Raw genomic sequence first — 72089 nt, forward strand, 5'->3', positions numbered from 1 at the left:
TCAATGCAGCAGCCTCACCATTGCCATCAATGCAGCAGCCTCACCATTGCCATCAATGCAGCACCCTCACCATTGCCATCAATGCAGCACCCTCACCATTGCCATCAGTGCAGCCTGATTGATGCCCATCTGCAGCCTAGAGGGGACAGGGAGGGGGGCGGGACGAGTGCCGACAGATTACATACAGTGAGAATCTCCTATGATAGACAGAACCTTGGTCCAATGGCGGCCCAGGAGACGAGACTTCCTATTACAGAGGCCGCCAAGTAAACAGGAGAGTCTCACTGTATGTAATCTGACGGCATTCGCCCCGCCCCCCTCCCTGTCCCCTCCGAGGCAGCTAAAATTGAAGTATTGGCATATAACACGCACGCACTATTTGTACCCGATTTTCATGGTGAAAAAGTGAGTGTTATACGCCAATAAATACAGTACTTATCAAAAAGGGACAAAAGTTCACTAGAGATAAAAATGCATTAAGGATGGTAAAGCCTACAGATGGATTCAAAATACGTACACATATAACAAAGGGTATTCCAATCAAAAACAACCCCCCACTACTTCACAACAAATATCTAATCAATCACTTTCCCATTCTCAACCTCTGCACAAACAAAAAAATACACAGAGCACCAAAAGTCAATATCATGGTGACCCCTCTGAAGGTCAGTCAGCAAAGAAAGTATTGGATATACCTCCTCACGACTCACCTTTAACCAAATGGATTTCACAAAGTCAAGCGTCCATGTCACCAAAAATAAAGGGGTTTTTGTTCTTTTTCTATAATATTGGATGTGGCACAACCAAATGCTCAAATATAGCCGACTCACCATTTGCTACCATTAAAATATAGAATGACCATTCCTTTGTCAGTGGGCAAAAGTAGAAAATCAGCAGAGGATCAAATACTTTTTTCCCTTACTATACTCTCTACCCTCAAATTTACGATCCTAGCGTAAATCCTCACCCCCAAAACCCCCTTCCAGAACAAATCCTCACCTGCAAATCCCCACTTCCAGCACAAATTCTCTCCTGCAAATCCCCCCTTCCAGCACAAATTATCTCTTGCAAATCTCCCCTCCAAGCACGAATTCTCACTCTCAAATCCCCCCTCTGAGCACAAATCCTCTCCCCACAACCCCCCTCCTAGCACAAATGCCCCCCAATCCTCCCCCCAAGCACAATCCCCCCGTCCTAGCTCAAATCCCCCCCCCCCCCAATTCCCACTCCCAGCACAAATCCCCTCCCCAAAATCCCCCCTTCTAGCATAAATTTTCACAATCTCCCCTCCTAGCTCAACCCCCCCCCCCCCCCCCCCTTAGCTTGAATCCCTCCACACCCTAATAGCTGAAATTCCCCCTCTTAGCCCAACCCCCCACCCAATCCACCCTCCCAGCACAAATCCCCTCCTCAGCACAATTCCTCTCCCCCAAATCCCCCTCCCTACACAAACCCTCAACCCCAAATACTCTTTTTAGCACAAATCACCTCTCTGCTTTCCCCCCTCCTAGCACAAATTCTCCCTCCTAGCTCAAATCCGTCCCCCCCTTTTCTATGTAACCAATCAGCACTTCGCCAATTTAGGTCATGAAAATGAATGTACCATGTCATTTTTTTGTGTAATCTGTTCAAAAATATCCCCTTTATCTGTAGGCCCTGTTTAACGTTCTGTTTGCTCGTTCATTATGCTAAAAAAAGTAATCAATTTCCATGGGGTTTACTTACTTTTTCACATGACTTTATATTTATCAGTTGTATGAATTGCATGCTTTGTGATACGCATCCTAGAGGTTCAAACTAGATACACGTTATTTTGCAGTCGGCTGCCATCTAGTGTTTCCTATTGCAATTTACAATAAAAAAGATGAGTTATTAAAAGTAAAAATACATACTTGTATTTTGTGGATATTTTGCTATGCAAAATATACCACACCAGATATGAGTTAATTATTCAGCTATGCTTTTTTTAAAACCTGTAGGAAGGGGTGGAGTATGTAGAGTATATATTCTAATACTTTTTATCACAGCTACAAGTAAGGACAAATGTATGAATATTGAATGAACGTTGTGCAAAATACTTGGTGATCCTGCCAGTCTCCCTGCTTTCCTATTTCAAATTGACTGCGCCAGGTCATGGAAGCACATCCACCCCAGCATAGTCAGTTTGCTTCTTTGCATTCTACCTAGGAGCACAGCCTGCCTGTACTCCAGTGGTCAGACCTGTGCTGGCACACCTAGTTCAGAAACCAGGAACTGAAGAAAAGTAAAAACAAAAAAAGGTTAAGGCTGGGTTCACACTATGTGCGAGTCCGTGGGGCACAGCAGGGGGCCCGGTGCGTCCCCAATCACCGCTTCAGGTCTGAATGTTTGCCTGAATTCAGACCTGAAACAGAGCCAAAGACGCACAGGACCCTTCTGCTGTGGGCTCCGCAAGATGTGTGAACCAGCTCTATTGTCGCTGCGGAGTGGAGACTGCGAGCCAGGCCTTCTCATCCAACATCAGTGCCTGACCTCACAAATGCGCTTCTGGAAGAATAGTCAAACATTCCCATAGACACAGTCCTAAACCTTGTGTACAGCCTTCCCAGAAGGGTTGAAGCTGTTATAACTGCAAAGGGTGGGCCAACTAAATATTGAACCCTACGGACTAAGACTGGGATGCCATTAAAGTTCGTGTGCGTGTAAAGGCAGGTGTCCCAATACTTTTGGTGATGTAGTGTATGTGACTTTGACATGACAAGTCGCAATGGCACCCGTCCAGATTGGTGCGATTTAACATTGCGGCAATTCTGAAAAGGTTCCTGCACTACTTTGGTGTGACTTTGGTCCAGAGAATGTAAAGTCGGATCAAAGATGCACCAAAATTTGTGCTCTAAAGTCGCACTGGAAATCGTGATTGATGATCATTAGCCCCTGCTTAGTGTAATTGGTTAATCATACATTTGACTCTAATCCTACAAAATCCCTGACTTTTTGAGAGTGTAGTCACACCAAATATTGATTTGATTTAGATTTTTCTTCTGTTCGCTCACTTTGCATTTTGTAAATTTATTAAGATAAACAATTAAAATATATATTTTTAAAAGCATTCTTACTTTACAGCATTTCTTTACATGTGCCTAAAACTTTTGCACAGTCCTGTACGTTCTCTTAAAGCGGTTGTATACCCAAATTTTTTACTTTTACCTACAGGTAAGCCTATAATAAGGCTTACCTGTAGGTAAAATGAATATCTCCTAAACCTGTACGGTTTAGGAGATATTTCCTTTGCATGCAACCGCTAAAGTCAGCGGCACATGCGCTGTGAATGCCCGGCTGAAGGTCCGGCAGACGCTGACGGAACTTGCCAGGAAGAAAACTCCCACACGCACGCGCGGGAGTGACGTCATCGCGGCTATGGCCACTCACAGCGCCGGAACCGCGAACCCGGAAGACACGCCGAGGGCAAAATGTCAGCTTCCTCGGCGTGGACCAGGTGAGATACCGACACCTCGTTCTAAGGTAAGTATTTCATAATGAGCTAGTATGCGCTGCATACTAGCTCATTATGCCCTAGCCGTACAGGTTTTTTTTTTGTAATTTTTTTTTTGTTCCGGTGGGTAAACAACCGCTTTAACCACTTCCCAACCGTGCTATAGCTGAATGACAGCTACAGCATGGTCATCCAGTTCTGGGAGGGGGCGTCTTTTGACATCCTCCCAGAACAGCGCCCACCTGCTGCGACACGCTCTGTGATTGCTGTGTCCTTCAGACACAGCTCATCACAGATCGGGGTAAAGAGCCAAACACAGTGGCTCTTTACCACATGATCAGCTATGCCCAATCACAGCTGATCACAATATAAACACACTTGCTGGTTAGCCGGTAACCGGCTAGTGTGAAAGGGGACATCTTCATTGATAATCAGGGCATTAATCATCAGTGTCCTGAATATCAGTGCAGTGCCCATCAGTGCTGTCAATCAGTGCCCATCAATGCAGGGCTGGTGCAAGGATTTTGGGCACCCTAGGCAAAACCTCATTTTGCGCCCCCCCCCCCCCCCCCGACTCCACCCTGACTTCACCCCCTTTGCCCTGCCCACGTATACCCCACCTTTTTGATGAAGTGCCTATCAAATGCAGCCTCACCAGCGCCCATCAAATGCAGCCTCACCAGCGCCCATCAATGAATGTTTGCTTGCTTCCATTCGTTCAGGAGTTGGGATACAGACACAGTCCTCCGCCACCACTGCGACTCTGACACTATGTGCGAACGGAGTGGCGGCTGCCTGCTAATGCTGAGGCTTAGTTGCTTGCTGCAGAGAAAAGAGAGTAGGAACACCAGTGGCCAGGCGCCCTAGGCGGCTGCTTAGTTTGCCTAGTGGTAGAACTGGCCCTGCATCAATGCTGCCAATCAGTGCTATTAGTGTCCATCAGTGCTGCCTATCAGTGTCGACTCATCAGTGCCCATCAGTGCTGCCTATTAGTGCCCATCAGTGCTGCCTATCCGTTTAGCCTCATCAGTGCTGCCAATTAGAGCTCATCAGTGCAGTCTCATCAGCGCACATCAGTGAAGGAGAAAAATGACCTGTTTGCAAAATTTTATAACAGAAATTAAGAAAAATGTTTTTTTCTTTTCGAAATAGTCAGTCTTTTTTCGTTTGTTTAGCAAAAAATAAAAAAATCCAGTGGTGAATAAATACAACCAAAAGAAAGCTCTATTTGTGTAAACAAAATGTTAAATAGGTCATATGGGTACATTGTAGCATGACCACGCAATTGTCATTCAAAGTGTGATAGCGTTGAAATCTGAAAATTGGCCTGGGCAGGAAGGGGGTAAAAGTGCCCAGTAGGCAAGTGGTTAAACTATAACTAAAAGCAAAACTTTTCTTTTTTTAGTTTTGGATAGAGTGTTGCCTGTCTCCCGTTAGGGGGATTCCCCCTTTATATTTGTCCCATTTACCATTATCACTGAAAGTGAAAGAAAATCACAAATTTTAGGTTGTCCTCAGGCCCGCTTTTTCGTCCGCTAGCGGCGTGCTTTTAACTGCAGCGGCGCTTTGCCGGCAGTTCGGTGGCATTCCCCATTGATTTCAATGGGCAGGGGCACTTTAGGAGCGGTGTATTCACCACTGCAAAGAAGCTGCTTGCAGGACTTTTTTTGACGTCCTGCCAACGCAGCGCCCCAGTGTGAAAGCACTCGGGCTTTCACACTGGGATTGCAGCTGAAGCTTTTTTCAGGCGCTTTATAGGCACTATTCTAAAGTGCCTGAAAAATGCCTCCAGTGTGAAAGAGGTCTTAGTGATATCAGTAAACAGAACAAATAGTGAGGGTGATCTTTTAATGGGAACACTAGTTCTGGTAGGTTAACTGGGGATTCCCAGACTTTGCAGGGATTTCCTCTCACTTCCGGTTTTGGCCATGGGACAGGAAGTGAAAGGAAAACTCCCCAATGAGACCATAAAAATCTGACAAGGGGTTACTCTTACTGCCTTACTCTATCCAAAATGAGAAAAAAAAAAGTTTTGCCTATAGCTCTTCTTTAATGGGAGCTATTATGTCACACACAGATATTATTCTTATAACCAGTAAAGTTTAACATAAAAGAAAGTCAGCTTTCCTATGTATATATGTGACAGAACCTATACAGCACATTTACTTTACATATATCCCCAGTTCAGCTTTAAAATGTAAATTGTGAACAGCTGCCAGTTATTAACATTATCGCTCTTCATCCAATGAGCAAAATTCCATAGCAATCCTAATAGCCCCCAAGCAGAAAGAGCTCACCACCAAAGCTATCACACATAAACGTACACAGACACACCTCCTCCACAGTCCGCTGGAAATAGAGCGACGGTGAAATTCCCACGCATGCGCAGAATGTGATCACGGCTAGAGCCTGCGCATGCTCGACTCTCAACGGCGGCTGCTTGTTACTGCGCAAGTGCGAGGCTGTGGGTTCGCGTTACTGGGGAGATTGTTGGGTAACAAACTAGAAGCAGGTGCGGAACCCAGGAAGAGGATGGCGAGCTACAAGGTAAAGAGAGTTACACCTAACATAGGCATGTATGTTCTGTTATACATTACATGATTGTGGGGCTTAGTTTTGGACAAGCATGGCAGAGGCTGCAGGAACATGTATGTTGTGTGTAGGACGAGTATTACACAGGCGTGCTGTGACACTGACATTGCAGTCAGCGGGTTTCTCTCAGGAGGCCTTCTAGTCCTAGTATTATTCTTGTCTACCACACACTTGTCCATAACACTGCTCCACATTATTACAAAGCTTGCATGTGGCTGAGGAGAGCACAGCAACAGGTCCTCTTTACACCCCTCCAGTGACCAGAAGTGAAGGCAATAGTCCTCCTAGGTATAGGAGAGACTCGCTCCTGGCTCCCTGGACTAACCATGAGAGAGGAGGGAGAGTCACTGACCCTGTGTAAGCTCTGACTGGAGGGAGCTGTGTAAGCTCTGACTGGAGGGAGCTGTGTAAGCTCAGACTGGAGGGAGCTGTGTAAGCTCAGACTGGAGGGAGCTGTGTAAGCTCAGACTGGAGGGAGCTGTGTAAGCTCAGACTGGAGGGAGCTGTGTAAGCTCAGACTGGAGGGAGCTGTGTAAGCTCAGACTGGAGGGAGCTGTGTAAGCTCAGACTGGAGGGAGCTGTGTAAGCTCTGACTGGAGGGAGCTTATACAAGCTGGCCAATCAACTAAACTTCCTGCACCATTACAAAGGTGAAGGAAGCTGGCGCAAGCGCCACAATTACAAAGCTGGTAGACCTGTTGGTTACACACCTCATTAGGTATGGCAATTTTTATATTGTTACGTTGGACCAATTTAGGTATGTGACAGACCTGTGGGATCCCTCTGTAAGCTGGAAATCACTGTGGTAGGCACAGTTTCCATGGCAAGCGTCTGCCCTGCTGCTTGCAGGAGGTCGCTAGCTGGGCATGGGTGTCATTTGGAGAACACTTTCTTAAAAACATAACATGGTCTTCCAATCAGAGAACTATTTTAATTTCGTGGAGAAAATGCAAAGTTCTCTCCGACTTGGCCCCGTGCTGAATGAGTGACCTCCTGTGTTCGCAATGCAGCAGGGCAGCTGCTCAGTACAGGGCCCAGAAGCTAGTTAGTACAGTGATTTCCAGCTTACAGGAGCTTACAGGGGGATCCTACAGGTATGTCAGACATACTTCTGTGGGTCCAAGCTGTTTCACGGCTTTATTTCGAATTTCTTCATAGCAAGAGACCTCACTAAGCTGATGTTTTACCACCTCCTTGTGGTAATCTTACATTAGTAAAATTGTTAGACCCCCATTCACACCGAAGCGCTGCAAAAATTGTCGATAAAACGCTGGCCGTTTTTGAGGCACTAGCAAAAAAAAAGCCTTTTGCAGCGCTTTGGAAACACTGCCCATTCATTTCAATGGGTGGGGCTGTTTTTGAGGCGCTTTATAAAGCGCTCCAAACATGCACCATAGATGCTGCTTGCAGGACTTTTTTTTACCGCCCTGCAAGCGCATCGCCCCAGTGCGAAAGCGTCCATTAAGAATGAGCTATGGCGTGTTTGCACACCTTACGTGCAGAGCCCGCCAGGAAGTCGGCACAGCGCTGCGCTAATCACAGGCAGTGAGTTGTCCCGATGCACAGCTGCAGTGATCAGGAAATTTCTCACTGCCTGTGATTAGCGCAGCACAGTGCGACTTCCTGCCCGGCTCTGCACGTGGGGTGTGCGAGCACGCCAGAGCTCATCCATTGAAATGAACGGGAGGCAGTTTTCGGGCACTATTTTTAGCGCAAAAGCACCTAAAAACCACCTCCAGTGTGAAAGGGGTCTAACCCTCTCTTGTCACTGGGACTAAGGCCCCATTTTCATTTGCAATTAGGCTGACTGCTCCTGCAGCTATTTGAGGCCAATTGCATGTTATCACTCATGCGACGTTTATCTGTGAATGATCGGCCATAGACGCAGATAGTATGCTGATGCTACTTAGGCCAGCCATACACAGTTCAAATTTTGGCCAGCTCAGCAGGAAATGGCCAAGATTCGAAAAGTATGCACGCAGGCTGAATGTACCAAGTTGATTGATCGATCAGCTTGGGTACAACCAGCCTGTCGGATTCTCTTGCGATTATCGCTAGCAGTTGCTATAACCACTAGCGATAATCACTGTCTTTTCCCGGCAGGGACGCCTTCCCCTGCCCTCCCCGGTGAGAAGAAGGCAACTGCTGATTTCCCAATTAGCACTGTCTGTGTTGATGGGAATATCGTGCAAATTTCTTTCCAGAAGCCATAGGTTGCGGGAAAGAAATTTGCAACGTATATGGCCTGCCTTACGGTTTATACAGTGCTGACAACAACCACATGTATTTAATAAAGCCAACTTGGCCCAAACAAACTTGGCAAGCGCAGCTGAAATTAGGTTTAAGGCCCCATTCACACCTGCTTGTAGCTCTAAAACTTTTAACAAACCAAATCCTATTAATTTCGATGGCCCCTGTTCACATGTGAGCGTTCTGTTGCCTGAAGCTCAAAAAAGTACATAAGCTACTTTTTGGCAGATTACAAGAGTTTTGGGCCCCATAGACTTCAAAAGAAACACCTGACTTGAGCATTTCACAAGCTTTTTTTTCTGCTCAAATAGCAACTCTCCACCCCTACTTTCCTCTTCCTCTCCTCCCTCTAGTATTTTTTATTGGCTAAACAAAAATTCCTGAAGCTGTAAAATGCTTTTAATATGCTTCTAAAACACTTCGAAAAAAGCTTAAAATGATTGTAAGGGTCGGTTCACACATGGGCAACACGACTTTAGCGCGACTTTGCACGGCGGCTTCGACGCGACCTCGACGCGACTTCGACGCAACTCCGACGCGACTTCGGCAAATTACGAGGCGACTTGAAGTCGCCTCCATGACAGGCGACTTCGCCTGTGGCCAATCAGCTCTCTGGGAGGGAGGGGGGGAGGGAGGGGTTTTCCCTGCAAAGTCGCTTGACTTTACAGAGAGATCCGACTTGGAGGCGACTTCCATTGATTTCTATGGTACAGGTCGCCTACCAAGTCGGATCAAAGTAATACAGGGAGTACGCTCTGAAGTCGGAGCGACTTCAGTAGTGTCTATTAAGACACTAGCGTTAACTCCCATCAAAACTATTTCTGGGGCGACTTGGGGCGACTTGAGGGCGTACAAGTCGGATCCCAAGTCGCCCCAGTGTGAACCGAGCCTAAGGGTTTGTTGTTTTTTTTTTTGTTTTTTGTTTTTTTTATAACAAACATATCATACTTGCCTCCACTGTGCAGCTTGTTTTGCAGAGTGGCACCGAATCTGCTCTTCTGGGGTCCCCCGGCGGTTCTCGTGGCTCCCCACATCAGATAACCCCCTCGGAGAAGCGCTTCCCCGAGGGGGTTACCTTGCGGGCGCGCTCCCGAGTCCAGCATTTGCATCCATAGTTACCAATGCCGGAACCTGGCCCTGGCACCCGCATCATTGGATTTGATTGACAACAGCCATCAATCTAGCCAATCAGGACACGAGACACTGGCTAGAGCTGGTGTGCTCGTCCCTGGCGCAAGAAAAAGAGGGTTCAGGTAAGTAAAACAGGGGGAACTGGGGGGCTGCTGCACTGCAAGAGGTTTTTCACCTCAATGCATAGAATGCATTGAGGTGAAAAACCACAAAGGTTTTCAACCCCTTTTACCACTTAACAACCGGCCCATAGCTGAATGACGGCTGCAGGACGGTTGCTTAACTCTGGGAGGGCGTACTATGACGTCCTCCCAGAATTCCCCTCTCGCCCGCCCCCTGGGGCGCCCATCCGAACACATCCGTGACCGGACCCGGCGCATCACGGATCCCGGTAAATGGCCGCTGATCGCGGCCGTTTACCAATGGGGTGTCATTTTTGGTATGTACATGTTATGTGGTAGAAATATTGTATAAATGGACAACTTTGTGTTAAAAAAAAAAAGCGTTTTAACCACTTCCCGCCTGCCGGCCCTCATACAACGTCCTTGACTTTGTGCAGGGATATCTGAATGATGCCTGCAGCTACAGGCATCATTCAGATATCAGCTTTCTCAGCCGGCGATTCCCTACACCATAAGAACGATCATAGCGGCTGTTCCACTGCTTGATCGTTCTTACGGGAGGCGAGAGGGGATGTGTCCCCCCCCCGTGCTTCTACCGACTCACCGCTACGATCGAAGCCAGGATCGTTTTTTTTTTTTTTTTTTAAATTTCAGGCTTCCCAGCCTAGAGGTGAGATGTGGGGTCTTATTGACCCCATATCTCACTGTAAAGAGGACTTGTCATGCCATATTCCTATTACAAGGATGTTTACATTCCTTGTAATAGGAATAAAAGTTGTCAAAATTTTTTTTTTTTGGAGAAAAGCATCAAACTAAAATAAATAAAGTAAAATGAACAATAAAAAAAAAAAAAAATAATAATTTTTAAAGCGCCCCTGTCCCTGTGTGCTCGCATGCAGAAGCGAACGCATACGTAAGACCCGCCCACATATGAAAACGGTGTTCAAACCACACATGTGAGTTTGGCCCTAGACCTCCTCTGTAACTCAAAACATGTAACCAGTAAAAAATTTTAAAGCGTCGCCTATGGGGATTTTTGAGTAGCAAAGTTTGGCGCCATTCCACAAGCGCGTGCAATTTTGAAAGGTGACATGTTGGGTATCTATTTACTCGGCGTAACTTCATCTTTCACATTATGCAAAAACATTGGGCTAACTTTACTGTTTTGGTTTTTGTAAAGCACAAAACAGTTTTTTTTCCAAAAAAAAGCGTTAAAAAAATTGCTGCGCAAATACCGTGCGAGATAAAAAGTTGCAATGACCGCCATTGTATTCTCTAGGGTCTTTGCTAAAAAAAACATATATAATGTTTTTGGGATCTATGTAATTTTCGAGCTAATAAATGATGATTTTTACATGTAGGAGAGAAATGTCAGAATTGGCCTGGGCACTCCAGAATGCCTGAAGGTGCTCCCCTGCATGTTGGGCCTCTGTATGTGGCCACGCTGTGTAAAAGTCTCACACATGTGGTATCGCCGTACTCGGGAGTAATAGTAGAATGTGTTTTGGGGTGTAATTTGTGGTATGCATATGCTGTGTGTGAGAAATAACCTGCTAATATGACAATTTTGTGGGAAAAAAAAAGGAAAAAAAAACCTTGATTTTGCAAAGAATTGTGGGGAAAAATGACAACTTCAAAAAACTCACCATGCATCTTTCTAAATACCTTGGAATGTCTTCTTTCCAAAAAGGGGTCATTTGGGGGGTATTTGTACTTTTCTGGCATGTTAGGGTCTCAAGAAATGAGATAGGCCGTCAGTACTTCAGGTGTGATCAATTTTTAGATATTCGCACCATAGCTTTTGGACTCTATAACTTTCACAAAGACCAAATAATATCCACCGATTTGGGTTATTTTTACCAAAGATATGTAGCGGTATAAATTTTGGCCAAAATATATGAAGAAAAATTACTAATTTGCAAAATATTATAACAGAAATGAAGAAAAATGTATTTTTTTACAGATTTTTCGGTCTTTTTTCTTTTATAGCGCAAAAAATAAAGAACCCAGCGGTGATTAAATACCAACAAAAGAAAGCTCTATTTGTGTGAAAAAAAGGACAAAAATTTCATATAGATACAGTGTTGCATGACTGAGTAATTGTCATTCAAAATGTGAGAGCACCAAAAGCTGAAAATTGGTCTGGTTAGGAAGGGGGTTTAAGTGCCCAGTTGTCAAGTGGTTAAAAAAACGCCCTAAAAACGCCAGTAAATCAATATGCTTAGGTGTGAATGGAGCCTTAGAGCAGTGGTCATCAACCCTGTCCTCAGGGCCCACTAACAGGCCTGGTTTTATGTATTACCTTGGGGAGATGCAGCCTAGAATACTGTCACCAGGAGTTAAGTGTCCCCATTGGAAGAAAAATAATGCTTTCGAAGCGATCGTACGATAATCGGATCATTAGTACAGAGCTTTCAAGAGCCAGTCATGACAGTTCAGCCGATATTATCCAATCGGACACACAGGAAATTTTTCTCGATACAATGGCAGATCGTATGATTTTCGTTTAATCAGTACAGTTGTTGTTTGATAATGCAATACAAATACATTACATCACTTCCGAATTTTTATTCTGTTGTACAAGAATTTTCGTGACTTTAGTAAACTCTTCATGTTTGATATGCGACTAGCATGCAAAAAAAAAAAAGAGGATCATTCGTCTGATCTCATCGTGTGTACCAGGTATAAGGCTACATTCAGACCTGTTAATAGGGCTGGTGTGAATAGTAACGGCCAGAATCGGATTCCTGCTGCGGCTCTCAGCGGCCAGGTGCCATGGCCCCATTCACTATAATGACAGATTGTCTGGGGCTGCAGCTGTTTGCGGCTCTCTGCACAGCCAGCCATTACCTGCGATGATCGCTGCACACAGTGCAGGGGGCCACGAATAACTACTGCCACTGGCAACTTGTCATTCTAGTGATCAGGGCCAGGGGCCGCAGCAGGAATCTGATTCCTGATGCTACTATTTGAAGTGTGAATGTAGTCTAAAGCCTCGTACACACAATCGGATTGTTGGCCAACAAAACCATGGACTTTTGTCCGAAAGGCATTGGCCCAAACTTGTCTTGCATACAAATGGCAAGGAATTGTCGGCCAACAAATACGAACGTAGTAACGTGCTACGTTGTTTTTCAGCTCTTTAGCACCACCCTTTGGGGTCCTTCTGCTAATTTCGTGTTGTTAGAAGTTTGGTGAGTATTGATTTGCGCTTTTCATTTAATTTCTGACTGGCCGTTCATCAACCAGCCATGTTGCGGAATCGGAGGAGATAACGTGTTATTTATTATTGGCCTTGGAGTTATTGCTTTGACATTATTTTTTTTGTATGAATAATGATTTGATTTGGTATATTTTTGGATGCATAGAATGCACTTTTTGGTTAAGTTTTATTGGCAGATAGCACATGTCTAATTTTCTTTGTTTTCTTTTTTTAATGCACAATAAAAAAAATTGTGGAGAATAATACTTTAGTTATGTGTTTTACTTCAAATGACAGTTTGGGAGTAGCAGTTACATTTAAAAAAAAAAATACAATGTAAAATTGACAAGGGACACCAACACAGTTGTATCTTTGATCTTATAAACTAGGGGATAATGGTGTTGTGGTAACTTGCCCAAAAAAAAAAAAAAACCTAAAAAAACATATTATTCTTGATATCACTAAAAAAAAAGCTTTTGAAAATTTGTTTGCAATAACTCCATCAGTATCACCAGCGAAGCAGCTTCATTATTATCCCATTAAAGAAGAAGAGAATTGTGCGCTGCATTTGAGATTTTATAATTTGCCACGTCATGAATGTTCTCCATTACGAGCGCTAGTTTACAAGACCGACCGCTTCCAGCTCGTCCTTGCTTCCGAGCAGGCATGTTTTTACTTTGGACTTTTGTCTGACGAACTTGTGTACACGCGCTCGGAAAATCCAACCACAGACATTTTGTCCGGGAAAATTTTAAAACCTGTGATCCAACATTTGTCCGCGGAAAATCCGACGACAGTTGTCCGATGGAGCATTCACACGGTTGGATTTTCCGCCAACAGCCTGTCATAGAACATTTCCCTTCGGAAAATCCAATTGTGTGTACAAGGCTTAAGGCTTCATGCACATTAGAAAGCTAAAAACTGCTGTAACCCCTTCCCGACTAGCCACCGCAGTTCGCAGTTATACTGTGGCAGGTTGGCTCCCCGTTGCTGTACGTCTGCTCTTTAAGACGCTGTAGCAGGCGTGCGTGCACCCGATGATTGCCGGGCGCGATGACCGCCGGGCACCCGCGCTCGCTCATGACACAGCGAGAACCGGGATCTGTGTTTGTAAACGCACAAACCCCAGTTCTGTGAGGGGAGAGAGATCGTGTGTTCTTACTAAGTAGGAACAACGATCTCTCTCCTCTAGTCAGCCACACTCCCCACAGTTAGAAACACGCATAGGGAACCCAGTTAACCCCTTGATCGCCCCCTAGTGTTAACCCCTTATCTGTCAGTGACATTTATACAGTAATCGGTGGCTATTTTTAGCTATGATTGCTGTATATAAGTCACTGGTCCCAAAAAAGTGTCAAAAGTGTCTAATGTGTCTGTCGCAATCCCGATTTTAAAAATCGCAGATAACCGCCATTGCTAGTAAAAAAAAAAAATAAAAAAAAACGGAATAATAAAAATGCCATAAATAAATCTATCCCCTATTTTGTAGATGGTATAACTTTTGTGCAAACCAATCAACATACGCTTGATGCGATATTTTTGGTAAAAAAAAAAAATGTAGAATACATATTGGCCTAAACTGATGAAGAAATTCATTTTTTTTTACTTATAGCAAAGTACAAAATATTGTTTTGTTTTTTTTTTTTTTTTTTTTGTTTATAGCGCAATAAATAACCGCAGAGGTGATCAAATACCACCAAAAAAAAGCTCTATTTGTGGGGAAAAAGGACATAAATTTTGTTTGGGTACCACATCACACGACCGCGCAATTGTCAGTTAAGGCAACGCAGTACCATATCGCAAAAAAATGGCCTGGTCAGGAAGGGGGCAAATCCTTCTGGGGCTGAAGTGGTTAAAAACGCTGGACAAAAAACACTAATGTTATAGAATTAATGTAAAAACCATTTACAGGGCCCTCTTCCTTTTTTTTTTTTTTTTTTTTTTTTTTTTTTTTTTATTCATTGAAGTGTATTTTTTTTCCCCAAAAAAATTGTTTGAACGACTGCTGCGCAAATACAGTGTGACAAATATTGCAACAACTGCCATTTTATTCCCAAATGATACTTTGTTTAGAGTTATCTCCCAACGCTGGCAATGTTGATAAACATTTGACGACTTTTGTTTTTTTTTTTTTGTCAGCTGTGAATGAGCAGAGAACGGCTCTACACTATATGAATCGTGAAAATGCTGGCTTGGTATCGTGAGGGGGTTGAATCGAGATCACAATTTTTTTTTTTTTAACAATTAATCCTGCAGCTCTAGTAGGGGATCTTATCAGAATCGGGAAACCCCCTTTAACAAGGGGACCCCCAGATCCCGCCTCCCCCCCCATGTGAATGAGTATGGGGTACTGTTGTACTCTCGGTGGAGGTGATGTCACCGATCCAGGATGCCCCCTGTCAATGACATCACAAGGAGGCAGGGCCACCCGCTGATTGGGTTGCCCCGCCCCTTAGTTATTTACAAGCTATCAAATGGCCACAGCCTGCGTTGGGTGCTGACCTCGCCCCCTTTTTTGGGGGGGTTGGCGCTGGCGGGAGGCAAGGGGCTTGTTAACCACTTCCCGCCCACCCACTGTCAAATGAACGCGGTGCGGCCCTCGTTCTGGGACGGGGCCCCAGAATGGCCGTTTTAGCAGTGGCGCCCAGAGCGGCGATCGCGCCATGTTGCTAGGACACGGTGTGACCCTGATCTCTGTAAAGAGCCACGGCTCTTTAACCATGTGATCGCTGTGTCCAATGACAGTCGGTCACGTGTAAACACGAAGATGCCAGTAATCGCTCCTTGCCTCACGCTGACAGTGTGTGGTGAGAAGAGCAATCGGTGCCACCAATCAGTGCCCATTAGTGATGCCAGTCAGTGCTGGCCATCAGTACCACATATCAGTGCGGCATATTAGTGCCACCTCATCAGTGCCCATAAGGGCCGCCTCATCAGCGCACATCATTAAAGGTAGAAAAATAACTTATTTATAAAAATGTACTGACAAGCTAAGAAACTTTTTTTTCTCTAGTCATCTTCCAGGATGGCATAACCTGAGAGATGACTGGTCCACCTGACAGGAAACACAATCAACATACAAGGTTAAAAGGCCCCTCCCTTCCCCCTGCACCTCAGTTCTTGATTGTGTTTACCGGCAGCGAAACGTTTGTTGTTTTTTCTCAGACCTGAAGCTAGGAGCAGATGGTTCCCCCCCCCCCCCCCCTTGAGGCTGGACGCCAAAGCCGGGGAGGGTGGCGGGTCCAGCCATGGCCCTGTCCTTCTCAGGGGGTCTCCCCAATGGCCGGGGGAGAGAGTCTTCCCCGGCAAGGAGCCTCCCGGGTACAGAGGGGTAGCCCGGAACTCCTGTGAGCACATACCTCATGCTTTTTCCTTCCACCCAGTCAGGTACGGAGGTGATGAAGGAACTGGAGCTCAGGCTGGTGTCTAGGCCACAGAGGGGGTAGAGGACGCCAGCCAGGTCGGTACCTTGGTGCCTTGTAGGGCTGGTGGAGGTCCTGGACTTCATAGGGAATGCTGAAGCTCCTGTGTATGGAGCAGGCTTCCCAGGGTGGAGTAAGATGGCGGCATTTCCGGTTCCGGGCGCTGTAACTTCCGATTTCCGGTCTATGCCAAAATGGCGGATTCGGACACTAGAGGCCAAAATCCTCCCTCAGACAGTGGCTCTCCAACAAAATGGCGCCGATCATCGGTGTATAGGAGAAGACACTCAGCGCTCCAGGGAAAAGCAGGAGGCCTCACGATACTCCTCTCTTGAGGTCGGAAAACCTCACAAAGCAGCAGATATGGATGGAGAGGAGGTAACAGCTGCAACTTTAGCCCAGGAAGAGGCCAGTGGTGGTGAGTCCTCTTCCGTTTTTTGTGGTGAAGTAAGAGGGGTCTTACCTACACCATAGGGGGGGAGTGAGAGAGGGAGAGAGAGACACAGACAAAAAGTCTTAGGAAACTGGTTAAAGTTTGGACTTTGTCTTTTTTCTTCTAAAAAATCTGACTTGTCTTTTGAGGATTCAGGGAACCTAAAAGACCAAATGGACAGAAGGGCGGAGGCGCTTTTGCGCAGAGCATGGGATTCCAATGCGGCTGCCATGGCTCCTGCTTTGGCATCAGCATGCGTGGCAAGAAACGTGGACGCATGGTTAGGCAGACTTTCTAACCATGTTTCTAAAGGCAGTGATTCCAAAGAAATCACAGACTCGTTAGAAATAATAGGTAAGGCTGTGGCATATTTGGCAGATGCGGCTGTGGAGTCTGTCAGGAACACAGCCAAATCTGCGGCCCTCCTTAACTCCGCAAGAAGGGCAGTCTGGGTCAAATCATGGGAAGGGGACCATATGTCTAGATCAAGGCTATGTGGTTTGCCCTTTGAAGGTTCACAACTCTTTGGACCTGGCCTGGATCAGGTGCTGTCAAGGTCAGCAGAAAAGGGGAAAAAAGTTCCCGGTCAAAGCTAAAGGAGCAAGGGGCAGGAAGTTTTTTCGTCCCTCCGTTAACCAGGGTCAATTTAAAGGAAAAAAGGATGCGAATAGGAGGTGGGGAAAGGGAAAGAGCGCACAAAAAGGTAGTCTGCTCTTTTCTGGACCTAAAGATGCCACCAAGCAGTCTAAGTGACGCCAGCATCAGGGTAGGGGGGAGATTATCCCACTTTGTCCCTCAGTGGAAGAGAATCTCCGAAAGCCCCTATATCTTGCAGATTGTAACAGAGGAATATCGGTTGGGGCTTCTCTCCCCTCCCCCTCAAAACTTTTTTCTGACATGTCTCCCCAAGGAAACTTCAAAAGCTGCAGGGCTGTTGGACAGCTTGCAGGGATTGGTGTTCCAGGAGGTGATCATCCCCGTTCCACCGGAAGAGCTTTACCAAGGGTTTTACTCCCATGTATTTGTTGTTCAAAAACCGTCAGGGAAATTTCGCCTGATATTAAATCTCAGGAAGTTGAACAGGTTTTTGCGACAAAAGAGCTTCCGGATGGAGAGTATATACACGGTGCGCAGGCATCTATTAAGGGGTGCGTTCTTAGCCACGATAGATCTAAGGGATGCTTACCTTCATATCCCGATCACCAGGGAACACCAGTCCCTGCTGAGATTCGCAGTCCTTACGAGCGAAGGGATTCAGCATTGGCAATTCCGAGCTCTTCCCTTTTGGATTAGCTGCAAGCCCAAGGATCTTCACAAAGGTCCTGGCGGAGGTTGTAGCTTACCTACACCTACAGGGGGTGTCCCTTATACCCTACCTAGATGACCTTTTGGTATACGGGCAATCCCTAGAGCAGGTGGAGATAGATGTAGGCAAAGTGATTTTCACTCTGGAGTCCTTGGGCTGGATAGTAAACAGAGAAAAATCTTCTCTGGCACCGTCCCAAAATAAAAGTGTTCCTGGGATATCTGGTGGATACAGAGGTTCAGAAACTGTTTCTTCCAGAGGAAAAATGATTAAAGGTGGTTACAGCAGTATCCTCTTTAAAAGAAACCAGGGAGTGCTCTCGCAGGCATATCATGAGGGTCCTAGGTCTGATGACCTTGTGTATTCCAGCGGTTCCTTGGGCTCAGCTCCACTCCAGGGAGCTGCAGTTCTTCCTTTTGTCCTCCTGGGACAAAAGGAGAGAGTCATTGGATGCAAGGGTGTCTATTCCAACAAGAGTAAGGACCTCCCTAGATTGGTGGCTGGATCAGGACAAGCTCAGGGTGGGCTTACCCTGGGACCAGTGGAATCCCACAAGAATCACTACCGATGCAAGCGCTTGGGGTTGGGGCGCTCACCTGGGGGACATCCAGGCACAGGGGGCCTGGACGCCTTCTCAGGCAGGGGCATCCTCCAACCACAGAGAACTCTTGGCGGTGGGCCAGGCGTTCGTATCCTTTGGAGACAGGATTCAGGGCTTAGAGATCCAAGTCCTGTCAGACAATGTGACAACGGTCTCTTACCTGAATCGTCAGGGGGGCACCAGATCCAGGAAACTACTGAGTCTAGTCCTGAACATCTTAAACCGGGCCGAAGAGAATCTTCAGTCCATATCGGCGGTTCACATAAGAGGAACCGCCAATGTGGTGGCAGACTTCTTAAGCCGGCAACCCATCCTTCAAGGGGAATGGGAGTTAAATCAGGAGGTCTTTCTCCAGATAAGTCAGATGTTCGGGACTCCGGATATAGATCTTTTTGCCCACAGAGGGAACAAAAAAGTGGATCGTTTTTTCTCTTTCAACAGAGAAGGGGGATCCCAGGGAGTGGACGCTCTGTCTCAGGACTGGGACTTCCATCTAGCATACGCTTTTCCCCCACTAGTCTTAATACCACAGGTCTTAAAAAATTGGCCCGCTCAGATTGCGGACTGATCCTTATAGCCCCATGGTGGCCAAAAAGGACCTGGTTTGCCACTCTGAAAAAGTGGTCAATTTCTTCTCCGCTCCGTCTTCCAATCAGACGAGATCTTCTCCTACAGGGGCCAGTCCTCCACCCCGACCCGGGATTCCTCAAACTGAGGGCATGGTTCTTGAGGAGGAGATCCTTAGGGGTAAGGGGTGCTCTGATAGGGTAATTGAGACCCTCTTGGGCAGCAGGAAGCTGGTCACCAGGAGAATCTACTCCAAGGTGTGGAATTGCTTCTCACAGTGGTGCCGTGATAAGGAGGTGTCTTACCCTTCAGTACCAGTGGTACTGGAATTTTTGCAAGCAGGGGTGGATCAGGGGATTTCCCCGAACACCTTGAGAGTACAGATAGCAGCGTTATCTGTATTTTTGGATCAGAGGCTCGCAGTAGAACCTCTGATTAAGAGATTTCTTCTGGCAAAGGAGAGGGTAACCCCTGTCAGAATGAATGTATTTCCTCCATGGAATTTATCTCTGGTTTTGGAGGCGCTGACGAAAGCGCCCTTCGAACCAGCGCAAGAGATTTCAGTTAAGTTTTTGACTCTTAAGCTCGGTTCACACAGGGGCAACACGATTTCAGCGCGACTTTGTACGGCGGCTTCAACGCGACTTCAGCGCGACTTAAGCAAATTACAACGCGACTTCAAGTCGCCTCCAGGACAGGCGACTTTGGCTGTGGCCAATCACAGGATAATCAGCTCTCTGGGAGGGAGGGGTTTGCCTGGGCAAACTAAATTTTTTCCCTGCAAAGTCGCTTGACTGTAGAGAGAGATCCGACTTGGAGGCGACTTCCATTGATTTCTATGGTACAGGTCGCCTACCAAGTCGGATCCAAGTAGTACAGGGAGTACGCTCTGAAGTCGGAGCGACTTCAGTAGTGTCTATTAAGACACTCCCATTCGCTGTAATGTGAATCTCTTTCTGGGGCGACTTGGGGCGACTTGAGGGCTTACAAGTCGGATCCCAAGTCGTCCTAGTGTGAACCGAGCCTTAAGTTAGCGTTTCTGTTGGCCATAACCACGGCCAGAAGGGTGAGCGACCTACAGGCCCTGTCAGTGAAGAAGCCTTTTCTGTTGATTCTGGAGGATAGAGTGGTTCTTAGACAGGACCCACTATATCTTCCCAAGGTCGCATCTAAGTTTAATAGATCTCAGGAGATCGCTTTACCCTCCTTCTGTGATAATCCTAAAAATGAGAAGGAGAGGAAATTTTAATTTATTAGATGTCAGGAAATGTTTATTGACATATCTAGATAGAGTAAAGGACTACAGAAAGTCGAATCATCTTTTAGTTTTATTTAGCGGCCCTAGAAAGGGAGGGCAGGCGTCTAAATCTACTGTGGCTAGGTGGATTAGGCAGACAATAACATTGGCCTATGAGCAGACCGGTTCCCCAGTACCAGGGAACCTTAAGGCCCACTCAACAAGATCCTTGGCGGCCTCCTGGGCAGAGAGAGCTGGGGCCTCGATAGAACAGGTCTGTTGCACAGCCACTTGGGCGAAGCAGGATACCTTTTTGAAACATTAGAGTGGAACTGCTGTCGCCCCAGGATCTGACATTTGGAAGGAAGGTGCTACAAGCGGTGGTCCCGCCCTGAGGTAGGCCTTGAACTCCTTGTCCATCCTCTCAGGCTATGCCGTCCTGGAAGATGACTAGAGAAAATTGACAGTTACTTACCGATAACTGTTTTTCTAGGATATCTTCCAGGACGGCAGGCCTACTTCCCACCCATGTTTTAATATAAGTACTATGGGAAGAGTTTCTCTCTCTCACCCAGATAACCTATTACTTTGGGAGAACTGAGGTGCAGGGGGAAGGGAGGGGCCTTTTAACCTTGTATGTTGATTGTGTTTCCTGTCAGGTGGACCAGTCATCTCTCAGGTTATGCCGTCCTGGAAGATATCCTAGAAAAACAGTTATCGGTAAGTAACTGTCAATTTTTTTTTTTTTTAAATACCACCAAAAGAAAGCTCTATTTGTGCGAAGAAAACGATAAAAATTTCAGTTAGTGTAGCATTACCGCGCGATTGTCATTCAAAGTGTGACAGCGCTGAAAAATGGCCTGGGCAGGAAGGGGTGTAAGTGCCCTGTATTGAGGTGGTTAAAGGGGGCTTCCAGATTCCGATAAGCCCCCGTCCTCAGACTCCCACATCCACTGGCCAGGGTTGTGGGAAAGAGGCTCTTGTTCCCATCAACTTGGGGACAAAGTGCCTTGAGGGGGGAGCCCCCCCACCCCAAAGCACCCCCCCCATGTTGAGGGCATGTGGCCTGGTGTGGTGCGGGGGGATGGGGGGTGCTTGTTCTTCCCCACACCCCACCCCCGTTTCCCTGGCCTGCCAGGCTGCATGCTTGGATAAGGGCCTGGTATGGATTGGCGGAGTCCCCTTTATGTTTTTTCTTACATTCAGCTGCCAGCGGGGAATCCTGCTGACAGCTAATGACTCAGGACACGGCGGACAGCTTCCTAGCCTGCTCCTTTACAACATGCTATTCACTATCTGTCAAGGACACTGATAGCGTTAAGAGAAAAAAAAAAAGCCGATCACTGGCGACTGTCAGAGAGACATCAGTCCCGATCTCGGAGAGCCGCCGCCGAGTCATCTGTGCCTACCTGCCAGTGTCCTACCAATGCACAACAGTGCCGCCTATCTGTGCCTCATCACCAGTGCTGCCTATCGGTGCCACCCATCAATGCCACTTATCGGGGCCCATCAGTGCAGCCTCATCAGCGCATATCAACGAAGGAGAAAAATTACCTGTTTGCAAAATCTTATAACAAACTATAAAAAAAATTTATTTTCAAAATTTTCCGTTTTTTTTTCCCGTCTGTTTTTAAACGTTGTTTACTATCTGTCAAGTTCACTTGTTCAGGGGAGGTTGTAAAACCTCCCTTGTACATTAAGCCAAACTATTTCTTAATTGTTGGTGTAGTTTTAGTGAAAACGCACAGATAGCAGGCACAATTATTGTGTGAAATTAGAACTATCCTGAGTTTCTGCCTGCTTCTAATTTTGCTTGATCTACCCCATTGTTTTGTATGCACCTAATTAAAAAAGAAAATGTGGCAGTTTTCAATGTAGCATATAGGCACAGGTCCCTGCCAGGTCAGACTTAGCAAGTGGGACGCGCTTCAGGTTAGAAGAGTGGCACAGGCATAAAGTCTCTTTGTATGTATTAGCCACACAATTATTCTTTTGTATTATGTGTTGTGGCAGCTACATGACTTATTATATCAGGTCTGACAAAGAAAAAACAGTTTTACAATAAATCAAAGTTGCTTGCTATTGAAGTTGTTTTTTAATATATTTTTATTTTTAGGCTGGTGATTCTAAAAGGGAACAATTTAGAAGATACTTGGAGAAGGCAGGAGTACTCGACACTCTTACTAAAAGTGAGCAGTTTACAATTCTTTGTTCTGCATTAAAATAACTCTATAGATCAGTGTTAAACACAAGTTTTCTGTTAGGCCACATGTGCCTAGGTATATGAACTACATCACTTGGAAAGAAGTGGGTATAATGACTCATTATGTACAGGTACGCAAAAAGCATTTGACTTGCACTGTGTCACTTTGACATGCCCGTGTCCTGCCTTTTCTAGCTGCTTTTGAAGCTGCAGTCCATCCTTAAGTTTGCCATCCCTTTATTAGGAAAGATGGAAGTGACAAAAGTGGAAAGGGTAAGTTTGCATAGACTAGCCTTTCACTGTTTGAATTTTGTCCGGTTCCTGAAGAACCCTCTGAACAGCAGGGGCCCGTCCATAAGGGGTGCAAGGGCACTGCCCCTCTGATCCATGCGCCTGGCCCCTAATCTATATGCACGGCACCGGATGCATGGATTTCAATGGGCTCTAATTGGCTTAATAAAAGGGTGGGCTCCGCCTTGTTTGCCACTGCTCAAGCTGGGTTCACACTGGTGTGAATTGGATGTAGGTTTCCCTCGCATCCAATTCACATGACAGGAGATTGTGACCAGCTCTCCATCTCTGTGGCGGTTGCGGAGCAGATTACACAGGGGTCCTGTGCATCTTTGGCTCTGTTTTAAGGTCCGAATTCAGGCAAAAATTCAGGCCTGATTCATCCCTGAAATGGAGAACAGGGACGCACCGGACCCCTGCCGTGAGCCGCATGTGAAGACAATGTGAACCTTGCCTCAGTCGGTGGCTTAGCTGGCTGCCTCCTACCTGATATATTTCCGACTGAACAGTGACTGCATTTATTCAGATGCAGCCACTGACTGGGTATTTTAACAGCCAGTGGAGCTCACTATCAAAATATAATGGCCGTAGCAGGGAATTATCCAGCCATGCTGTATGGTGTAAATGGAGAGATTGGTGAAATTTTTTTTTTTTTACTTAAAATAAAAAGAGGTACTTGCCTGCTTTGTGCACTGGTATTGCACAGGACAGCCCTTACCTCCTTCTGGGGTCCCCTGCCAGTGCTTTCTGCTCGTCCATGTGCCCCTCACAGCAAGCCGCTTGCTGGCAGGCTCGCTTCTGAGCCGGGCTGTGTGCGTCCACAGACACACATGTTGCTGCTTGGCCCTGTTCCCTAGATTTGATTGACAGCAGCAAGAGCCAATGGCTCCCTTTGCTATCAATCTGTCCTGTGAGAGCAGGGGGAGAGAGCAGCGCTGCTGCAGTTGGGCACAGTGCTAGATCGATATGTGACTCAGGTAAGTATTTGGGGGGGAGCAAACAGCTAGTGGAAGGTTTTTATTGTAATGCTTTAACGTAAACCTTGTGACTTAAGAACCACTTTAGGCACAGTTTGTGGATAAGGAAATTCTTTTCATCTCCTCACTATACAATTACAAAAATCCATATGTAATATAGGATGTTCATGCAGAGTGAATGCATCAGATTTTCATATAAAAGGCAACATTTTGTTAAGAGCTTCAAAGATGTCTCACCGGGTCAGAAAGGAACAGAAAGCAATAAAAACATTGTTGGAAGTTACATAGTAGGTGAGGTTGAAAAAAGACACAAGTCCATCAAGTCCAACCTATGTGTGTGATTATGTGTCAGTATTTCATTACATATCCCAGTATGTTGCGGTGATTATCTAATAGTTTCTTGAAGCTATCAATGCTCCCTGCTGAGACCACCGCCTGTGGAAGGGAATTCCACATCCTTGCCGCTCTTACGGTAAAGAACCCTCTACGTAGTTTAAGGTTAAACCTCTTTTCTTCTAATTGTAATGAGTGGCCACGAGTCTTATTAAACTCTCTTCTGCAAAAAAGTTTTATCCCTATTGTGGGGTCACCAGTACAGTATTTGTAAATTGAAATCATATCCCCTCTCAAGCGTCTCTTCTCCAGAGAGAATAAGTTCAGAGCTCGCAACCTTTCCTCATAACTAAGATCCTCCAGACCCTTTATTAGCTTTGTTGCCCTTCTTTGTACTCGCTCCATTTCCAGTACATCCCTCCTGAGGACTGGTGCCCAGAACTGGACAGCATACTCCCAGGTGCGGCCGGACCAGAGTCTTGTAGAGCGGGAGAATTATCGTTTTATCTCTGGAGTTGATCCCCCTTTTAATGCATGCCAATATTCTGTTTGCTTTATTAGCAGCAGCTTGGCATTGCATGCCATTGCTGAGCCTATCATCTACTAGGACCCCCAGGTCCTTTTCCATCCTAGATTCCCCCAGAGGTTCTCCCCCCAGTGTATAGATTGCATTCATATTTTTGCCACCCAAATGCATTATTTTACATTTCTCTACATTGAACCTCATTTGCCATGTAGTCGCCCACCCCATTAATTTGTTCAGGTCTTTTTGCAAGATTTCCACATCCTACGGAGAAGTTATTGCCCTGCTTATCTTGGTATCGTCTGCAAATACAGAGATTGAACTGTTTATCCCATCCTCCAGATCGTTTATGAACAAATTAAATACGATTGGTCCCAGCACAGAACCCTGGGGAACCCCACTACCCACCCCTGACCATTCTGAGTACTCCCTATTTATCACCACCCTCTGAATACGCCCTTGTAGCCAGTTTTCAATCCATGTACTCACCCTATGGTCCATGCCAACGCACCATATTTTGTACAGTAAACGTTTATGGGGAACTGTGTCAAATGCTTTTGCAAAATCCAGATACACCACGTCTACGGGCCTTCCTTTATCTAGATGGCAACTCACCTCCTCATAGAAGGTTAATAGATTGGTTTGGCAAGAACGATTCTTCATGAATCCATGCTGATTACTGCTAATGATATAATTCTTATTACTAAAATCTTGTATATAGTCCCTTATCATCCCCTCCAAGAGTTTACATACTATTGATGTTAGGCTAACTGGTCTGTAATTCCCAGGGATGTTTTTTGGGCCCTTTTTAAATATTGGTGCTACATTGGCTTTTCTCCAATCAGCTGGTACCATTCCAGTCAATAGACTGTCTGTAAAAATTAGGAACAACGGTCTGGCAATCACCTGACTGAGTTCCCTAAGTACCCTCGGATGCAAGCCATCTGGTCCCGGTGATTTATTAAAGGGGTTGTAAAGGTATTTTTTTTATTTTTTAAAAATAACAAACATGTTATACTTACCTTCACTGTGCAGCTCGTTCTGCACAGAGTGGCCCCGAACCTGCTCTTCTGGGGTCCCTCGGCGGCTGTCTCAGCTCCTCCCCGCAATAATTAACCACCTTAATGCGAGCTCCCTCGCATGGTGGTTAGTTATTGCGGGCGCGCTCCCGTGATACAGCCGGCGGCTATAGCCGCTCGCTGTATCACTCGGCCGCGTCATTGGATGTGATTGACAGCAGCGCGAGCCAATGGCTGCGCTGCTTCCAATCCATCCACTGTAGCCAATCAGCGGCCAGGCTGAGCAGCGGAATCAAGGACGTGAATGAGCAGCCGAATTTCGAGGGGTCAGGTAAGTAAAACGGGGGGCTGGGGACGGCGGTATTGTTAGTAGTTTTTTCACCTTAATGCATAGAATGCATTAAGGTGAAAAAATGTTTACCTTTACAACCCCTTTAATGTTAAGTTTCTCAAGTCTAATTTTAATTCCGTCCTCTGTTAACCATGTAGGTGCTTCCTGTGTTGTGTCATGAGGATAAACACTGCAGTTTTGGTTACTGAAGCCCCCCGAGGAGAAGAATAAATTCAATACCTTTGCCATCTCCCCATCCTTTGTAACCAGATGTCCTTCCTCATTCTTTATGGGGCCAATATGGTCTGTCCTCCCTTTTTTACTGTTTACATACTTAAAGAATTTCTTGGGATTTTTTTTGCTCTCCTCCGCTATGTGTCTTTCATGTTCTATCTTAGCCGTCCTAATTGCACCCCTACATTTCTTATTGCATTATTTATAAAGTCTGAATGCTGAGGATGATCCCTCAACCTTGTATTTTTTGAAGGCCTTCTCCTTTGCTTTTATATGCATTTTTACATTGGAGTTAAGCCATCCAGGATTTTTGTTCGCTCTTTTAAATTTATTACCCAATGGGATACATTGGCTAATGCCCTTATTTAATATGCTCTTAAAGCAGACCCATTTCTCCTCCGTATTCTTTGTTCCTAATATTTTATCCCAATTTATGCCTTTTAGCAAGGTTTGTAGTTTAGGGAAGTTGGCTCTTTTGAAATTCAGTGTCTTTGTGTTCCCTTCATGTTTCCTATTTGTGTGATTTATACTGAAACTAATTGACCTGTGATCGCTGTTACCTAAATTGTCCCGTATTTCCACATCTGTGATCAGGTCTGTATTGTTGGTAATCAGTAGATCCAGTAATGTTTTATTTCTAGTTGGTGTGTCTACCATCTGACCCATAAAATTGTCCTGCAAGACATTAAGGAACTGGCGAGCCTTAAATGAATGCGCGGTTCCCTCCGCCCAGTCTATGTCTGGATAATTAAAATCCCCCATTATGATAACACTTCCCATCCTTGCTGCTAATCCAATTTGTGATAGGAGATCCGTCTCCACTTCCTCCCTCAGGTTAGGGGGCCTATAGCATACTCCCAGTATTTTCCCCTTAGCTTCATCCCTTTGGAGCTCTACCCATAAGGATTCCACCTCCTCCCTAGCTCCCTCAGTGATGTCATCTCTCACATTCACTTGTACATTATTCTTGATATATAGGCATAACCCTCCCCCTTTTTTACCCTCTCTATCCTTGCGGTATAGGGTATACCCTTGAATGTTTGCCAGCCAATCATGAGAGCTGTTGAACCAGGTCTCTGAAATTCCCACAAAATCCAAATCCTCCTTGTACAACAGTATCTCTAGTTCACCCATCTTGTCCGCCATGCTCCTGGCATTGGTGAACATGCCACATAGTTTAGACCGGTCGCATATTGTCCTCGTATTGGGTGTTTCAAGATTGCAACTAGGACTTGCTACTATACTCACCTTGTGTTTTTGTGCTTTGGTTAACCTACCACTAATGCCCCCAATACTACCCTCTGGAATATCTTCCGCACTGGCTATCACTGTCTCTGGACCCTCCCCCCCATCGCCTAGTTTAAAAACCCCTCTAACTTTTTGGCCATCTTCATTCCCAGCAGATCTGCACCCTCCTCATTTATGTGCAGTCCGTCCCTTCTATAGTACCGGTTACCGACTGAGAAGTCGGCCCAGTCCTTCAGGAACCCAAACCCCTCCTTACTACACCAGCTCTTCAGCCACTTGTTTACTTCCCTAATCTCCCTCTGCCTTTCTGGTGTGGCTCGATGTACCGGTAGTATTCCTGAGAACACTACCTTGGAGGTCCTTTTCGTCAATTTAGCACCTAAGTCCCTAAAATCGTTCTTTAGGACACTCCATCTGCCTCTGACTTTGTCATTGGTGCCAACGTGCACCATGACAGCCGGGTCTTCCCCAGCCCCTCCCAATAATCTGTCCACAAGATCCGTGATGTGCCGAACCCGAGCGCCCGGTAGTCAACATACTGTTTGGCGCTTCAGGTCTTGGTTACAGATTGCCCTCTCTGTCCTTCTAAGAATTGAGTCCCCTACCACCAGAATCTGTCTTTCCTTTCCCTTTGCTGCCCCCTCACTCTCTCACTGGAGGAGTTCTTCCCCTGGCAGCTAGGAGAGTCCCTCATCTCCAGCAGTGCTGGTCCCTGACTGGTTTCACCAATGTCACTCAATGGAGCGTACTTATTGGGATGCTCCAGTCCTGGATCGGCCTCTCTGGCACTTCCCCCTCTACCCCACTTGACTGTCACCCATCTACTCTTTGCTAGTGCCTGCACCTCTTTGTCTCCACCCGCCTCTGTGCTGGCCCCTGCCGGCACCTGCCGTGTACGTTCCTGGCTCACCTTTAGTATGGAGGGACTTCTCAGTGCTGACAGTTGCTTCCCCAGATTCAGAACCTGGGCTTCCAGGGAAACAATGTGCTTACATTTTGCACAGCAGTATTCGCCCTCGATCGGATGATCAAGGAACGCATACATGCGGCAAGATGTACAAAGAGTCGCCTCTCCACACCCGCCGGGCATCGTACCTATTAAATTTAGTGAGGATTTGGGGATTTTACCCTGTCCAAATTACCTAACAGCTAGCTTCCTGGCACTAATACTCAAGACAATACACAGGTACTCACAGACCTACGTGCACTCGCAATACACAAGTATACAGTACACAATACACAAGTACTAACGATCCACACACACTACTCAGACAACACTCAGATACTCACACTACACAGGTACTATGACCCCTGTTATAACTTCCTGTTTTAAACTCTGGTTTTTTTAACTCCCACTTATACCAGCTCCACTTACACAAAGTTCCACAGCCTCAGACTGAGCACGCTCAGACTGAGTCCTACAACCAGTTAAATAGGCACCTGTGAGCAATTAACCCACCCCCTTAATTGATAGACTGATGGAACCAGAGGAAAAAAAAAAAAAGCTATTTAAAAAGTGACAGCAAAAGGCAAATTAAAAACTAAAAGGAAAAGCCCCAAAAATGCAACCAAACAAACAGCAAGCAAACAGCAAGCAAGCAAACAAACAAACAAGCAAACAAGCAGCAAGCAAACAAGCAGCAAGCAAACAAGCAGCAAGCAAACAAGCAGCAAGCAAACAAGCAGCAAGCAAACAAGCAGCAAGCAAACAAGCAGCAAGCAAACAAGCAGCAAGCAAACAAGCAGCAAGCAAACAAGCAGCAAGCAAACAAGCAGCCCGCAAGCAAGAAAACAAACCGCAAGCAAACAAACAAACAAGCAAACAAACAAACAAGCAAACAAGCAAACAAGCAAACAAACAAACCGCAAGCAAGCAAACAAACAAGCAAACAAGCAAGCAAACAAGCAGCAAGCAAGCAAACAAACAAACCGCAAGCAAGCAAACAAACAAGCAAACAAACAAGCAAGCAAACAAGCAGCAAGCAAGCAAACAAGCAGCAAGCAAGCAAACAAGCAGCAAGCAAGCAAGCAGCAAGCAAGCAAGCAGCAAGCAAGCAAACAAGCAAGCAAGCAAGCAAGCAGCAAGCAAGCAGCAAGCAAGCAAACAGCAAGCAGCAAGCAAGCAAACAGCAAGCAGCAAGCAAGCAAACAAACAGCAAGACTTGTACACTCTAACTCTGGTTTTTTAACTCCCACTTATACCAGCTCCACTTACACAAAGTTCCACAGCCTCAGACTGAGCACGCTCAGACCGAGTCCTACAACCAGTTAAATAGGCACCTGTGAGCAATTAACCCACCCCCTTAATTGATAGACTGATGGAACCAGAGAAAAAAAAAAAAAAAAAAACTATTTAAAAAGTGACAGCAAAAGGCAAAGTTCTAATCCATCTTCAGCATAGTAAAGATTGAGTGCATCAATAAACAGGTTGTTAGGGAGACTGTCCAGCCTTTCATGTATTTATCCCCTAATCGGTGATCTATTGGCTTTCTTTGAAAAAGGCACCATGGATGTCATGGATAGTCTTACAGTGCTGGACTGACCTCTAGCAGAGAGGGATTGTGGAAAGACTAAAAGGCCTGGAAGCCACTCTCGCTGGAAATTTGATAGGTTATTTAACCGTTGCAAAATAACTGCCTATTCAGGTAAGGGGTGCCTGTAGATAAAACAAATTTGTGCAGCTTTGAAAGTTAAGTAATGCCCTTCCTTCAGGTGTACCTCCCGAAGTGTGGCAGAAGAACTCCCAGAGATGGCATCATCATGTCCTGCCTTGTTGTTATGATATACCTAGCAGATTTCAAACACCCTCATGCGCTCTCTCTCCCTTGCCACAGGAGCTCTGAGTTCAGCGATGCTGAGATTGGACCACACCTGTGCAGGATTTTGGGGGGTTCACTCCTGTGAGGGTGAACATAAACAGCTGGGAGTGTCCTAGCAACAAGGTAAGATTTGGGGGGGGGGGAGTGTTATCTCTGGGACTTCTTCGGACAGACCTCATGAGATACATGGATGTCCTACACCTATAACCAGGGCATTATCCAGCTTTAGTGCACAGTTTGTTTTTATCTAAAGGTGCCCCTTACCTGCATAGGCAGTTTTTGTAAACATTTACTAAATCTTTTTATGTGAACATATGCTTAGGCAAAGCAAAAGTCCAAACCATACATACCTTTCCTTTTACTTACTCATCACTCAGTTTGGCTGCCACAAGCTACAGAGTCGTAGCTTACACAGTGCTATGATCTCTTTGTGACGTGGTCCATCATTCACAAGCTCTGCAGCTTCTTTCTGACAGATCAACAGCTACAGGACAGTGAAAAAAGGAGCATATGTGTTGCTAGAGACCAGGAGATTCAAACAAACTTGCAAACTTTGTTAATGTGCACTGTATTGCCAAGCACAGGTTTGCTTTTAAAAGACAGCCCCTAATCCGATTTGTGCCTGCTAATTTTGGCTTGGAGCTGCTAATGTATGTATAAAATAAGTACCGTAATTTTTGAAGATTGTTACTGATTTAGATGAGATGTGATATTTTTTTTTTCTTTTCTTTTGCAGTATTGGTAGAGCTGTATGAAGAACCAGAGAAGCCCAACAATGCACTAGAGTATCCTTTTTATAAGTGTTTTTGTAATTTTTTTCAATTTATTCAAACCTTTTATTGATTTAAGTATTGCAAAAGCACCCTTTTCCTGACATTCTATGTAATTCAACTGTAAACTTAAAGTGGTGTTCCGGCCAAAATTATACTTTTTAAATAAAAATACCCCTATAATACACAAGCTTAATGTATTCTAGTAAAGTTAGTCTGTAAACTAAGGTCTGTTTTGTTTGTTTATAGCAGTAGTTTGTTATTTTATAAACTTACAGCAGGCCGTGGCCATCTTAAGTGTGGGCATCTGAAGCCAGACTGTATTTCTTCCTGGATCTCATCCTTGCAGATCTCGCACATGCTCACTGCAGCACAAGCAGTGTAATAGGTTTCAGGTCAGGTTTCCATAGCAACGGCAGTGTCAGAGGAAGTTGCCGTCCCTTCCCAGAAGGCATTGAAAACAGGAAATGATGCGATGAGCCACGGCTAGGGAGGAGGAAGTGAAAAATGAATACAGCAGATATACAGTAGGTTCTGAGAAAAAAAATTTTAAAATATCTAACTTGTTTACAGTGCACAGTTTAATGAGGGATGCTGAAGAGTTGTAAAAGTGGGTGGAACTCCACTTTAATGTCTTCTAGTTTATGTTCTTTCCTCTAAGTGTCTGCTTTCAAAATTTTGGATAATGCTAAGCTTGGTGAATTGGGATCAGTTGAGGAATGTGCAGTTATGGATCCTTAGCTTTTATGTACAGTGTGTGTGTATACAGTGGGGAAAATAATTATTTGATCCCCTGTAAATTTTGTAAGTTTGCCCACTTACAAAGAAATGAAGGGTCTCCTTTCTTTCTCGAACGGCACGGGACACAGAGCCTCAGTAATTACTGATAGGTTATATACTGTAGGTATTACTGGTGATTGGACACTGGCACACCCTAACCAGGAAGTTCAACCCCCTATATAATCCCTCCCCCTTGCAGGGATACCTCAGTTTTTACGCCAGTCTCTTAGGTGATGGACGTGTAAAGATGTCCTGTGCTGAGCTCCAAAGGGATTATCCTATATCCTATACTGGGGCAGGCCAGGCGAACCGGATACATTCCAAAGTGTCTTTTCTAGGCCGAATTGGATGGTACCTGGGCCTTGTGTCCGAAGAAATGAGGTTTTACCTGTAACGCTTCTCTTTTTAGGGAGCTGGACCCCGCATATTAGAAAATGATTTTTCTAGCCTAATTTCTAGCCGGGTGCTTTACAGGGCCAGAACTGTGGATCCCCCTATTCGTAGGGAGCTCCAGTCTCTGACGGTTTTTTCAAACGGAGCCCACCGTGAGAGGCGAAGATTGGGTCTCTATAACAGAACCCTGCGGCTGGATAAGGTAAGGGAGATTCCACAGAATTTTTTAATTCTAGTAGGTTTCTCCTTTAAGGTAGATGCATGCTGTGCCTATTGTGACCACCGGGGGCTGCCAAGAGCACATACCTTCTCATTCTGATGTCTGTCTCAAGTGTTGGACGCTGTACAAGCTCCTCCGACCGGCTCCAGGTAGGATGGGATGGGTGGCTCTCCCCAGGGATATCTCCCCCCAGACTAGGGGGAGGCCGCAGGTGATCTGTAAGGCAGTTAGACCCCGCATATTCACCGCCACCGCCGCCATTACACAGGCAGGCCCATCATTATCAGCCTTTATCCCTCCTCCCCCTCCCCCAGCCTCCTCCCTGTTTGGTTTAGAAGTGTCAGCTAGCGCGGGAAGCGTTCGTTTTTTAAAAAAACAGAGGGGCGCAGTTGAGGGGGGGGGGGGGCGGGGCATCAGAACAGCGTGCTCAGACGCCCACAGGACCGGCTGAAAGCTATTAAAGGCACTAATTACAGGTGCACTAAGCCTTCTGGAGGGACACAGAGCTGACGGTCGCATGTAAGGTGGGACACAGGCATTCTCCTAGGCAGCATTTACTAAAGTAACACCAGACTGAGCATTGGGTAGCAAGGCTTTTAGCCAGACTACATCGCTCAGCAGTCAGTGCTCCACCTTGTTGCTTTGCACTATGGGTAGAAGAGGTTCAGGCACCCCAAGAACCAGAGACTCTAGGGGATCTCGTTCGGGTTCTGAGGGCCCCCTGTCTGCAGCATCCTCCCCCCCCGAGGGGCCAGGGACGGATAGCCAGGGAGAGCCGTTGGGGTCAGGGGCTATACCTGCTTCTGGCACTTCAGCCCCTGTATACAATACACAGGAGGTTTTTTCCTCAGCCATTAATGGTTTAGAGGAAAGATTAATGGCCGTGATTACGTCTTCACTCGGTGGAAGAAAACGCACTAGGCCTTCCTCTGTTCCCCAAGACCCTCAGGAAGAGGAGCTCTGGGATAAAGGAGAGGAATCCCTTTCAGAGGATCGGGATGGGACGGATGATTCCTCTTCGGAGGAATCAGGTGGAGAGGGACCCTCTGCGACTTCCCAAGAGGAGAAAGTCTTAGTGCAGATCCTTACTGGATTGGTCCGCTCCACATTTAAGTTGCCCATATCTGAATCAGTTAAAGAACCCTCTTCTTCTTTAGGGTCACTGAAACCCCCTCAAACAGCACAGGCTTTTCCTGTTCATAATTTACTTGAAAAGCTCCTTCATGCTGAGTGGGATCACCCAGATGAAAACTTTTTCGTCGGAAAAAAACGTTTAACACTTTATCCTATGGAAGAAAAGTTTACGAAAATGTGGGGAGTACAGGCCATTGATGCCGCCATTTCCTCCGTAAATAATAGTCTGACTTGTCCTGTAGACAATGCTCAGATGCTGTAGATAAAAAGATGGAATCCCTATTGAAGGATGTTTTCTCCTTAGCAGGCTCAGTGGCTCAACCTGCAGTAGCAGCGATTGGAGTCTGTCAATACCTAAGAGACCATGTTAAGCAGGTCATCAAGGTTTTACCTGAACAGCAGGCCCAGGGCTTGGCTAACCTTCCAGCGGCCTTATGCTTTGTTGTTGACGCCATCAGAGACTCTATCGTGCAAACCTCCCGTCTTTCACTGGGGTTGGTGCATATACGTAGAATCCTATGGTTAAAAAATTGGTCAGCCGAAGCACCATGTAAGAAGCTCCTGGCTGGGTTTCCATTTCGTGGTGAAAGGTTGTTTGGAGAAGACTTGGATAACTATATCAAGAGAATCTATTCTGGGAAAAGCACTCTCTTACCTGTTAAGAAGAAGAGTAAGCGTCCCTCTTTCAAACGGCCTCTTTCCCCAGCGCCGGGGGCTTCAGCCTCCAGGCAGTCTCGACGGCCTCCTCCATCTGGGTCCAGAGACAAGAGTCAACCCCAGGGACAAAAGAAGTCCTGGGGGAAGAAGCCTACTAGGCAAAACACTAAGACCTCTGCATGAGGGGGCGCCCCCGCTCACTCGAGTGGGGGGAAGACTGCGACAGTTCTCAGGGCTCTGGCAGGAGGATTTCCAGGACAAATGGGTAATCTCCACGGTAACCTTAGGGTACAAGCTGGAGTTTCAGGAATTTCCTTCTCCTCGTTTCCTCAGGTCAAGTGTCCCCAGGGATCCAGAGAAAAAGCAGTCGCTCCTTCTAGCGTTAGAGTGACTTTTGTCGCAGGAGGTCATTGTGGTAGTTCCAGCGAAGGACCAAGGATTGGGCTTCTATTCCAACCTTTTTACGGTCCAAAAACCAAATGGGGATGTCAGACCCATTCTGGATTTAAGGGATCTGAACCGATTCCTAAGGATTCAATCCTTCCGCATGGAATCAATTCGGACAGTAGTTTCCACCCTGCAGGGAGGAGAATTTCTGGCATCGATGGACATCAGAGATGTATATCTGCATGTGCCTATTTTTCCCGCTCATCAGAAGTTTCTGCGCTTTGAGATAGGAGGGCTCCATTTCCAGTTTGTGGCTCTGCCTTTTGGGATAGCCACTGCACCTCGAGTGTTCACAAAGGTCTTGGCTCCTCCTCTGGCCAGATTAAGGGCTCAGGGTATAGCTGTCATAGCATACCTAGACGACCTGCTCTTGATAGACCGGTCGGTAGCCTCCTTGAACGGAAACTTGAGGACCACAGTCAGGTATCTGGAACACCTGGTTTGGATCCTCAACCTAGAAAAATCTTTCCTAAAACCAGTATGAAGACTGGAGTATTTAGGTCTGATGATAGATACAGGAGAAAATATTTCTACCTCAGGCAAAGATCACTGCTTTAAGAGAGCTGATTCTGGCAGTCAGGACCAAGAAGGGTCCTTCTGTCCACCTTTGTATGAGGCTACTAGGGAAGATGGTGTCTTCATTCGAAGCAGTTCCCTATGCTCAGTTTCATTCAAGAATGCTGCAACACAGTATTCTGTCGGCCTGGAACAAGAAGGTTTAGGCATTAGACTTTCCGATGCACCTGTCTCATGCGGTGTGTCACAGCCTCAATTGGTGGCTAATACCCGAACACCTGCAGAAGGGGAAATCCTTTCTACGGGTTACCTGGACGGTGATAACAGATGCCAGTCTGTCGGGTTGGGGAGCAGTTCTGGAACAGTCTGCAGTCCAAGGGGCATGGTCCAAGACCGAGAGGACCTTACCCATCAACATTCTGGAGATCCGTGCGGTATACCTAGCCCTAAAGGCCTGGACTATCAGGCTACTGGGTTGCCCGGTCAGGATCCAGTCCGACAATGCCGCAGCAGTGGCTTATGTCAATCATCAGGGAGGCACCCGGAGCCGAGCTGCTCAGAGAGGTGAACCAGATCTTAGTCTGGGCAGTGAAGTATGTGCCGTGCATATCGGCAGTTTTTATTCCGGGAATAGAGAACTGGCAGGCGGACTATTTAAGTCGCCAGCAGTTACTCCCAGGGGAATGGTCTCTGCATCCCGATTATCTTTTGGGCCATATGCCAAAGATGGGGGGGTTCCAGATGTAGATCTCTTTGCATCCCGCTTCAACAAAAAGATAGACAGATTTGTGGCAAGGACAAAAGATCCTCTTGCACACGGGACAGATGCGTTGGTGATTCCGTGGCATCAGTTCTTACTAATTTATGCATTCCCGCCTATTCTGCTATTGCCACGACTCCTTCGCAGGATCAGGCAGGAAAGGAAGTCAGTACTTCTGGTGGCCCCCGCTTGGCCCAGAAGGACGTGGTATGCGGAAATAGTAAGGATGCCGGTGGGTTCCCCGTGGACACTACCGGTACGCCCAGACCTGTTATCTCAGGGTCCAGTGTTCCATCCTGCTTTACAAATGCTAAATTTGACGGTTTGGCTATTGAGACCCACGTTCTGAAGAGTCGTGGGCTTTCAGGTCCTGTGATATCTACCTTGATCAATGCAAGGAAGCCAGCTTCCAGATTGATTTATCATAGAGTCTGGAAAGCTTATATATCCTAGTGTGAATCCAGGGGTTGGCATCCCAGAAAATATGTGATTGGTAGAATTCTTGATTTTCTACAATTGGGATTAGAGATGAAGCTGGCCTTGAGTACCATCAAGAGACAGGTCTCGCCCTTATCAGTATTATTTCAACGGCCACTTGCTTCGCGTTCTTTGGTCCGAAACTTTATGCAGGGGGTGACGCATCTTAATCCTCCGGTTAAGGTGCCCCTAAACCCCTGGGACTTGAACTTGGTTCTGTCTGTGTTACAGAAACAGCCTTTTGAACCAATACGTCAGATTCCTTTGGTCTTGCTGACAAGGAAGTTAATTTTTCTGGTAGCCATCTCTTCTGCTAGAAGAGTATCAGAATTAGCAGCTCTTTCCTGTAAAGAGCCTTATTTGATTGTTCACAGGGATAGAGTGGTACTGCGCCCTCATCCTAGTTTTTTACCGAAGGTGGTTTCAGATTTTCATCTAAACTAAGACATTGTTCTACCTTCTACCTTCCCAGATCCCTGTTCTCCAGAAGAAAGGTCACTACATTCGTTGGATGTAGTAAGAGCAGTTAAGGCCTATCTGGAAGCGACTGCTCAGATTCGCAAGGCTGATGTTTTGTTTGTGCTGCCAGAAGGTCCCAGTAGAGGACAAGCAGCATCAAAAGCTACCATTTCTAAGTGGATTCGACAATTGATCGTTCAAGCTTACGGTTTGAAACAGAGGATTCCTACGTTTCAGATCAGGGCACATTCCACAAGGGCTATTGGTGCTTCTTGGGCAGTGCATCACCGGGCCTCTATGGCTCAAATCTGGAAGGCCGCAACCTGGTCTTCAGTCCATACATTTACCAGATTCTATCAGGTGGATGTGAGAAGGCATGAGGATATCGCCTTTGGGCGTAGTGTGCTGCAGGCAGCGGTACAGGGTCCTCAGGTCTGATTGCACCCTACTTGGTTGTGGTTCCCCCCCCCCCCCCCCTCAGGTAGCATTGCTCTGGGACATCCCATCAGTAATTACTGAGGCTCTGTGTCCCGTGATGTTCGAGAAAGAAAATAGGATTTTTTTTAAAACGGCTTACCTGTAAAATCCTTTTCTTTCGATGGACATCACGGGACATAGAGGTCCCGCCCCTCTTCTAATACACTATATTGCTTGGCTACAAAACTGAGGTATCCCTGCAAGGGGGAGGGATTATATAGGGGATTAAACTTCCTGGTTAGGGTGTGCCAGTGTCCAATCACCAGTGATACCTATATAACCCATCAGTAATTACTGAGGCTCTGTGTCCTGTGATGTCCATCGAAAGAAAAGGATTTTACAGGTAAGCTGTTTTAAAAAATCCTATTTTTTATCATAGATGTTTTTTAAATGATAAGGACAGAATATCAACCAAACAAACCAGAACAAAACACAATACAAATGTAATAAATTGAGTTGCAGTTCAGTGAGTAAAATAATTATTTGATCAGCGAGCAAAACATGACTTAGTACTTGGTGGAGAAACCCTTGCTGGCAAGCACAGAGGTAAAATGTTTCTTGTAGTTGGTTACCAGGTTTGCACACATCTCAGGAGTGATTTTTGTCCACTGTTCTTTAAAGATCTTCTCTATCATTTTAAAGTGGTTGTTAAGCCACTATCTCATCTTTATATCATCCCGCCTGTCAGATAAAAAGCTGCATCCTAGTGCCTGCGCTTTTTTTTTTTTTTTTTTTTTTTTTTATATATAAAGTGAATACAGGTAGAAATTGTGTTATGTGGTTTTATTTTATTTATTTATTTTTTTGAAAATTATTTTTTTCGTTTTTGTACCGTACGTATTAAAACAAGCCACACAGTGTGGGCAACAACCAGGCACAAAATTACCGGTACACTACAAAACAATACAACATAAGTTATCACATATACTTGTGATACATCCCCCCCCCCCCCCAACTTTGCCCAGACAGGTACACAAACGTTCCTACCATCAGCCGGAGGCGGCCTACCATAACGCAAGGATACAGTTCCGCGACTCCCCATGTGTTCTATCAGATACCCTCCGTGGGATGGCTACGCTCTCCACCCCCCGCCCCCATATTGACATGGTCTAATTAAGGAGAGTTGCCCATCCCCAAATGTGCAGTGTGCAAATTCTCCAACCACTCTCTAATCTTCTAGCCCTCAAAACACTCACCTTTCCGTGTTACCATATCCACAAAGGATTGTGTGGTTAATCAGATACAGTGTCCATAGAAGCAAACCTTCTCAAACTTGTTCAGAGCCCCTCTGTATGTAGCTTTGTAAAAGGGTACTGCCCTGTTGACCAATGTTTTCCAAGACTCTAGGGTCGGTGGCACAGAGCTCTTCCATGAAAGGATAATGTGTGGTGTGTGTTTTAAAAAAAAAAAAAAAAAAAAAAACACGCACCACACGATTTCTACCTGTATTCAGTTTTGTTTTTTTTTTTTTTTTTTTTTTTTTTTGCAGAGAGATTTTGTGGACAGGTGTCGTTTATACACATACCGAGTTGTCGTTGGGAGCACCTTCTTAAATTGACAGGACTAATCTTTGCACCACATGAGCACATACTGTAGCCAGTCTGTGGGAGCCAGAGTTAGTGGTTGGTAGAGGATCAAATACTTATTTTAATAACTGAACTGCAACTCGATTTATAACATTTGTATCATGTTTTTTTTTTTCTGAATTTTTGGTTGATTTTCTGTCTCTATCATTTTAACATACACCTATGATAAAAATTATAGACCTTTCATTTGTTTTTAAGTGGGCAAATTTACAAAATCTGCAGGGGATCACATTTTCCCCATTGTATGTTTGTGTGTGTAAATATTGCAAAGGTGATAGGCTCAACAGTAAACTGTGAATGTGACAGACATCTAGGAACAGTCCAGGAAGGTTTGACCTGCACTTTTATTCAGCAATAATAATTTATTCATTGTCAAAGCAGGAGGGCTTTGTACACAGTCTGTAGCATACAACAAACAAAACAATAGCTAATCCGAGCCATTAACTAAACTCGTGGCAGTTCCCAAATATCAGGGTGCCTCTTAATGTGTTCCCCAAAGCATCTATACCTTTTCTTATCGTACATCATGGAACACGGAGCCATAGTAGTTACTATATGGGTTATAGGCCACCTTCAGGTGATGGACACTGGCTCGCCCTAAATTAAAAAGTGCACTCCCTATATAACTGGGAGTATCTCAGTTTTGATGCTCTGACGCACATTGGGGAATAAACGCATTGGGAAATCCAGAGCTTGGACCTTCTTGTTCCAAGTTGACAGGATACTGTTTTTCAGCAGTCTTGAATGAAACTGTGCATAAGGGACTGCCTCGAAAGAAGCCACATCTTTCCCAACAATTTCATGCAAAGTCGAATAGAGGGATTCTTCTTTGTTTTGATCAACTGAATCAGCTCCCTTATGGAACTGATCCTTTCCCTGGGGAAAAAAAAAAACACCCTCTTCTGAACTGTATCTATGATCAGCCCCAAGAACTGCAATCTCCTTGATGGTTTTAAGGAGGATTACTCTAGGTTGAGAGACCAACCTAGGTATTCCAGGTAGCTGACTGTGGTGACCAAAGTTTAGACTAAGCGGGGGCTACCGATTTGATCTATCAGAGGAGGCGGTTCTGTGTAAGTTCACCTTACAGATTTTTCTGTAAAGGTGAACTTGTCCTTTTAAACATTGTATGATAAAAAAAAGCCTTCTGTGTGCAGCAGCCCCCCTAACACTTACCTAAGGACCCTCTCTGTCCAGAGATGTCCACGAGTGTCTCAGCCATCCGAGATTCTCCTGCCTGATTGACTGAGACACAGCAGCGGAGCCATTGGCTCCTGCTGCTGTCAGTTAAAGTCATCTAGGCAATCGGAGGAGAGGTGGCAGGGCTGGGTCGGGGCTCTGTATCTGAATGGACACAGGGAGCTGTGACTCGGCTCGGGTGTCCCCATAGCAAGCTGCTTGCTGTGGGGACACTGAACAGGAGGGGCCAGAAGCACAGAAGAGGGGCCCGAGAAGAGGAGGATCCGAGCTGTTCTGTGCAAATCCACTGCAACAGAGAAGGTAAGTATAATGGGTTTGTTTGTTTTTTTTATAGGGAAAAAAAAAACAAGACTTTACAATCACTTTAAAGGCCTATGCACAGCTGAGACTGAAAATGAGATCTGTCTACCAGGTAAGATGCAAGCCTAGGAATGAATGCTTTATCCCATCTGAAGCTCCTTAAATTCTCTGGGCTTCAGGAACCAAAATAGGACTTAAGATTCTGAGTAAACAAAAACTGTTTTCACCAATAGACGCATATCCTGAAGTCCCTCACTATTTGTAGATGAGAAACCTACTTTAGGTGACACATACTACCCACAATCCTGCCAGCTGGTATATATGTTTTAATCTGATGTAGTTCTACTTCTAACCATGAGGGGTTTATAAAGGAAAACTGGTGTATTTGTAGCTTCTGAGAGAGAATTGTCTCACTGATCAGCATTTTGATCTTTTCTCTCATGGTAGTGTGTGGAAGGCTACAGAGGGATCCTTGGTAATATAATTATAAAGTTATTTTAGAGAAAAGGGCACTAGACAGAAATATGCCAAAGAAGCACTTATGTTCTAAACGCAGCCCATTGTTTTCAGTGTGACTGTACACAGAGGTGCATAAACATGCACTGTGTATTGTTCAGTAAAAAAAAAAAAAAAAACAGTGATCTGAGTTGCCAGTCGTTTTTTTTCTTTTTTTTTTGTGCGTGTACTTGCAAATACTCACAAATACGTGTAAATGCCATGGTTCTTGCTTGTGTGTGCATACTCATAAGTTATATATTCATACATCAGTACAGTGTGCAAGAGGCCTAAGACATGACTTTAATGCAAAAACCCGTTTGGTCAAAATTTGGTACATTAACTTAGCATTGGGTCAAAGAGAGAACGTCTTATCTTACAGAAGCATGCTTTGCCACTAAAAAGTACAGTATTGCTTCACAAAAGTAAATCAGATCTCCACTGAACCCCAAGCTATGATTGTAAAGCCTTTTCAGCTTAGATGAGACTTCAATGACATTATTTTAAAGGAAACCTCTATTGAGACAATATGGAGGTTGCCATTACTAACTATGAAGTAGAAGTCTGGGCTAGAACTAACTAAACTTAAAACTGCTCCCACTCCCTCTTCTAATACCTATACTAACTACCCTGTAGAAGGAAGATGCATTTACTTGCCTATTCTCAGGGGATTCCAGTCTGATTACGTGATCAGCTCTTCACTCCCAACTAGCTTCGGCTTCAATGTATGGGAGGGGAGGGACAGCCAACAAATGCTTAATAATAAGCCTATGGGTGACATCACCGCCCAGGCATTGCATCCGTCGTTGGCGCTCTCTCCCCTGAAGCTGGCTGCTGGGGAAATCCCGTGAGTGGACTTGAGCACTCTGAGATAGGTAAGTATTTGCATCTTTCTTTTAAAGGGTAGTTGGTATAGAACAGGGGTCAGCAACTAGTAGATTGCCAACAGGTGACTGGTAGATCATGGTCTGGGCTTGCTGAACCACCATTCATGAGCATCAAATGGAGTGCAATACAGAGGGACTACTTGTAAAGTTGGAGCTGTAGTAGGGACCAAGAGCCTCATAAGCTGATGTCGCGTCTGTATTGCTGGCTCCTGTCCCATGTGGAGTGATACAAACTGCACTCCACTTCTTATCCTGGCTAGTGTTCTCCAGAGTGGTGCCAGCAGCAGGAAAGAGATCTTCAGGTCAGTGTGAAGCAATACACTAGGAATATTAGTATAAGGCTGCTTTAACACTGATGTGCTTCGGTTTACCCACACTGCAGGTGCAGTGCAGTGTACCTGTAGCTTGCCTGCGGGTTTGCTGAGCTTAGCCATACACTTCAATTATATCCTGTGGGTTTGGTCCAGAATCCAGGAGTTTTGGTGCGCTTTCAGAAAGTCAGCCACACCTGCAGGATTTAATAGAAGTCTATGGCAAAGTGCAGCTAACCCAGGAAAGCTGCAGATGCACTGCGCTGCATGGTGCAGGTAAACTGCAACACATCAGTGTGAAAGCAGCCTTACAGGGGCTCAGAACAGTAAGGTTTCATTTACATTTGCAGTTTGTGGAGTGTTAAAAACCCATAGCTAAGACCTGTTTTTATCTACCTCCATTAGCGGCAGTGGCCAGAGGTGTACACATGCTGCGGTAGGAGATATACGCCCTGTCATGGTTGGTGGGTGTAGTACCTGCCAAGCATGACCCATTCAAGTGAATGGAGGCCACTCTGCTCCCCTGAAAAGCGATCCAAGTGTGTTTGACATGTGGTGAGGAGGTGATATGTTGCCTCCTCACCACCTTTATTTAAACAAATGATTGCCATGCAATGCACGCGATTGCCAGACTGTAGTACGGCAGTTAGAGCTTTTAAATTGGGTGTAAGGAGGCAACACTGTGCCTGGTGATATTTAACTTCTCCCATGTTGTTCAGGTAGATCTCCAGATCTTTAAGGTTTCCTATCCCTGATATAGAAGATAGAATGTGGGTGGGAACAGTTTTTTAAGCATAGTTGGCTCTAGATCAGACTTTTACTTTAACCGGTCCATTGTACAATGACGGCTGGGTGGGACTACTCTTGTTCTGGGAGGACATCATATGATGTCCTCCTATTCTTGCTGCGCATGTGCGCCTGATCGAGGGTGAGCTGTGTCTCTCGGCCACAAATCTTCACCAATCAGGGTAAAGAGCCAATGAGGTTGGCTCTTTACCATGTGATCAGCTTTGTCCAATCACAGCTGATCCTATGTAAACAAATGTCGGTTATCAGTGCTGCCCCATCATTGCAGCTTATTAGTGCCCAAAAGTGCAGCCTCAGTGCCCATCAGTGAAGAAAAATAGCTTATTTTGCCAAATTGTATAACAGAAACTAAGTAAAAGAGGGTTATGTGTGGGGTTGTTGTGTGTGTGTGTGTGTGTGTGTGTGTGTGTGTGTGTGTGTGTTTTTTTTTTTTTTTTTTTTTTTTTTTTTTTTTTTTCTAAATTTTCGGTCTTTTTTTTTTTTTTTTTTTTTTTTCATCTGTTTAGAAAGGATAAAAATCCCAGTGGTGATTAAATGCCACCAAAAGAAATCTGTCTAAAAAAAAATTGTAAAAATGTCACATGGGTACAGTGTTGCATGACCACAAAATTCTCATTCAAAATGTGACAGCACTGAAAGCTGAAAATCGGCTTGGGCAGGAAGGGGGTGAAGGTGTCTGGTATTGAGGTGGTTAAAGAAGAATTTCATGCATGGTAATTTTTTTTTTTCTAGCTTGGACTTATTTATATACCATACCATACCTGGCCGATGCCCCAGAAAGCTGGAAATCACTGAAGTAGCCATCGCTACTTCAATGATCTCTGCCTGCTTTCAGGTCTCCTGCTAAGCGGCTGGCCTGATGCAATGTGAATACAGGAGGTCGGCCGCTCAGCACAGGCCCCATTTAGAAAATGCTTTGCATTTGCTGAATGAATGTATAGCATTTTTTAATTGGACGAGGCGGAGAGTGTGAAAAGTAGTGTCTACTTCAGTGATTTTCAGCTTCCCTAAGTAGATTTTTGTGTGCAAAATTCTAGATTGAATCTGAGATATGGCATTCCTGATGTACAGCTCTTTAAATACCCTAATATCTTTCCCTCAAAATACTATCCAGGACAATAAAATGTTCTATATTTTAATAAATTAAAAAAAAAAATCCTGCTGTGCAAAATATAGTAGATTGTGAACATAAGATATATGGCTATATGGAGCGCTGTACATTTTGAGGTGTTATTTTAGGGGTTTAGGAGTGTGTGGTTGTGATTCACATGTTTGTGCTAGAGGGGTGGGATATTTATTCCCATCATACCAAAGATTTTCTTTGATTTCATGTGGTATACCATCACTTCCAGTCTGTGGGACTGCCTTTTAGGCTCTCCTCCTGCCCAGACATTGATGTCATCCAATCAGCAGGGCCAGGGGCTAGGAGAAACTACAGATCGGAATCGAGAGCTCCTCCCGCCCCCTGCCCTGCTGATAGGATGACATCGTCAGGCAGGGGAGCCGGTGTTCTGCCCGAGAAAGTTCCGCTCGGCGGATAAGGACCCCCTCTACTGCGCAGGCGCTGCCCCTGCGCAGTAGGATCCGGCAGAAATAGCCGAAGGTGAATAGCTGAAAATCAGCTGTACACGGCGCCTGTAAGAGGGCCCATTGCGGGCTCGCTTCGCTCGCCACGCTTCGGGCACGGCCTCGCTTCGCTCGGCTCTTTTTAAATCCCCCTCTAGGTCCACTTGGATGGTGGGGAAGGAACCTGGACCTAGATCACAGGCGCCGTGTACAGCTGATTGAAGAGTTTGAGCTTCGGCTATCTCTGGCGGCTGACAGTAGTTCGTACTGCGCAGGCGCTGCGCCTGCGCAGTACAGGGGGGGTCCTTATCCGCCGAGGGAACTTTCTCGGCAAGGCACCGGGACAGGACACACGGACTGAACACAGCCTCTGCCCTGGCACAGGTACATAAGCAGGGGAGGCAGAGATTAGAATGGGGAGAGAGGAAAAGGGGGGGGGGGGGCAAACTGCAGGGGCACTGTGATAGAAGAGGCTGTAATTGCTAGGGACATGGTAATATAAAGGGGACTGCTCTGTAAAAAATCATTACAGTGTGTGCCCCTTTACAGTGCAGTACCCTTTACATCACAGCCCTTTTTTACATTACAGTGCCCCCTTTACAGAGCAGTCCCCCTTACATTAATGTAAAGGGGGGCTATGATATGAAGGGGAACTGAGGACACTGATCTAAAGAGGGAACTGTGCTGTAAAGGGGATTTGTGGTGTAAAAGGGAGCTGAGGACAGACTCCGTGAATATCCCATCCCCCAACTCAACCACCCCCAACCCCTGGGAAAAGTGGCTGCCATTAAACTGGTTGCTGGTGCCTTGGGGACCGCTGGTCTGGAGTACCTGGGTCTTGTCTTAAACATTGCCCAACCCAGAATTTTCCTCCCTCAGGAGAAGATTGTCTGTCTCACTAAGGTCCAGCTCTTGGACCCTCAGGTCAGAATGCTGATGAGGAGTTTCCACTCCTGCAGTGACTATGTTCCCTTGGCAGTCAGAGAGTTCTCTTCTGTTTCACAGTTCTTGGCATTATGGTGGCCTCCTTCAAGGCAGGTGCCATACCCAGTTTCACTCTGGATCCCTTTAACATCTAGTCATGGAAAAAGCAAATGCAATCACTAGATTGTCCAGTGTTTCTGTCCAGCAAAACAAAGATCTTCCTGGCATAGTGTATCTCCAGTCCTGTCCTGGCATTAGGAAAGTCATGCCTTTACATTTACAACTCCCTTACTGTCCAGGGGACATGGTCCCAGAAGGAGTCAAAACTCCTCATTAACATTCTGGAACTGAGAGCCATCAGATTGTCCCTTAAACATTGGACCTCCATTCTACAGGGTCACCCAGTACCATCGGACAATGCTACAGAGTATTCCCTGAAGGCATAGGGCCTAAACGTGGTTTGTAGTATTTACTGTACTTATGGTGTTTACTAATAGGGTGGCTTTTTGGAAAATTACTGTAAAGTGAATTGTGGCTTTACAGATTTGTTTGTATAGTGTTTAATGCTAGACTTGGATCTGTTTTTAAAAAAAAAAAAAAAAAAAATATGACACATGTGGAAAGCCCAGTGATCTAGCGGTTAGCACTTTAGCCTTTCAGCAGGATACTCGCCCACAGAGAGACATGCTGGTAGGTTAATGGGCTTCTGTCTAACTTGGCACTAGTATAAATATGTTGTATGCCTGTGAAGCAGGGATCTTAGATTGTTAACTCCTTGAAGAAAGGGACTGATCTGAATACACAATATGTAGAGTGTTCTGTAAATTGTTGGTATAAATACTAATAATAAAAATTTATAATGTGACGATAAGGTATAACTAGCTTTCAGAAAAAGACAACTATTAATAGCAATGGTCCCAGAAAATAGTGATCTTTATAAAAAAAGTAGTTAACTTTGCTAATACAAGATCAGGCAGTCCTCATATTTTAATATAGCCAATATTTGCTCAGCAAGGACATAAAAAATTTTTTTATATAGCATAGGATGTAAATTCTGCATCATATTCTTCCATGTCATTATCACATTTTGTTCCCTATGTACTGTAGATGAAAGGAATAAAATAAAGGTTTTTATAAAATAGTGCAAAAGTGCAGAACTCCAAGATGAATAGATGATAAATGGGTTTGAGAGCTGCCTGAGGAACAAGCCCTTGCCTACCTGTATGTTGGCATGGTGGTGACCCGTTTGTCTGAGAGATTACAAGCACTTTTTTCTTCCAGGCTCTACAGCAAACCACTCTCTGCTCTGCACCCTTCAAGCTTACCTCTCTTCCATGCATTTTATCCTAGACATCTCTAATCTCTTATAAAAGACACTGATGACTGAGAAATGTTACTGTCACAAGACTAGCGACTGTTGTCCTTCCTGATCTGTACAATCAGCTTTTTAAAACAGCACTTAGGTGCTGCAGGCCCAGAAACACCAGATGTGGAAGCTTTGCGTTTGGAGGTCGCAGAACTGAAACAAAAGTATGAAGCTGTTCTAGAGGAAAATAAAGAACTGAAAGCAAAGGTTTGTGTTTACTTTTTGGAGTAGTTCATTTTTCTTTTACCCTATGGCTGTTTTCTACTTTTTCTGTCTACTCTTCATAAACTGTGTACGATGCTTTTATTTATTTTTTGTCCTTTGTTTAATTTTATATTTGTGCACAATAAGACTTTGGACGCATTCTGCTTCATTATGTTGCTTTTGGCAAATTGGGGCTTTTTGGACAATATGTAGCCTTCTTGCTCCTTTGTCATGGCCTTCTGCCGGTTTAACCCTTTCATGACTAAGCCTATTTTTGAAATTTGGTGTTTACAAGTTAAAATCTGTATTTTTTGCTAGAAAATTACTTACAGTTCCCAAACATTATATATATTTTTTTAGCAGAGAATCTAGAGAATAAAATGGCGATTGTTGCAATATTTTTTATCACACGGTATTTGTGCAGCGGTGTTTTAAACGCAAATTTTTGGAAAAGTGACACTTTCATGAATTTTAAAAAATCCAAACAGTAAAGTTACCCCAATTTTTTTGTATAATGTGAAAGATGATGTTACGCCGAGTAAATAGATACCAAACATGTCACCCTTTATAATTGCATGCACTCGTGGAATGGCGACAAACTACGGTACCTACGAATTTCCATAGGCGACGCTTTAAAATTTTTTTACGGTTACCAGGTTTGAGCTACAGAGGAGGTCTAGGGCTAGAATTATTGCTCTCGCTCTGACGATCGCGGCGACCCCCCATCCCTCCTTTACACTTCAAAGTATTCAGATCGCCGAAAACGGCGATTCTGAATACTGTGTACTTTTTTAAATTCGGCGCCATTGGCAGCCGAGTAAACGGGAAGTGACGTCATGACGTCGCTTCCGCGTTTACAACGAGAAGGCTGGAACGAAGCCGCTCACAGCTTCGTTGCAGCCGAATGGACACCGGGCCTCCCGATCGCACGGGAGGCCTGGTAACAGTGGCGGGAGGCGGCGGGAGGGGGGGGATGTCCCCTCCCGCTCCTCCGGTATAACAACCGAGCGGCTTTTAGCCGCATCGGTTGTTATACACGGGTAGCCGATCACCCACTGTAAACAACGGTACCGGGATGATGCCTGCAGCTGCAGGCATCATCCCGGTATAACCCCGGAAAGCCGAGTACGCATATCTGCGTACGGTCGGCGGGAAGGGGTTTAAGGATCTAAATTGAATGAGGTCCCAGATGTTCTCAAGGAAATAAAGGCACCACTTACTTGAATAGCGTTTGACACACCTGAACTAATTAAATAAAGCAGATTTTTTTTTTTAACATAAAACTTAAGCCTCGTACACACGATGAGGTTATTGGACGGATGATCGTCTGTTTTCTTTTGCTTGCATGCTAGTCTTATATCGAAATTACTAACGAACAAAAATTCTCTTACGACAGAATAAAAGTTTGGAAGTGATGTAATGTATTGTAGTGTATTTGTATTGTACTTTCAGACGACAACTGTACTGATTAAACAGAAATCGTATGATCTGGTATCGTACAAGAAACATTTTCGTACTTGATCTGATTATTTTGCATGAATTGTCGTGATCTGCTCTTGAGAGCTGTACAACACACACACCATATCTAATTCCTTTGTGTTCATCTTTTGCAGCTTGCCCAACTCGAACCTCCGACAGATGAAAAACAAGCTGAATAACGAGCTGAACAAGCTTATCTTGAATTCCCTTATTTAAATGCTGCACTGGAATTGTAAATAATATATACACCTAGGATTTATTCTGTTTTGGGGAACATGGGAACACTTGTTTAAATTTCTTTGTTGCCTTAAATAAACAGCTTGTGAAAAACTATAGTTTGACATTTTCTTTATCTTGTAAAAATGTTTGGTCACTGATTCTGAAGATGAATTTATGCGATTTGGTGAGGTAATGACTGCTTTATCATAAAATACTTTTATCATGTAACATAGACATTACTAGCATGAGATTAAAGTCGTAAGAGTTTTTTGTGTTGTAGTTTTTATATAGAAAGGTTGTGTTCCTGCAGTCTGCCAAAAATACATCTTTAGTATTTTGCACGTCTTAAAGCAACATGAAAAGGCTGTTATGTCATTATTGCAGTGATAAAGTGGCCAACAAGTAGAACCACAGCGCGTAAGTGTCCAACACTCCCTGAATGTGTCCGATGTTTATTCTTCAGTTGTCGTAGCTCTGAGCACAGAGGCACAGGTACGTATTTTTTCCCCTCTTAACCCCTTCCCATCCGCGCTATAGCTGAATGAGGCTACAACGCAGGTGTACTTTGCTGGCCTGCAGGGCATGCGCGGCGCGCTCTGTGATCAGCGAGTCTATGAAACTCGGCTGATCGGAGTAAGAGGTGATCCCGACCCCTTACCACGTGATCAGCTGTCAGCCAATGACAGCTGATCATGTCATGTAAACAGTCGGTAATTGGCTATTTTTTTCTCCTCACGCTGATAGCGTCCCGATCAAAAAGAGCAGCCGCGGAGTCTGCCCACCAGTGCCACCCATCAGTGCCCACGGTGCTACCTATCAATGTCACCAATCAGTGCCTCATCACCAGTACTGCCTATTGGTGCCACATTATCTGTGCCCATCAGTGCATATCAATAAAGGAGGAAAAATTACCTGTTTGCAATATTTTATAACAAGCTATGAAACGTGTGTTTTTCGTGTGAGGGTTTTTTTTTTTTTTTTTTTTTTTTTTTTTTTTTTTTATTAAAAAAAAAAAAAAAAATTTGCGCTACGATCACACTATATGGATTCCAAATCGTACGATTTCCAGTGTGCCTTTGATCTGACTTTACACTCTCTGGATCATGGTTGCATTACAGGCACCTTTTTCATGGGCGCTGTGACTCTAAGACTATAAGATGCCCAAAGTTCCATGATAAAGCTCACAAGTGTTGAATGAAGCCTATGCCTTTTCTCAATGCTGGAATATTCGATGTGCAGCCATACTCTTATGTGTTGTGAATGCGGACAAGCCCTGATCCCGTGCTGGAAGTAGAGCCATTGGGGAGGCATATAAGCAGTGACTTATTTGCATCATTTTAAAGTGAATGTGTCACTTTATCCTTTGTAACAATTCTCTCTAAACCCACTTTTACTGCTAATATCTTTCCCATATTCCCCTATCCCCCAGCCGAGCCGGAGACCTTGGAAATACCTGGAATTATGTGTGCGGTGGGGTGGAACTGTATGACCATCTCTCAGGGGGAAGAGAGGATGAGATCCTTAATACTCTGCGTGGGAAGTAAAATATGTCGCTGTAATTGCCTAACCAGTTAAAACTCTGTAACCACTGCTACAGAGCTTTATGTGCTTCAGCTATACTTGGGTGCCCCAGGATTTGTGTAGGACCATTGAGCTTGAACAGTGTTACTGCCTAAATAGGAATTGGGTTAGGATTCCTAAAGCATAGTCTAAACAGAGGGCAGAATTGAGAATGTAACAAGTCAGGAAAAGCAAAGTTCAATTGGTGGTCAGTTCAAACAAACACTGATAACAGTACAGACCTTAAGGCTGGATTCACAATCCTGTTTTGCATTACAATTACATTTTGAATAGCAAGGCAATGCACCTCTGTTGTAGCATGCAATGTATGTTAGTGTGTTGTGTTGCGTTACAATAAAAGGGTCATGCGCATTTTTAGGCACATTGAAGTGCGTTGGCAGCTCATTTATTTTGAATAGGCTGTTTTAACATACTGTGTATTGAAGTATGACATAATGCACTTGTGTAAATGCCCCGAAAAAAGTAGATTGGCGCTTTAATGTATTTAACACCAAAACTATTTTTTTTTTTAGCTTTGGATAGAGTAAGGAAAGATCAGGACCTTTTGCACTAATGCATACGAGTACTGAGTCTCATTGTTTCATCCTCTCCTTCCCCCGAAGCAGACACCTCTCCTTTTATTTTGACAGGAACAGACCAAAAGTGTCCTTGCTATTGTGACTTCTGACCATATGGTGTCTTGGGCCAGATCCCTATGTTAGCAGGTTTGGCTGTGAAGATGTCTCTGCAGCCTGCTGATGAATATCAGTAGTGTACATAAATAATCAGGGTGGCACAAAAGGCCTGGCTGCAGTTCAAGAGGTGGACCACAGACCAAGATCCTAGCCATCTTGGTAGACCATATACCAGGAGTGGTATACATCCTGACTCTCTCCACTACTAATATTTTTCAGATTTGTCAGCAGTGGAGAATGCAGGATCTGATGGCGTTCTGTCAAAATTGCAAGATGAACAAGAAAACCCACAGGTTGGACTCATTTAATGTTCTCACTGCTCCATGACAGAGCACGTATACAGTGGGGACGGAAAGTATTCAGACCCCCTTAAATTTTTCACTCTTTGTTATATTGCAGCCATTTGCTAAAATCATTTAAGTTTAACTTTAAAAACCTGTGTACTGTGTTTTTTTTTTTTTTTATTGATGCTTTTTTCCCTAGGTGAATGGATAGGGGTACGATGTACCCCATACTCATTCACATAGGGTGGGGTGCTGGGATCTGGGGGCCCCCAGATTCCCGCCCGCAGACCCCAACAACCAACGGCCAGGGTTGTTGGGAAGAGGCCCTTGTCCTCATCAACATGGGGACAAGGTGCTTTGGGGTGGGGGGGCCGCAGGGCGCCCCCCTCCCCTAAAGCACCCACCCCCTCATGTTGAGGGCATGTGGCCTGGTAGGTTCAGGGGGGGGGGGCGCTCGCTCGTCCCCACCCCCTTTCCTGACCGGCCGGGCTGCGCGTTCAGATAGGGGTCTGGTATGGATTTTGGGGGGACCCCCATGCCGTCTTTTCGGCGTAGGGGGTTCCCCATAAAATCCATACCAGACCTAAGGGCCCGGTATACCCTGCGACAGGGCCCGCAAGGTATCAAATCCGCCGATAAAAGCGGCGAGATTGATTTCCTTTTCTAGTCCCGTCGTACCCGAGTCATGTTCAAAATGTGGGCAAGTCCGTTCATTCGGAAAGTCCGGTCGTGTGTAGGTAAGTCCGTCCAGAAAGTCCGTCGGGAAGACCGTTGGACCTAGTCTGCCGGAAAGTCTGGTCGTGTGTACGCTGCATAAGTGTCACATGATCTGTCATTACATATACACACCTTTTTGAAAGGCCCCAGAGGCTGCAACACCTAAGCAAGAAGCACCACTAACCAAACACTGCCATGAAGACCAAGGAACTCTCCCAACAAGTAAGGGACAATGTTGTTGAGAAGTACAAGTCCGGGTTAGGTTATAAAAAAAAATATCCAAATCTTTGATGATCCCTAGGAACACCATCAAATCTATCATAACCAAATGGAAAGAACATGGCACAACAGCAAACCTGCCAAGAGACGGCCGCACACCAAAACTCATGGCCCGGGCAAGGAAGGCATTAATCAGAGAGGCAGCACAGAAAGGTAACCCTGGAGGAGCTGCAGAGTTACACAGCAGAGACTGGAGTATCTGTACATAGGACGATAATAAGCCATATAATAAGCTCCATAGTGTTGGGCTTTATGGGCTTTGGGCTTTATGGCAGAGTGGCCAGGAGAAAGCCATTACTTTTAGCAAAAAACAAAATGGCACGTTTTGAGTTTGCAAAAAGGCATGTGGGAGACTCCCAAAATGTATGGAGGAAGATGCTCTGATCTGATGAGACTAAAATTTAACTTTTTGGCCATCAAAGAAAACGCTATGTCTGGCGCAAACCCAACACATCACCCAAAGAACACCATCCCCACAGTGAAACATGGTAGTGGCAGCATTATGCTGTGGGGATGTTTTTCAGCAGTTGGGACTGGGAAACCGGTCAGAGTTGAGGGAAAGATGGATGGTGCTAAATACAGGCATATTCTTGAGCAAAACCTGTACCACTATGTGTGTGATCTGGGGCTAGGATGGAGGTTCACCTTCCAGCAGGACAATGACCCCCAAACACACTGCTAAAGCTACACTTGAGTGGTTTAAAGTGAAACATGTAAATGTGTTGGAATGGCCTAGTCAAAGACCAGACCTCAATCCAATAGAGAGTCTGTGGTCAGACTTAAAGATTGCTGTTCACAAGCACAAACCATCCAACTTGAAGGAGCTGGAGCAGTTTTGCAAGAAGAAATGGGCAAAAATCCCAGTGGTAAGATGTGGCAAACTCATAGGGACTTATCCAAAGTGACTTGGAGCTGTGATAGCTGCAAATGGTGGCTCTACAAAGTATTGACTTTAGGGGGGTGAATAGTTATGCACATTGACTTTTTCTGTTATTTTGTCCTATTTGTTGTTTGCTATACAATAATAAAATAAAATAAAAAAATCTTCAAAGTTGTGGGCATGTTCTGTAAATTTAAATGATGCAAATCCTCAAACAATCCATGTTAATTCCAGGTTGTGAGGCAACAAAACACGAAAAATGGCAATGGGGGTAAAAACTTTTGAAAGACACTGTATGTTGGGAACTGAGTGTACTCTCGTCCAATAATCAGACTTGTCCTGACATGCCCCCACTTGGTATCTACACAAAAATGTTTGCCTTTTATTCCTCATTTAAACTGAATGGGTTGTTTTGTGATCGTTTACAATCACTTTATTGGTCGCCCATGTAAACAGGGAGGGTAGCTTGGATAAGTTTGTCTATCTAGGGGAATGTTACTGCTCATCGCTTCAGACTTTCCAACATTGATTTTTATAATTTGACAGGGAAGCATATTGTCAAAGTTTTTCCAGGAGAACAGGTAGCGTAGCATGAGGTCGTCCAGGACTTTTGTAAAAAAATTTTAGGTCAATATTTAGAAGGGAAATCGGATATGGTTTACACATAGTAATGCATCCTTCTCTTCCTTTGGAATAAGGGGAAACATGGGGTAAGGTTGCATCTTTTAGAAGAGATTTAAAGGCCCAAAGTGCGGGGCTAACCGTTCTGGGAATGTGTGGTAATAAAGAAAGGAGAACCCATCAGGGCCAGGAGTCTGAGTTTCATTCCTTTCATAGCCAGGTACATATACTTCTCTGTAATAGTAGATTCCATAGAAATCACAAAAACAATTTGTTATCTCTTGTGATTTGTACAACCTCTCCCCCTGGGGTGACAGAATACAAGGAATATAGGATTGGGGGTCACACCTTCCTGAGTGCTGTCACTAAGGAATGACCTGCCTTGCTCCAAAATTTGTAGTAAAATCTAGTATAGAGTAATTTTGACTTTGCTTTGGCCACTAACCCGGATTGTAATTTCCTCCATGCAGGGCCGGATTTGCCAGAAGGCCACCGAGGCCAGGCCTCGGGGCGGCAGTGGTGTAGGGGCGGCGCCGCTCCTGCAGCGACTTCGCGGTCGCCCCCCCTTTCGTGCTGCACATTAAAGTCTGTTATGGGCACCAGTGCCCATAGAAAAGATGGCCGCGCCCGCGAGCCGACCACGCAACTGCGCATGCGCCGTTCCACAGCCGGCCGGGCTCGGGAAAGCTCGTAAGCGCTCGGCCGGGCGGCGCATGCGCAGTAGCGTGATTGCGCCGCCCGGCGCCATTTTTAAAAAAATCGAGGGTAGCTAGTAATGTCAGCGGTGCGGCGGCGGGGGAGAGAGATGACATCCGCCCTCCTCCTGATGGCAGGCAGCATGGCAAGGGACATCCCAGTCTGGTGGCAGGCATGGTGGCAAGTGACATCCCCATCTGGTGGCAGGCATGGTGGCAAGTGACACCCCCATCTGGTGGCAGGCAGCATGACAAGTGACATCCCCATCTGGTGGCAGGCAGCGTGACAAGTGACATCCCCATCTGGTGGCAGGCAGCGTGGCAAGGGACATCCCCATCTGGTGGCAGGCAGCATGGCAAGGGACATCCCAATCTGGTGGCAAGTGACATCGCCATCTGGTGGCAGGCATAGTGGCAAGTGACATCCCCATCTGGTGGCAGGCATAGTGGCAAGCGACATCCCCATCTGGTGGCAGGCATAGTGGCAAGTGACATCCCCATCTGGTGGCAGGCAGCGTGGCAAGGGACATCCCCATCTGGTGGCAGGCAGCGTGGCAAGGGACATCCCCATCTGGTGGCAGGCAGCGTGGCAAGGGACATCTCCATCTGGTGGCAGGCAGCGTGGCAAGTGACATCCCCATCTGGTGGCAGGCATGGTGGCAAGTGACATCCCCATCTGGTGGCAGGCAGCGTGGCAAGGGACATCCCCATCTGGTGGCAGGCAGCGTGGCAAGGGACATCCCCATCTGGTGGCAGGCAGCGTGGCAAGGGACATCCCCATCTGGTGGCAGGCAGCGTGGCAAGGGACATCCCCATCTGGTGGCAGGCAGCGTGGCAAGCGACATCCCCATCTGGTGGCAGGCATAGTGGCAAGTGACATCCCCATCTGGTGGCAGGCAGCGTGGCAAGTGACATCTCCATCTGGTGGCAGGCAGCGTGGCAAGCGACATCCCCATCTGGTGGCAGGCATAGTGGCAAGGGACATCCCCATCTGGTGGCAGGCAGCGTGGCAAGGGACATCCCCATCTGGTGGCAGGCAGCGTGGCAAGCGACATCCCCATCTGGTGGCAGGCATAGTGGCAAGTGACATCCCCATCTGGTGGCAGGCAGCGTGGCAAGCGACATCCCCATCTGGTGGCAGGCATAGTGGCAAGTGACATCCCCATCTGGTGGCAGGCAGCGTGGCAAGGGACATCCCCATCTGGTGGCAGGCAGCGTGGCAAGGGACATCCCCATCTGGTGGCAGGCAGCGTGGCAAGGGACATCCCCATCTGGTGGCAGGCATGGTGGCAAGTGACATCTCCATCTGGTGGCAGGCAGCATGGCAAGTGACATCCCCATCTGGTGGCAGGCATGGTGGCAAGTGACATCCCCATCTGGTGGCAGGCAGCGTGGCAAGGGACATCCCCATCTGGTGGCAGGCAGCGTGGCAAGGGACATCCCCATCTGGTGGCAGGCAGCGTGGCAAGGGACATCCCCATCTGGTGGCAGGCATGGTGGCAAGTGACATCTCCATCTGGTGGCAGGCAGCGTGGCAAGTGACATCCCCATCTGGTGGCAGGCATGGTGGCAAGTGACATCCCCATCTGGTGGCAGGCAGCGTGGCAAGTGACATCCCCATCTGGTGGCAGGCAGCGTGGCAAGTGACATCCCCATCTGGTGGCAGGCAGCGTAGCAAGTGACATCCCCATCTGGTGGCAGGCATAGTGGCAAGTGACATCTCCATCTGGTGGCAGGCATAGTGGCAAGTGACATCCCCATCTGGTGGCAGGCATAGTGGCAAGTGACATCCCCATCTGGCAGTGACAAGAGATGGTGGCAAGTGACACGCTCAGGGCTCCCAATGATTCTGCATTATGGTGAGTTGAACTATTTCAGTTTATATTACAATGTAATGATAGAAATAATGTGTTTCAATTATCCTGACACCATAACAACCATGGTGCCGGGGATGATTGAAGCACTAACACCAGCCATTGCCTTGAAAATTTGCCTGCGAAAAATCCTTACCCCTCGCGTGCTTACCCTGAAGTATTTTTAGTCTACAATTAAAGCCAGTTATTTTCAGTGTTCTCGTGTATGGAGATATGTTTTTAATTGATCTATTGTAGAAGTCATCGATAAAGGACGTGGTGTGTGTGTGTGTGTGTGTGTGTGTGTGTGTGTGTGTGTGTGTGTGTGGGGGGGCAGCATTGAAGGACCCGGCCTTGGGGCGGCAAAGGGAGTAAATCCGGGCCTGCCCCCATGCAACTTGAGTCTATGATTAGCTTTTAAGGCATAGTTCACCTGCCTTGCTGCTAGGACGTTGCTAAGTGACTCCCAGGTCTTACTGCTCACCGCCACAATCACAGGAGCAAACTCTTTCTCTGATTCAAACCCCCTCACGTTTGCTTTCTCTCCCTTGCTGCAGTAGCCCTGAGCGCAGTATTTGAGAGCTCACTCCTGTGATGGTGGAGGTGAGTGAGCCGTAACGGTTGGTGTGTCTTAGCAATGTCCTAGCAACAAGGTAGGATAGGATGATGTGATCTCTTGGAGTTTTTTAGCCAGGCAGGCATCAGGAGGTATGTAAATGGCCTACACAAGGCATGCTCAACCTGTGGCTCATGGAATTGTCTGATGTGGCCCGGCAACTCGCACAGCCTCATTTTGGGTGCACGCCACCCTACTGAATGATTTTTGTTCCTGGCAGCTGTCATACACAAGCTGCTATTGCAGCTGGCCCCCCCTCTTCTCTTTCTTGCCTAACACACAGACACAGGAGAGGAGCCTTTAGTTAAGTGTATTACATCTAGTGACATCCATACAGGGGTTCTGAAGGTAGATTCTCACAGTTGTGTGATAAGCTTGGTGTCTGGGAGCATGTGAGTGCATTATGTGTCGTTTTGTCTTTGCTTAATAAAGAAGTTTTCTTTCTCGAACATCACGGGACACAGAGCCACAGTAATTACTGATGGGTTATATAGGTATCACTGGTGATTGGACACTGGCACACCCTATCAGGAAGTTCAACCCCCTATATAATCCCTCCCCCTTGCAGGGATACCTCAGTTTTTACGCCAGTGTCTTAGGTGATGGACGTGTAAAGATGTCCTTTGCTGAGCTCCAAAGGGAATAACCTAAGATCCTATACTGGGGCAAGCCAGCGAACCGGATCCATTCAAAGTGTCTTTTCATGGCCGAATTGAATGGTACCCGGGCCTCGTGTCCGAAGAAACGAGGTTTTACCCGTAATGCTTCTCTTTTTAGAGAGCTGGACCCCGCAGATCAGAAAATGGCTTTAAACTTCCTAATTTCTGGCGAGGTGCTTTACGGTCCCAGAACTGTTGGATCCCCCTATTCGTAGGGGGCCCCAGTCTCTGACGGTTTTTTCAAACGGAGCCCACCGTGAGAGGTGAAGATTGGGTCTGTGTAAACAGCACCCTGCAGCTGGATAAGGTAAGAGGAGATTCCACAGAATTTTTGAGTTCTAGTGGCTTTTCTCCTTTAAGGTAAATGCATGCTATGCCTATTGTGACCACCGGGGGCTGCCAAGAGCACAAACCTGCACATGCTGACTGTCTGTCTCAGTGTTTTTTCATCGCTGTTTATGTCCCAGCGTCTCAAGCCGGCTGCAAGGTAAGATGGAAGGGGGGATTTCTCATGTTTGAATGTTCCCCACCCAGGCTAGAGAGGGGCCACAGGGGTCTAGAAAGTGGTTATACCACCCGGGCTCTGCGGCCTAATGGCCACCATCTCTGAAGATAGCCGTTTAGGCAGATCTTGCTACCAGCCTCTCTCTCTCCCCTCCCCCAGCCTTTCTCCAGAAGCATGACAGGAGAGTCGGCCAGCGCGGGAAGCACTCGTTTTTTTTCAAAACTCGAGGGGGGGGGGCGGTAGAGGAGGGGGCGGGACGTCAGCACAGGTGCTTAGACTCCCACTCAGGCCAGCTGCAGGCTATTAAAGGCACTCTGTACAGGTGCACACAGCCTTCTGAGAGACACAGAGCTGACGGTCGCATGTAAGGTGGGACAGAAGCATTCTCCTAGGCAGCATTTACTGAAGTAACACCAGACTGAGCATTGGGTAGCAAGGCTTTTAGCCAGACTACATCGCTCAGCGGGCAGTGTTCATTTGTATACCTCACACCTTGTTGCTTTGCACTATGGGTAGAAGAGGTTCAAGCACCCCAGGAACCAGAGACACTATGGGATCTCGTTCAGGTTCTGAGGGCCCCCTGTCGGCAGCATCCTCCCCCCCTAAAGATGGGCCAGGGGTGGCTAGCCAGGGAGAGCCATGGGGTCAGGGGCTACACCTGCTTCTGGCACTTCAGCCCCTGTATATATTACACAAGAGGTTTTTTCCTCAACCATTAATGGTCTAGAGGAAAGATTAATGGCCGTGATTATGTCTTCACTCGGTGGAAGAAAACGCACTAGGCTTTCCTCTGTTCCCCAGGGCCCTCAGACAGAGGAGCTCTGGGATAAAGGAGATGAATCCCTTTCAGAGGATCGGGATGGGACGGATGATTCCTCTTCGGAGGATTCAGGTGGAGAGGGACCCTCTGCGACTTCCCAAGAGGAGAAAGTCTTAGTGCAGATCCTCACTGGATTGGTCCGCTCCACATTTAAGTTGCCCATACCTGAAACTGCTAAAGAATCCTCTTCTGCTTTGGGGTCACTGAAACCTTTCCAAGCAGCACATGCTTTTCCTGTTCATTCTTTACTTGAAAAGCTCATTTATTCTGAGTGGGATCACCCAGACAAACGTTTTTTTCCGCCGAGAAAGTTTTCAACACTTTATCCGATGGAAGAAAAGTTTATTAAAATGTGGGGAATACCGGCTATTGATGCCGCCATTTCCTCCGTAAATAATAGCCTGACTTGTCCTGTAGACAATGCTCAGATGCTCAGGGATCCTGTAGATAAAAGGATGGAATCCCTATTGAAGGATGTTTTCTCCTTAGCAGGATCAGTGGCCAAACCTGCAGTAGCAGCGATTGGAGTCTGTCAATACTTAAGAGACCATGTTAAGCAGGTCATCAAATTATTACCTGAACAGCAGGCCCAGGGGTTTGCTAACCTTCCAGTGGCCTTATGCTTTGTGGTTGACGCCATTAGAGATTCTATCGTGCAAACCTCCCGTCTTTCAGTGGGGTTGGTGCATATACGTAGAATCCTATGGTTGAAAAATTGGTCAGCCGAAGCACCATGTAAGAAGCTACTGGCTGGGTTTCCATTTCGTGGTGCAAGGTTGTTTGGAGAGGACTTGGATAACTATATCAAGAGAATCTCTTGTGGGAAAAGCACTCTCTTACCTGTCAAGAAGAAGAGTAAGGGTCCCTCTTTCAAACGGACGCTTTCCCCAGCGCCGGGGGCTTCAGCCTCCAGGCAGTCTCGACGGCCGCCTCCATCGGGGTCCAGAGACAAGAGTCAACCCCAGGGACAAAAGAAGTCCTGGGGAAAGAAGCCTACTAGGCAAAACACTAAGACCTCTGCATGAGGGGGCTCCCCCGCTCACTCGAGTGGGGGGAAGACTGCGACAGTTCTCAGAGCTCTGGCAGGAGGACTTCCAGGACAGATGGGTAATCTCCACGGTAACCTTAGGGTACAAGCTGGAGTTTCAGGAATTCCCCTCTCCTTGGTTCCTCAGATCAAGTGTTCCCGGAGACCCAGAGAAAAAGCAGTCGCTCCTTCTAGCGCTAGAGCGACTTTTGTCGCAGGAGGTCATTATGATAGTTCCTGCAAAGGACCAGGGATTGGGCTTCTATTCCAACCTTTTTACGGTCCAAAAGCCAAATGGGGATGTCAGACCCATTCTGGACTTAAGGGATCTGAACCGATTCCTAAGGATTCAATCCTTCCGCATGGAATCAATTCGAACAGTAGTTCCCACCCTGCAGGGAGGAGAATTTCTGGCATCAATAGACATCAGAGATGCATATCTGCATGTGCCCATTTTTCCTGCTCATCAGAAGTTTCTGCGCTTCGAGGTAGGAGGGCGCCATTTCCAGTTTGTGGCTCTGCCTTTCGGGATAGCCACTGCACCTCGAGTGTTCACAAAGATCTTGGCTCCTCCTCTGGCCAGATTAAGGGCTCAGGGTATAGCTGTCATAGCATACCTAGACGACCTGCTCTTGATAGACCGGTCGGTAGCCTCTTTGGATGGAAACTTGAGGACCACAGTCAGGTATCTAGAACACCTGGGTTGGATCCTCAACTTAGAAAAGTCTTTCCTAAAACCAGTAAGAAGACTGGAGTATATAGGTCTGATTATAGATACAAGCCAGGAGAAAATATTTCTACCCCAGGCAAAGATCGCTGCTTTAAGAGAGCTGATTCTGGCAGTAAGGACCAAGAAGGGTCCCTCAGTCCGCCTTTGTATGAGGTTACTAGGGAAGATGGTGTCTTCATTCGAAGCAGTTCCCTATGCTCAGTTTCACTCAAGAATGCTGCAACACAGTATTCTGTCGACCTGGAATAAGAAAGTTCAGGCATTAGACTTTCCGATGCACCTGTCGCATGCGGTGCGTCAGAGCCTCAATTGGTGGCTCATACCCGAAAACCTGCAGAAGGGGAAATCCTTTTTACTGGTTACCTGGACGGTGGTAACAACAGATGCCAGTCTGTCAGGTTGGGGAGCAGTTCTGGAACAAGGGGTATGGTCCAAGACAGAGAGGACCTTACCCATCAACATTCTGGAGATCCGGGCGATACATCTAGCTCTAAAAGCCTGGACTATCAGGCTACAGGGTTGTCCGGTCAGGATCCAGTCCGACAATGCCACAGCAGTGGCTTATGTCAATCATCAGGGAGGCACCCGGAGCTGAGCTGCTCAAAAGGAGGTGAACCAGTTCTTAGCCTGGGCAGAGATGCATGTGCCATGCATATCGGCAGTTTTCATCCCGGGAATATAGAATTGGCAGGCAGACTATCTAAGTCGCCAGCAGTTACTTCCAGGGGAATGGTCTCTGCATCCCGACGTCTTTTGGGCCATATGCCAAAGATGGGGGGTTCCAGATGTAGATCTCTTTGCATCCCGATTCAACAAAAAGATAGACAGATTTGTGGCAAGGACAAAAGATCCTCTTGCATGCGGGACGGATGCGTTGGTGATTCCGTGGCATCGGTTCTCACTGATTTACGCATTCCCGCCTATTCTGCTATTACCACGACTCCTTCGCAGGATCAGGCAGGAAAGGAAGTCGGTACTTCTGGTGGCCCCCGCTTGGCCCAGAAGGACTTGGTATGCAGAAATAGTAAGGATGACAGTAGGTTCCCCGTGGACACTACCGGAACGCCCAGACCTGTTATCTCAAGGTCCAGTGTTCCATCCTGCCTTACAAACGCTAAATTTGACGGTTTGGCTATTGAGACCCACGTTCTGAAGAGTTGTGGGCTCTCAGGTCCTGTCATATCTACCTTGATTAATGCAAGGAAGCCAGCTTCCAGGATGATTTATCATAGAGTCTGGAAAGCTTATATAACCTGGTGTAAATCCAGAGGTTGGCATCCCAGGAAATATGTCATAGGTAGAATTCTTGATTTTCTACAATTAGGATTAGAGATGAAGCTGGCCTTGAGTACCATCAAGGGCCAGGTCTCTGCTTTATCAGTATTATTTCAGCGGCCACTTGCTTCGCATTCTTTGGTCCGAAACTTTATGCAGGGGGTGATGCGTCTTAATCCTCCGGTTAAAGCGCCCCTAAACCCCTGGGACTTGAACTTGGTCCTGGCTGTGTTACAGAAACAGCCTTTTGAACCAATAAGTCAGATTCCTTTGGTCTTGTTGACAAGGAAGTTAATTTTTCTGGTGGCCATCTCTTCTTCTAGAAGAGTATCAGAATTAGCAGCTCTTTCCTGTAAGGAGCCTTATTTGATTATACACAAGGATAGAGTGGTACTACGCCCTCATTTTTACCGAAGGTGGTTTCTGATTTTCATTTAAACCAAGACATTGTCCTACCTTCCTTTTTTCCAGATCCCTGTTCTCCGGAAGAGAGATCTCTACATTCGTTGGATGTAGTAAGAGCAGTTAAGGCCTATCTAGGGGCAACTGCTCAGATCCGCAAGACGGATGTTTTGTTTGTGCTGCCAGAGGGTCCCAATAGAGGACAGGCAGCGTCAAAAGCTACCATTTCTAAATGGATTCGACAGTTGATCATTCAAGCTTACGGTTTGAAACAGAAGATCCCTCTGTTTCAGATCAGGGCACATTCCACAAGGGCTATTGGTGCTTCTTGGGCAGTGCATCACCGGGCCTCTATGGCTCAAATCTGCAAGGCCGCAACCTGGTCTTCAGTTCATACATTCACCAGATTCTATCAGGTGGATGTGAGAAGGCATGAGGATATCGCCTTTGGGCGTAGTGTGCTGCAGGCAGCGGTACAGGGTCCTCAGGTCTGATTGCACCCTACTTGGTCGTGGTCCCCCCCCCTCAGGTAGCATTGCTCTGGGACATCCCATCAGTAATTACTGTGGCTCTGTGTCCCGTGATGTTCGAGAAAGAAAATAGGATTTTTTAAAACAGCTTACCTGTAAAATCCTTTTCTTTCGAAGGACATCACGGCACACAGAGGTCCCGCCCCTCTTCTAATACACTTATATTGCTTGGCTACAAAACTGAGGTATCCCTGCAAGGGGGAGGGATTATATAGGGGGTTGAACTTCCTGATAGGGTGTGCCAGTGTCCAATCACCAGTGATACCTATATAACCCATCAGTAATTACTGTGGCTCTGTGTCCAGTGATGTCCTTCGAAAGAAAAGGATTTTACAGGTAAGCTGTTTTAAAAAATCCTATTTTTTCACTACTAGGATACGTGCTTCCCTGGTCTGTTTTTTGTTTAGATTGTCCACAGTCCTTGTTTTGGCAATTCAAGGGATGGCTGCAAAGACCCTGATATAGTGAAGGCTGCAACACTGGTTCAGGGCTTTTTTGGCTGGTCACACCTGAGCACGAGAGTGTGATTAATGGTGATCTGGTTAATAAAATATGTGATTTTTGTGTTTGTAACTAAACAGTGCATAAATATCCAACGGGGATTGGTCCCACGGAAAATGATGATCCTGGCTGTTAAAAACTTTCATTATGCTATTCAAAATTAAGAATTCGAAATTCTGAACCATTTCATTGTGACTGGTTACCAAATCACTTGAGTGGTCCTCGCTCTTAAAAAGGTTAAGCATCCCTGGCCTACACCTATAGTGGTGGCATCATTCAACTTTGGTCAAAACTGCAAAGGCGTTTTTTTTTTTTTTTTTTTGTAAAGAACTATGCCTTTAAAGTGATGTTAAACCTTCATTTTCTCAAAGCACTTACAGCAGCTGTTTAAATCTCTTATGCCCGTGCACACGGTTGGATTTTCCGATGGACACTGTCCGATCGGAGCGTGTTGTCGGAAATTCCGACCGTGTGTGGGCGCCATTGGACAATTTCCATCGGATTTTCCGACACACAAAGTTGGACAGCAGGAGATAAAATTTTCCGACAACAAAATCCGATCGCGTCAATTCCGACCGTGTGGCCTGTTCCGGCGCACAAAGTGCCACGCATGCTCAGAAGAAATTCCGACACGGGACAGCTCGTTCTGGTAAACTTAGCGTTCGCAATGGATACAGCACTTTCGTCACGCTGCAATGTAAAAAATGGTTTAATACAGCGCACTCTCTTCTTCTTTATAATGTGACAAGAATTAAGTAGTTTTGCTGCTCATATTCACACACACTTCTCACAAAGTTTTATTTGTGTTTTTTTAGTGGGATTCCCTGAATATATTGTTATTAGTTGTCACATCTGACAGTTTTATATTTTTTATGTTTTTTTTTTTTGTTTTTAAGCCTTTTTTTTTCTTTAATGTTTGGATTTTTTCCAAGGCTGATCTTTGTTCAATGTTATTTTTATTTTTACTCCAGGATATTTTTGGGTGTGTTTTGTGTGTCAAGTTACCCCAACACCATTGATATCTTTTATTATTTAATCTCAAGGAGATTGTTTGTTGTTGGTGACCCTTGTTCATTTCACATTTTATATTAGAAATGTACCTGAATCCTCACAAACAAACTGTCATTTTTGAAGTAAAACACATAGGAGAGTATAATTCAAAACAAAAATCCTTTATTAAGGGATCAGAACCAAACAAAGAGGAAGGCAACACTGGATCAACAGCAGAAATTAGTGAAGCCTGGGACCCCCACGGCAGACATCAATTCTTCAACATCAAAATTGGTGGCCTGAGGAGTCCATATGTAAGGGAGGGCAGTCTGGTCCGGGATTCACAGAGACTCGGATAGCAGCAGATGACATCTGTGTCCCCAGGCTGTGGTACCACAAGAGGCTGCATCTTTTGGCCGACCAGACTGGATCCAGGGCAATCACTCTCTGGTCTTCCTTTCACACTTCCTTCCGGGCTGTGGCTGTGCAGTTGGAGATGTGGCAGGAGGAGGAGTAGGACCTGGAGGAGGAGGAGGAGGAGGACTAGGAGGACCTGGAGGAGGACTGGGAGGACCTGGAGGAGAGGGAGGAGGAGGAGGAGGACCTGCAGGAGGAGGAGGAGGACCATCCCAAAGCTGTGTGTGAGGTGTAATTTGGCCCCTCACACCTTTCTCCAGAGCCTCTGATATGAGGGCCTTACACATGGCTTTTTGGCCCTCCTCCATCTGCATTTTATATGCTATGAATGCAGCAATGTTCTCCTGCCTGGTGTGTGGTGCTCCCAGGACCTCTGTAGCCCTCCAAAAGAATCTGATAGCCGCCTCCTCTAGGGCACTCGTCCTACTGCCACTTTCTGTTTTCAGGGGGGGTGGAGGGACCTTGATATCAGCCAGCCGGCTCGGCCCGGCCACCTCCTGGCTGAGACTTCCCTGTGTATGAAAAAGGGACATGGTTTTAGTTTTGGCATCATCAATCACAATCCTAAATTAGTACTCCCAACTAACATCTAGGTAACATCATTGATTGGACAAGCAGAAATATTTAGAGGAATGCTATACCTGGCTCAATCTGGGCTCCTCCACATATGGCCTGGAAGGCCCAGGTTGGGCGTCAGAAGCCTCAGCCGGGGGGGAAGGAAGCGTGGAAGGAAGACTGGAGAGGGATGGCCTGGGTTCAGTCTGGCCTGCCAGAAAATGCAGCCTGTCGTAGTACAACATCCTGGGGACATAGATGTCATCTGCTGCTCCGGATCTCTGTGAATCCAGGACTTTATTGCGCTCCCTCAGATATGTACTCCTCAGGCCACCAATGAAAATCTTTAAATAAGTGATGTCTGCCGTGGGGATCACCTGCTTCACAATTTCACACAATTGCTCCAGTGCTGCCTTCCTCTTTGCTTGGTTCTTGAAATGGGGGTGGGTAATCTCCCACAGACAGGGCAGCTCACTTAGCATATCAATGAATAGTGACATGAAGTCAGTATCTCTCATTAAGATATCCATGTTCACTGCAAGACACAACACAAGACAAAGCCTAATGTCAGACCAAACTCTCCTAATCTTGTTACAATATAGGCCTCAATCTAGAAGCAGTATAGGCCCAAGTTTGTCTCTTACCTTCGTTCTTACGATCGGCGCGTCCAATGCTCCTTCCTCCGCTCACAGATCGTACGTAATACGCACGCGTGTTACGCTTTATACACACTGCGCATGCGTGTAACTCCGCCCGCCCCTGACGTTCTTTCTAGTCTATTCCCCGCCCCTTTTCGTTCGGCGCAGTGGGGGAAGAGCATGATGGCGGAGTTACAACAGGTGCGTGATAATTCTAACAACGAGGAGGAGGAGGAGGAAAGCCCGGATCCAGGCACGTCCCGATCCAGAAGGAGACGTTTTAAGGCCACAAATATGTCGTTTGGGGAGATGTTGGAGATGGTAGACATCATGAAGAAGTCCGACTATGACGGAAAATATGGGCCTTACCCCAACCCCAACATCAGAAAGGCCAAAATCATTGGTAAAGTGGTCAGGAGTCTTGAGCGGAATTTCGGGGTACGAAGGTCTAAAGATCAGCTCAGGAAGCGGTGGTCGGACCTGAAGTTGAGAGAGCCAGAGCAGTACCGAAAGATCCGAATGGTGCTGTAAAAAAGTAAGTAGTTGTGCTGTGTTCATATTCTTTCTGTCTTTATTCCGTTCGTTCTGCTCCATATGCTTTTAGTAATTGTAACGTTTAAAAAGGTCAACTTTAATGTTCATGGGCCCATTATTCGTTCGTATCAAACATTTTTCTTTTGGCCTCTAGAACACCATTGTTTAGGCCATATGCATTTTCCCACATTTTTTTTGGGCCTACTTGGATGCCAAATATTTGTTTGTGTAGATGGGTTTGTTACTAGAATGAAATGCCAACTAGATTGTGTGTAAGGAGAGGACACTGAGCAGCTGTTTTCACATCTGGACACTGGAGCACTAGTGTGGGACACAAGAACACCATTTTTATTAGGGGGGCACACTGATGCTCCAGTGTATACTATAGGGGGGGTTACATGTGTGAAGCTTGTACCAAACAGGTAAAGTATTGCAGCTTGACAAAGGGCAATAAAAAATATACATCTTGGAACTCGGCTAAAATAGACAATTGTACCCCACTTACGAGCAATGTTTCCTATTTCTAGTTCTGTCATCAAATATCTGTGTGCTAATTATACCATTTTTGTTTTACATAGGGGAGAAAAGACTCGGACACCCCTCATCCCAGGAGACCAGAGCCCCCCCCCCTCTGGAAGAAGGGGAAATACCAACCCAAGAAGAAGAGCAGGAGGAAGAAGAAGATGTGGTGGAGATTGGCACCACAACAGGTGAGTGTCTGCGACCACAGGCTCAGGTAAAAGAGATGGATGTTGGCAGATTTTTGAGACCTGTTTTTTTTGTTCTTTATCTCTTTTTAGGTGATCGGGATCCAGAACGCTTTACATCTGAAAGTGCCCAGATACTGATCGGGGAGATCATGGGGTGTAATCTCCAATTGCAAAACATCCAGCAACAAATCAGTGATGTTATTAAAAAAAATAATAACATCATTGATGTTTTGGGGCGAATTTAAACCCCACAAAATCACCTGTTTTATTTTACTAAAATTTTTACAATGTTTAGAAAAGCCAAATTTGGAGGATGCACACAGTGTGCCAACATGTGCTATCTGCCATCACGGGAGATCAATGGACGCGTTTTGGGGGTGCAACCCCTTCCTCAATTATAAAGTAGCGTTGAGGAAGGGCTTGCTCCCCCAAAACATGTCCCTTGATCCCCCCTGATGGCAGATAGCACATGTTGACATTCGTAAATTGGTGTGCATCTTCCAAATTTGGCTTTTCCAGGGGTGATTTCCCCCCATCTGAACGCTATATCAAACCCAGTTCCTAAATACTGATGTCTGATATAGCCTTCAGGTTTTACCTAATGTGAACTTTGTAAGTTCAAGTTTTTTGGCTTTCTTGTTGGTTTTACACAGGCCTGTTTTATCTGAAATGGATATTTCGATTTTTGATAATGCCCCCCCCCAAAAAATTGTTATACAACAAACATGTTGTTTTGTTTTAAAAACCTTTGGTAAATGCACATGTGATTGTGCAGGTATAAAAAAGTGCCTTACTCAAGAATGTGTGGATTATTGTCTCAACACTACAACACTTTTGGGGTGATGTAATAGCTGTTTTATGCAAAAATGGGGGTTATTTCCTAAGGGCAAATACACTTTGCACTACAGGTGCAGGTTCAGTGCAGTTGCAAGTGCACTTGTAGTGAAATGTGTTTTTGCATTTAGGAAGTACCAGCCAACACTATTCTTTATAAGGTTACCCAATCACGACATTTTCTGCACTCAACACATTTCTGTCAGGGTCAGCTCAAACAAACACAAGCAGTAAATGTCCACCAAGAATTGCTTTTGGTTGTATTTTATTTGAAAAAGGTGTCACAGATTGTCTGGCATATTGATAGCCCCCCTACCCGCAAAGAACTCCAGGTATCGTAACCGGACATCACGGGCACTCAGGGAGGGCAAGCCAGGACGGCCGCTTTCAAGCGCCGTCATTGTTGATGTATTTGGTATTCCGGCCTCAGGCCCAACTGAGCCAGCATAGTTGGCTGAATGTTTTCTTAAAAAATTATGGAGAACACAGCACGCCAGTATAATATGGTTCAGTTTATACTCCGCCATATGGATGGGTGTCAGAAATAGTCGGAACCGGCTGGCCAGGATTCCAAATGTGTTCTCCACCACTCTTCGGGCTCTGGCCAGCCGGTAATTAAAAACCCTCTGTTCCGGGGTGAGGGTCCTCATCGGGAATGGCCGCATCAGGTGGTCCCCCAGCGCAAACGCTTCATCAGCAACGAACACAAATGGGAGACCTTCAACATTGTCCTCAGGAGGTGGCAAGTCCAAGCTGCCATTCTGGAGACGCCTGTAGAACTCCGTCTGGGCGATCACTCCACCATCGGACATCCGGCCATTCTTCCCCACGTCCACATACAAGAAGTCGTAATTAGCCGACACCACCGCCAACATCACTATACTATTAAACCCCTTGTAATTATAATAGTACGACCCCGAGTTGGGTGGTGGGATGATGTGGACGTGTTTCCCATCAATTGCCCCTCCGCAGTTAGGAAAGTCCCACCGCTGGGCAAAGTGGGAGGCCACAGTCTGCCATTCCTGTGGCGTGGAAGGAAACTGTTGAGGAAAAAACAATAAACATTACTATTTTTTCACAGAAACATGGCAAGCAGATTAGACACTAACATTATGGGTCAACCTCCAGATAGCATTTATTAAGGGGAGTTTTACAACAACAAAGTATAAGGTACACCTATCGTATTCCCCCCCCCTCTCATGGGCCATTTCTAACATTATAGGGGGGGGGACTCTTGGACAGGTAACCCTCTTCACTTCATTGAGAGATGAATGCCTAAATACAGGGTATTACTTGGAACAGCCCCTCCTTAGTTACACTATTGGCAGCCCACTGGACAGGTAAGAAGTGTCATAATACAAAGATATAAATACACACTGTACACATTTGAGCACATTTGGACATTCTGCTATTACCTATCAAGATCATAATAGGATACAAGAACTTTAAACAGTACCATTGGAAATTATACAGGTAGGCCCTTGCACTACATGCTTTGGGGAATTCATCCATAAATCTGACCAGTAAAGAGATGGGTATAGTGTGTATGGGTTTGGCAAAGTCAGCAGATAGATGATTGAGGATAGAGAATTGGGATCAGCTGACTTAGCAGTTGGGGGGAAGGGTTACAAAAAATTTGGGGACACCACAAAAAAAAAAGCCTCTGGCCCTCTGCCTGAATTTAAATCAAAAATAACATTTCCAAACATTTTAGGGGGTGTTTGGGGTAAAGCACTACTATGGAGCTGATAAAATACATTGTTAAGTGACTACATGAGGTGAATATAGGGCAGGAGACACCATGCTGGAGAGGTTATTGAAGGGCAAATATGTATGAAGGACCTAAAATAATAATTACATAAAAATCCAGCATGCATGAGAACAAAGGGGACATTCACAGCATATTACAATCATGGTAATTAGGGAATGAGGAAAGAAATACAATATATTAGCAAACATTTAATACAATAAAATGTGATATTAAAGGATAAAAATCTTACCTTCATATACTCCTTCTGCAGGACCTGGATGATGGCAGAACAGGTCTCTGGGATAATGATCCCCAGAGCCTGGGGGGAGATGCCTGTTGAGAACTTCAAGTCCTGTAGACTTCTCCCTGTGGCCAAATACCGCAAGGTAGTGACCAACCTCTGCTCCGGAGTGATGGCTTGCCTCATGCAGGTATCCTGCCTGCTAATATAGGGGGTCAGCGAAGCCAACAGACGGTGAAACACGGGGTTCGTCATCCTGAGAAAGTTCCTGAAATCATCAGGATTATTCTCACGGATCTCACGGAGCAAAGGCATATGACAGAACTGGTCACGCTGAAGCAACCAATTCTTGGTCCATGAACTCCTCCCCACCCTGTTCATGGACTGGACTTGTGTCAAGGTCAGGACCCCAACACCAAGCCCCCGCACAGCACGAACTCTACGAGGAGTACGCATACGAAACATGGCTAGAAAACGGTCGGCTGCTCAGAACGAAGTAATAGAACGCACTGAAGAACAGCAAGGCCTGTGAAGAGCGACCTGAAAAACAGCAACGAGCAGGCAAGATCACACAGAAAACTCTGATATGAACTGACTGCACGCACTGAAGAGCAGATACAAACCCACAAGCACAAACTGAACGGCAGAAAACGATCTGAAAGCCACGAGTCTGAAAAAGCACGAATCGTCTCTCACCAAACTTTTACTAACACGAGATTAGCAAAAGGAGCCCAAAGGGTGCCGCGCTTGGTTCTGAACCGGCCTTTTCTAGTCTCGTCGTACGTGGTGTACGTCACCGCGTTGTTGGCGATCGGAAATTCCGACAACTTTGTGCGACCGTGTGTAGGCAAAACAAGTTTGAGCCAACATCCGTCGGAAAAAATCCTAGGATTTTGTTGTTGGAATGTCCGAACAAAGTCCGACCGTGTGTACGGGGCATTAGGCTCCTTTCACACTTGCAGCCAAGGGGCAGTAAATATAGGTGGTTGATTATTTTTATGCTTGTCCCTGATCACCCACCTACAAGCGGACATGGTACACATTGCTGCAGCCACAATGCTTTGCATCGTGGTGTGGAAATTTTAGCACTACATGCTGAGTTTGACAGGGGTGTTCTTCTTTGTTTTGAAATTGTGAAGATCACTTTCTTTTTTCATGTATATTTCATGAACTTTAAGTTATTTATGAGAAGGACTTTTTTTACCACTTATTTAGGGACATCGAATGTCTACATTTTTCTTCATTTTATTCAGTGTGTTAGTTAATGTTTGCTTTTATTTTATAGCGCCACATTTATTTCTCTTGCATATGTGCTGTATATGGGTTTTGTAACATGAACCTAGTGCCGGCTGCCTTCCTTACTAGTGTGTTATATATTCCGAGTGAAGTGTGCTTCTTTTGTATAAGGTTGCCTCCTCTTGGTCAGTTAGTCTACAGGCTGCCCAGGCTAGGAGGAAGGAGTTAATGCTCATGCCTCCTTTTCTTGTGTGTTCGAGGATTTTCCTCCCTCCTGTGTGTTATGAAAAGGGAAGCGGTCTGGATCCTAGAGGGGCACCTAGAACAAGAGGGGAACCACATGCAGAGAAGTGGGAACCCTGGAACAGGCTTGGGATGCATGTAAGGAGACTCCGAATTATGTCCTAAGAAGCTAGTTGGAATGTTGACCCATCACAACACTCCCAGGACATGACATGAAGACCTATGTTCAAGTTATCACCAGTTTGGACTTTTCCCAAGGATGGTACACTGCTACAGGTAACCTGGGGAAACCAGTTAAGTTTAGTTAGGGAAAGAACATTGTTGCATATTGTGTATGGTTTGCCTAATGTTCAGTAAAGTTGTTTACTCTGTTTGGAGCCTAGTCTGAAGTTACTCAAGGGGTGCATGTGGGGTCCCGGCATATTTCTCTAAGGAACTTGGGTCTGGGCTAGCACATTAGGGGTCTATGAAACATCAATACAACAAGAGGTTAACTTGCAAAGAAGTTGTCAAGACCAGAAGGAAGAACAGCAACCAATCGTTGG

At 45.9% G+C, this 72089-nt stretch overlaps 1 protein-coding gene across 1 annotated transcript; it reads left to right on the forward strand.

Moving 5' to 3' along the window:
- The first annotated feature begins 5851 nt into the window (after positions 1 to 5851).
- MYCBP (MYC binding protein) lies at positions 5852 to 48861 on the forward strand. The gene is made up of 5 exons (XM_073615502.1): positions 5852 to 6019; positions 22452 to 22524; positions 31050 to 31098; positions 46923 to 47052; positions 48663 to 48861. The coding sequence occupies exons 1-5, from the start codon at positions 5888 to 5890 to the stop codon at positions 48705 to 48707; spliced, it is 429 nt and encodes a 142-aa protein (XP_073471603.1). The 5' UTR covers positions 5852 to 5887; the 3' UTR covers positions 48708 to 48861.
- The last annotated feature ends 23228 nt before the right edge of the window (positions 48862 to 72089 follow it).

This window comes from Aquarana catesbeiana, linkage group LG02 (genome assembly GCF_042186555.1).
Source record: "Aquarana catesbeiana isolate 2022-GZ linkage group LG02, ASM4218655v1, whole genome shotgun sequence".
Classification (NCBI taxonomy): Eukaryota; Metazoa; Chordata; class Amphibia; order Anura; family Ranidae; genus Aquarana; species Aquarana catesbeiana.

Bases quoted from the DNA above. Each gene is read 5' to 3' on its own strand.
- MYCBP (XM_073615502.1), top strand. From the start codon at position 5,888: ATGCTCGACTCTCAACGGCGGCTGCTTGTTACTGCGCAAGTGCGAGGC. The intron at 6,020-22,451 runs GTAAAGAGAGTT...TTTTATTTTTAG, and splicing joins AGAGGATGGCGAGCTACAAG to GCTGGTGATTCTAAAAGGGA. The intron at 22,525-31,049 runs GTGAGCAGTTTA...TTTCTTTTGCAG, and splicing joins ACTCGACACTCTTACTAAAA to TATTGGTAGAGCTGTATGAA.